Source organism: Triticum urartu, chromosome 2, assembly GCF_003073215.2.
Source record: "Triticum urartu cultivar G1812 chromosome 2, Tu2.1, whole genome shotgun sequence".
Classification (NCBI taxonomy): Eukaryota; Viridiplantae; Streptophyta; class Magnoliopsida; order Poales; family Poaceae; genus Triticum; species Triticum urartu.
In genome coordinates, this window is record NC_053023.1 from 265,780,254 (window position 1) to 265,852,342 (window position 72,089).

The 72,089-nt window shown below is 42.6% G+C and overlaps 1 long non-coding RNA gene across 28 annotated transcripts; it reads left to right on the plus strand.

Moving 5' to 3' along the window:
* The first annotated feature begins 17,343 nt into the window (after nucleotides 1-17,343).
* LOC125537004 lies at nucleotides 17,344-25,928 on the plus strand. 28 transcript variants are annotated; one of them, XR_007295452.1, is made up of 10 exons: nucleotides 17,344-17,834; nucleotides 19,056-19,122; nucleotides 20,386-20,471; nucleotides 22,593-22,889; nucleotides 22,989-23,294; nucleotides 23,756-24,112; nucleotides 24,214-24,291; nucleotides 24,377-24,673; nucleotides 24,755-24,847; nucleotides 25,699-25,928. It is a non-coding gene; the product is annotated as an uncharacterized LOC125537004 (long non-coding RNA). The 28 variants fall into 28 exon arrangements; XR_007295467.1 differs by having other exon boundaries at nucleotides 20,417-20,471; XR_007295463.1 differs by lacking the exon at nucleotides 17,344-17,834 and adding an exon at nucleotides 17,841-18,099.
* The last annotated feature ends 46,161 nt before the right edge of the window (nucleotides 25,929-72,089 follow it).

Here is a 72,089-nt window from a genome sequence, read left to right on the forward strand (position 1 = left end):
GGGAAATTACCCGTGGATAGACCCAGCTCATGAGGTTAAGTCATCCCTAAGGATAAGTCATCTCTAGACTTAAATTATATATGAGGATAAGTCATCTCTGGTCATCTATGAGGATAAGTCATCTCTCGTCATCTCTAAGGATAAGTCATCTCTGAGGAATAAGTCGCCTGGAAAATGAGCCCTGGAGATAAGTAGCCAGAGATAAGTAGCCAAAAGATAAGTAGCCAGGAATAAATCGCCTGGAAGATGAGTCCCAGAGATGAGTCACCTAGATGATAAGTCACCTGGAATATGAGTCACCTGGAAGATGTGTCCTAGATATGAGTCCCGGAGAGAAGAAGCCCAGGATCAGAAGCCCGCGGTAAGTAACCCGTGATAAGAAGCCCGCGGTGAGTCACCCACGATAAGAAGCCCGCGGTGAGTCGCCCGCGACAAGAAGCCAGAATAAACTAGTCCTAATCCTACTAGGACTCTACATGTAAGCCGACCCCTTCAACTTATATAAGGAGGAGCAGGTCAACCCAAGAGGGACAAGTCCAGGTAGAAAGAGAAATTTTAACCAACATCAAAGTAGAAGCTCTCAAGACAGAGGTAGCGAAAGAGCACCCTTGTAACTGTGAGCATCATCATCAATACAATGGAGAAGGATGTAGGCTTTTACCTCCACCGTGAGGGGCCGAACCTTGGTAAAAACTCGCATCCCTCCATTCCGACCAAGCCCGTTCAAGCAATCACCTAGCTGTGATGGCCTCATGACTATGTCCTTTTTTAGGACATCTGCCGTGCCATAACCATGACAGGAAGTGCCACTTGGCACTGGATCAATATGTTAGTCCCCAAAAATAATATAAAATGTTGCCAAAAGTCTGTGATACAATAAAAAATTGTAGAATATAGGCATGAAACAATCAAAAATTATAGATACGTCTCCAACGTATCTATATTTTTTTTATTATTCCACACTATTATATTATCGATCTTGGATATTTTATATACATTTACAGTAAACTTAATATCATTTTTTGGGACTAACCTACTAACTTAGTGCCACTGCCAGTTGTTGTTTTTTACTTGTTTTTGACTTCAGAGAATATCAGTACCAAACGAAGTCCAATTGCCATGAAACTTTTTGGAAAACAATTCTGGTAATAAGAAACCTTGGAAGCTTTCTAAAGGAACGAAAAGATGAAGGAGTGACCCACTAGGCACCAGGGCGCGCCCTGGTACATAGTGGGGCCTACAAGCCTCCTTTTGACCTAACTCTGCCTCTATAAATACTCTAAAATCAGGAAACCTACTAGGGAGTCCATGAAATCCTTCTTCTGCTCACGCAAGTTCCAGAACCACAAGATCCAATCTAGAGGCCTTTTCGACACTCTGCTGGAGGGGGATCTTCATCATCCTTACTGCCCTCCAATGATGCTTGTGTAGTTTAACACATACCTAGGGGTCCATAGTTAGTAGCTAGATGGCGTATTCTCCCTTTTTGATCTTCAATACAATATTCTCCTCGGTGTTCCTAGGAGATCTATTTGATGTAATGACTTTTTGTGATGTGTTTGCGGGATCCGATGAATTGTGAGTTTATGATTAGATCTATCCATGAATATTATTTGACTTTTCTCTGAACTCTTTTATACATGATTGTTATAGCCTCATATTTCCGCTCGGACTTATTAGTTTGGATTGGCCAAGTAAATTGATTTATCTTGCCATGGGAAGATGTGCTTTGTGATGGGTTCTAGCTTGAGATGTTCAATCCAAGTGACAGAAAGGGACATGACATGCATGTATCATTGCTATTAAGGGTAAGAAGATTGGATCTATTTCATACGTAAGTTTATCTTGTCTACATCATGCCATCTTGCTTAAGGCGTTACTCCATTCTTCCATGAACTTAATAAACTATATGCATGCTGGATAGCGGTCGATGTGTGGAGTAATAGTAGTAGATGCAGAATTGTTTCGGTCTACTTGTCTTGGATGTGATGTATGTATACATGATCACTGCCTTGGATATTGTCATAATTATTTTTTTCTATCAAGTCCCCAACAATAATTAGTCTACCCACCGTATGTTATTTTTATGAGAGAAGCCTCTAGTGAGAACTATGGCCACAGGTCTATTTTCTATCATATATTAAAACCAAAAATACCTTGTTGTAATTTTTTTATTTCTTTTATTTGTATTTTTGTTTGATCTATGTATCAAAAAATATATCGTTTAATCCTTCCTGTAACCATTGAAGGATTGACAACCCATCTACGTGTTGGGTTGGAAGTATTTGTTGTTTGTGTGCAGGTGATGTTTACATAGTGTTGCTTGGTTCACGTACTAGACTAATAACCTTGGTTTCATAACTGACGGAAATACTTATCTCTAATGAGTTGTGTCATCCTCTCCTCTTAAGGGAAATCCCAACGCGGCTCACAAGTAGGATGTATCAGCATCCCCAAGCTTAATTCCTACTCGTCCTCAAGTATGTAAATGTTTAAAAAGATAAATTTTGATGTGGAATGCTACCTAGCATAATCTTGATCATATAATCTAATGATGGCATGAACATTAAGAGCGGGGTTAGTACATATAACGTCAAATCCCATCATGTCCTACAGTAACATTATTGTATAATTATAATCAAACATTACCCACTATATCCTATCACAATTATATGGCTCCCAGGTCAACGAGGCTGAACAAGACCTCAAACATATGCAAATGATGAAACTATAACAACAATCTATGAAAATAGGACAATCTATAAAGATGCAAATTGTCCAAATTGTTTTGTAACTTAAAAAATTCTGAAAAATAAGAAGAAATAAAAAAATTGCATAGCAGTACTCTGTAAAAATTTCAAATTTTTTGCATGTTCCTATAAAAAAAATGTAAATTCAAGCACCACAGAAAAAGTTTCTATTTCACCACCGCACATACCAAACAAGTAACGTAAACATCCTAAAGGTAAATCTTCACATATTATTTTTGTAATACAATGGATTTGTACAAGGGGAAAATTATTTTTGTTGAAAATTTGATGTAATTAAGATTCACAAAGTTTTCATGGGCATGAACAAAGTTCAAGGACGTCCCTACTTCAACGGTGTCCGTCTTTCTCACTTTCACTTTTCTTTTTGAAAAGTATTAGGTGCCCCTCTATATTTTTTTTTGTTTTTAAACTTTTAAAAAGAACACAACAAAATAAAATGACTCTCTAAAACTTTCGATTTGTCTCCCTAGTAGTGCTTTCTTTAAAGCCATTAAGCAAGGCATAAAGTTCTCAAGTAAATTATCCACCCGGATCCCAAGGTATATAAAAGAGAATTTTAATTAACAATGATTTTTAATTTAGTATTGAGCACAAAGCAACATATATAATGCAATGACGAATTCTAACTTGCTTCCTATGCATCGACATGTCATAAAAAATCAATTCATGCCCAAAAAATAAAGGCTGATACATAGCATAAGCAGTTTCTTGTAATTTCATTGTGTTGGAAACATCGAGAGGCGGAGATGTAGTTCCACTCTCTTAATAATTGCAAGTAGGAACAGCAAGAACATGCATATTATATTCATCTAGATCATCACATGTAGTGGTAAAACGGAACCCATCAATATTTAGATATAATATAACCGAGCATCTTCCTAGCCGTCCCAGGCTATCAGTGTTTCAGTCGTCAGATCGTTATTTTTGGATATTTCAACCATCCGATTAGCTGTGAACCAAACCACCGAGCGCTAATCCACAGGGCCGCTACTCCCATAACAATATCGGAAGCCTGCCGTGAAACTGGGCCTAATGGGCTTTAATCTAGCGTGCGGTGAAGTACAGACACAGCAACGGTTCAGCAACAACCAGATTCACCCCTTCTACTTCTTCAACCTTCCCACGCCCATGATCTCGCAATTAGGGTTGTGTTTGCCGCCGCCACTGTTCTCCTCCTGCATCGTCGACAGCTGCAGCCACCCGGTCGCCTCCTCCTTCCCTCCCTTGGTCCCTTTCCAAGTTTGTCCGCGTTGCCTCCTATCCTCCTTGTTGAGTCTTTCCATCATCTTCTCCCCTCCTTGCCCCGTGGTTCCAACTTCACTTGACTACACAATGGCGAAACCCTTCTCATCTCATGGTGGCGCGAGGAAACCGTGACGAGCACTCCCCGTCTATCTTGGTGGCATGAGGATGAAGGCAGTTGCTAGATGCATACTGAAACAAACTCTTCCCCAGTGATCTTCTCGAGAGAAAACTATCTGATGTTCCGTCTCACCAATGGATCTCCTCTTGCATCATATCATGACATCCATCGAGCAGGTATAAACATTAGTTTCTACATTTTAGATAGGCCAGTGAGGTAAATTTTCACCATGGAGAAGACTGAATCATGGTTTCTCTTTGTTGTACACTATCCTTCAGTACAGTGCAAAATATTTCACCTGGCAGGCAGAATTGAGAGAACTAGAATGTGGCAAGGACCTTTATGCATCAGCTAACAAAACAACAGTGTCGAGTGACATTCACCAGACCAACGATTCCAACCTTCAAGTCCAAGTTCGTGCTTTCTTAGTATTTTGCGCTGCCTTTCATACATTACCAATAATGTGCTTTCTTTATGGCTGCATAACAGCCCTTTGTGGTCTGGACACTGGAATACGCATGCAACAATCGAGCTAAATGAATATTTACTGAAGTTTGCAGCATTTATGTAAACTGCAATTTTTGATCTTTCATACCACCATTGTTTTCAGATGTATGTATTAACATCTTTTTTCATTCTCCCATTTACAGCGCAAAGAAGTTGGAAATTGGTGTAGTCCCCAAGTAAATCATTAATCGTTTATATATTTCTCTTTGGTTTTACAAAAATTAAAACATACTCCCTCTTTGTGCTATATATATTGCTCAATATTCTTTACCATCAATAATAGAATTAATAGTGTGTGTGATTTCCCTCTTTGTGCACAAACACTTAACTTGCATTTTTGATATTGGCCACCCTTTGGTTGCTACATACTTATCTAGTTGACTGTAGCAAGTCTTATCTTTTGTGGGACTATAGGAAGTCTCTATTTCAAAGCATTCTATCATTGCTTTCCTTTCCTGTAGAACAAGAACACAAGGTATTTTATGAGATCTTTGGCTCTTCCTACATGAAATTTTCCATGTAACTATGGTTCCTGAAAGTAGAACATAAATTTGTTTATCAAGACTCGTATAATTTATTACTTGGACATATAGCATAAGCATATTGGCCTATGGCAATGTTGCTGCAGGTTCTAGTGTTTACATTTGCCACCATGATTTCCCTTTTAGACGGTTTTAATAATACCACCACATGAGTTAATTGGTCAGGAGGGGCCAACATCCTGCAAGATATGGTGCTGCAAAATGAATGTCACATTTGTCCAGCTAATCAGGTGAGTGCAGTACAATACCCTCGTCTGTTCATAGCTTAGTTGTAGTAGATTGCCATACTCCCGATACATGTGTTGTATCTAGAGCTTCAGAAACCTATGATGATACAGGTTGCTTGAATGGTCAAATCCATTGCTGGCTATCTTTTAATCTGACGATGCTTCTTGCATTATCTACTTCAGTGAGAAATTGTTATATGCAAAGAAACAAGCTTAAAGTTAATTTAGAAGAGACATAAATACATTCAGTCCAATAGTCAATTAGTATAACACCTGCAACATTTGACTTGCTACTTTTGATTTTCGAGTCATCCATTAGTGCTATGTCGCTGAACCAGTGCAATTGCTTCTTAGGATCCGACTGCATTTTGCCTATCATGCTATCAATTGTTTCAGATGTTGTCTCTAGATGTGTGCTTCATCTTATTAATGCATGAGACGTCTTGCCATATTTATCTGAACGAACTAAGTTACACCAAAGATGTCTTATGACAATCCATCTTAATAAGCGCTATATCTATCTTGCTCTACCTTGCTGTCTATTTCTGATTTGACTTTAATGGCCTCAGTGATCCAAAACCCTTCGATGATTCATCCATGTTTGATATTATTTACGGAGTAGGAAATTTTGATACAAACAAGTGTATTTATTTAGTACATGTATGTGTAATCAGTTTCCTTTCGTTCTAATACTCACATCACCTGTCAAAGGTGAAAAAGATATCTATCTTTAGTTCTTCGCGGACAGTCCATGGTTATCGGGAGTCTGTACTGAAACACCTTACAAAGAAGATAACAAAAAATTACAAAACTTCTCTGTAGTATGTATCTTTTCCTTTTATCATTGTGTATTTGTAGATGATCTTTTTATAAAATTGTGCGCTAGATGATGATTATGAGCATTTTCAGTACAAGATATACTGATGCGTTCAAGGTTGTACTCATAGCTGCAACATGATGATCCTTTCCCCCCAAAGTATATGATGATGGTTCATCTTGTTTCCCATCTGTGTCAAATGCAGTGGTTTATTCATGTTTCTTTTGGGTTGTTGCCTGGATTTTTTACCTCGATTGTTACCGAGCTAACGAAGGAATTCCTTGGAATCTCCTGGTACTTGTGCCCATAGTTATAGATTGTGCAGTTCAAGAAGGTCGAGATAATATCAACTTCAGACATATTTATTCTGTTGTTACTTGGTACGATTGTTGAGTATCAATGCATGTTCTTTCCAGAAGCATGTTTAACCTCTTTCCTGCTCGTGTGTAGTTTGGGGAGAGCTTGTAAGACTTGCAGGAACGACCAAACAAATCTTGAGATCTCAATAGTAAAGGATTTTGTTTTTACTGTGTTTGTGATAAAAACATGTTCTAATCATTTCAAGGGAGTGTGCGCCAGAGGACCTGTTTTTCAGAGGGATGCACCATGTATGCAGCGTCAACATAATATGAAGGTTTTACTTGCATCCTTGTAGTAACTATTGAATTTGTATTTTTTTTCTGTCCCTATGATTGGATACAGAACTGCAAGTGTGCCAGCTGCGGGTCAATGTTTAAGGTTATTGCTGCCATTGGTTCACTGAGTGAAATATTTGTCGCTCCGTTCCAACTTAGTACTCCATGCTCTGAACGGATATAATACAATATTATTTACTACTGTATTGGGTGTCTTGTTTCAAAATAAAATGAAAAAATTTCGTGGACTAACTCATTTGTGTCTATTGATCATAAATTCAAGATAGATGGGTGCAGCAACGCACGCCATCATTGATCGAGTAATCCTTAATAAGTGCAAACTTCTCTGATATTGTGTGGTTGGGAGAATTTATAAGATAATAGGACTATCATGTGTGGGTAAAATAGAAACAATTTCATGTTTGATATAAGGAACTATAGCAAGTTCATCTCCATAAGCATAATTCATATTTGCATCATGCTCACAAGCATAGCAAGCATCAAGTTCATCAAAAAAGGGATATTTCAAATGAATCCAAGGGATCGTAGCAATCATCACATGATTCATCCTTCTATAAGCACGAAGAGAAATTAAACAATGTATGAGGTTAAGAGTTACTCTAATTATAAGGTGGCTAATGCGCTCTTACTCCTTTTGTTCTTTACTCTCCTCCTCATCTTTTTAATCTAATGAGCTAACAGTTTCATCAATTTCTTCTTCTATAGATTCATGCAAAATATTAGTCTCTTCTTGGACAGTGGAGTCATCCTCAATATAATCTTTGACATAAGCATTAGAAGCATAGTTTTCATACCAACAGTTAAGTATGACATAATTTTTAGATTTGTAAAGAGCAATATCATACTTTTCAATCAAACAAGTGCATAAGCACCCTTAAAAGCAACAAATTCTTCCATTTGTTCAATATCGTAGTAATTATAAACACGTTTAGCATAAGAAAATACGATTCCATTATCACTAAACTTACATTGGTAGGGAAGGTGTTTCTTAAGGTCTTCAGAATAACAAGTAAAATCATATATTTCGCATAAATTTTTAGCACAACAATGCATAGTATTAATATGATGCCATAACACTAGTAGAAAACAGGGCTTTGGTCCAGGCCGAGGTGGCCCATTAGTCCCGGTTCAGTCCAGAACCGGGAACCATTGGGGCCATCTGTCCCGGTTCATGAGGCCAGGGGCTTGCCGGGCCTCGTGGAGGCATTGGTCCCGGTTCGTGCCCCTTTGGTCCCGGTTGGTGGGACGAACCGGGACCAATGGGCCTCGCTCCTGGCCCACCACCATTGGTCCCGGTTGGTGGATTGAACCGGGACCACAGGCTTACCTTTAGTCCCAGTTCATGCCACGAACCGGAACCAATGAGGTGGCTATATATCCCCCCCCCCCCCGCCGGCGAGCAGAGCACTCCACACTGCTCTGTTTTTTCTGGCCGGCGAGGGGAGAGCTTTGTGGTGCTCTAGCTCACCTCCTATGCACATGAGGTGTTCGATGAAATGCCCGAGCCACACTAGTTAACCTTTCTCCTCTCGAAGCTCGACCTCAAAGCTCCATTTTCCTCGAGATTTGTCTAGGTTTAGCGGCCCGTCACGTCCCACTCCCGTCTTCACTATCATGGATCGCCCGCACCGATCTCGCCGCCGGCACCACCGTGGTGAGCCTCTTGTTCTTATCTTATTTCTGAAAGAAAAAATTCTTACTTTAGCTAGATAGATACTTGTCTAATTTTCTTACTTTTATTATTGCGGTTTTGGTATCCGCCCCTGTCGGCCCTCGTCCTGGCTATGATTCGGATGTGGTATATATTATCTTTTTATAACTATTTGGTTTATTTATTGTTTATGACAATTATGTCGACCAACGTGACATAGATTTTATTTATCTAGGAGGTAGTTGAACCGGAAATTCCAACCGACCCTATTGTCGAGAGGTTAAATTTAGTTGAAGAAGAAAACAATTACTTGAAGGAAAAAATAAAAAAAATTGAGGAGGAGAAGATGATATTGGAGTTGCATGTTGCGGATGTTGTCGATGATCACAAGATCACGATGGATGCAATGCAGTTGAAGATAAGAAATATTAGAAAATATGCCATTCATAACGAGGCTTGGTATCATTATGCCGTTGGATCAATTGTTACCTTGGTTGCGATTATGATCGCATTTGTTTTCGCATTGAAATGTTTTACATAGTTTCAATGTATGGTTTAATTAATTAGATGCTCTGGAGAGCTATATGTTGTTAGATGAGAACTATGTATGTACTTTGGTTTTAATGTGATGATGAACTTCTATTAATTTGGTCACTTAATTATCTATTCATGATGTTCTGTAATGGTTTTTGACACACTTAATTATATATAATGCACGTAGATGAACAGGCAATGGATGTATGGTGACAGACACACCTCCGAGTACATTAAGGGCGTGCATGATTTTCTCGAAGTGGCTGAGGCAAACAAGCAGAATGGTTTTATGTGTTGTCCATGCCCTAAATGTGGGAATACGAAGTCTTACTCTGATCGGAAAATCCTTCACACCCACCTGCTTTACAATGGTTTCGTGCCACACTATAATGTTTGGACGAGGCACGGAGAAATATGATGGAAGACGGTGAAGAAGAAGAGGACGATGACAACTATGTGCCCCCTGAATACGGTGATGCTGCAACGGGGGAAGCTGCTGAAGATCAAGAGGAACCAGACGATGTGCCCAATGATGCTGCAACGGGGGAAGTTGCTGAAGATCATGAGGAACTAGACGATGTGCCCCATGATGATGATCTCCGCCGGGTCATTGTCGATGCAAGGATGCAATGCGAAAGTCAAAAGGAGAAGCTGAAGTTCGATCGCATGTTAGAGGATCACAAAAAAGGGCTATACCCCAATTGCGAAGATGGCAACACAAAGCTTGGTACCGTACTGGAATTGCTGCAGTGGAAGGCAGAGAATGTTGTGCCTGACAAAGGATTTGAGAAGCTACTGAAAATATTGAAGAAGAAGCTTCCAAAGGATAACGAATTTCCCGACAGTACCTACGCTGCAAAGAAGGTCGTATGCCCTCTAGGATTGGAGGTGCAGAAGATACATGCATGCCCTAATGACTGCATCCTCTACCGCGGTGCGTACAAGGATCTGAACGCATGCCCGGCATGCGGTGCATTGAGGTATAAGATCAGACGAGATGACCCTGGTGATGTTGACAATGAGCCCCCCTAGGAAGAGGGTTCCTGCGAAGGTGATGTGGCATGCTCCTATAATACCACGGTTGAAACGTCTGTTCAGAAACGAACAACATACCAAGTTGATGTGATGGCATAGTGAGGACCGTAAGAAAGACGTGAAGTTGAGAGCACCCGCTGACGGGTCGCAGTGGAGAAAAATAGAGAGAAAGTACTGGCATGAGTTTGCAAGTGACCCAAGGAACGTATGGTTTGGTTTAAGCGCAGATGGCATTAATCTTTTCGGGGAGCAGAGCAGCAATCACAGCACCTGGCCCGTGACTCTATGTATGTATAACCTTCCTCCTTGGATGTGCGTGAAGCGGAAGTTCATTATGATGCCAATTCTCATCCAAGGCCCTAAGAAACCCGGCAACGACATTGATGTGTTCCTAAGGCCATTAGTGGAAGAACTTTTACAGCTGTGGAATGGAAATGGTGTACGTACGTGGGATGAGCACAAACAGGAGAAATTTAACCTGCACGCGTTGCTGTTTGTAATCATCAATAATTGGCCCGCTCTCAGTAACCTTTCAGGACAGACAAAAAATGGATACCACGCATGCACGCACTGTTTAGAAGAAACTGAAAGTATATACCTGGACAAATGCAGGAAGAATGTGTACCTGGGCCATCGTCGATTTCTTCCGACCAACCATCAATGTCAAAAGAAAGGCAAGCATTTCAAAGGCGAGGCAGATCCCGGAAGAAGCCCGCCATGTGTACCGGTGATCACGTACTTGCTATGGTCAATGATTTACACGTAATCTTTGGAAAGGGTCCCGGCGGACTAGCTGTTCCGAATGACGCTGAGGGACACGCACCCATGTGGAAGAAGAAATCTATATTTTGGGACCTACCCTACTGGAAAGACCTAGACGTCCGCTCTTCAATCGACGTGATGCACGTGACGAAGAACCTTTGCGTGAACCTGCTAGGCTTCTTGGGCGTGTATGGGAAGACAAAAGATACACCGGAGGCACGGGAGGACCTGCAACGTTTGCACGAAAAAGACAGCATGCCTCCGAAGCAGTATAAAGGTCCTGCCAGCTACGCTCTTACGAAAGAAGAGAAAGAAATATTCTTTGAATGCCTTCTCAGTATGAAGGTCACGACTGGTTTCTCGTCGAATATAAAGGGAATAATAAATATTCCAGAGAAAAAGTTCCAGAACCTAAAGTCTCATGACTGCCACGTGATTATGATGCAATTGCTCCCGGTTGCATTGATGGGGCTTCTATCGGAAAACGTCCGATTAGCCATTGTGAAGCTATGTGCATTCCTCAATGCAATATCTCAGAAGGTGACCGATCCAGAAATCGTACCAAGGCTAAGGAGTGATGTGGCGCAATGTCTTGTCAGTTTCGAGCTGGTGTTCCCACCATCCTTCTTCAATATCATGACACACGTCCTAGTTCATCTAGTCAACTAGATTGTCATTCTGGGGCCCGTATTTCTACACAATATGTTCCCCTTTGAGAGGTTCATGGGAGTCCTAAAGAAATATGTCCGTAACCGCGCTAGGCCAGAAGGAAGCATCCCCATGGGCCATCAAACAAAGGATGTCATTGGGTTTTGTGTTGACTTCATTCCTGGCCTAAAGAAGATAGGTCTCCCTAAATCGCGGTATGAGGGGAGACTGACTGGAAAAGGCACACTGGGAGGGGCCTCAATAATATGCAGGGATGGATATTCTTGGTCTCAAGCACACTACAGAGTTCTACAGAACTCTACCTTGGTGACCCCGTATGTCGATGAACACAAGAACAGTCTACGCTTCAAACACCCGGAGCAGTGCGACGACTGGATTACATGTGAACACATCAGGACTTTCAGCAGTTGGTTGGAAACACGTCTCAGAGGTGACAACACTGTTTGTGATGAGCTGTACTTGTTGTCCAGGGGCCATCTTTGACTGTATTGACTTACAAAGGATACGAGATAAATGGGAATACATCTTACAGGATCGCCCAAGATCAAAAGAGCACCAACCAAAACAGCGGTGTCCGCTTTGATGCAGCAACCGAGACGGGAAAGGACACATATTATGGTTACATAGTGGACATATGGGAACTTGACTACGGACATGATTTTAAGGTCCCTTTGTTTAAGTGCAAATGGGTCAATCTGTCAGGATGCGGGGTACAGGTAGACCCACAGTACGGAATGACAACAGTGGATCTCAACAATCTTGCATATGCAGACGAACCGTTCGTCCTAGCCAATGATGTGGCACATGTTATCTATGTGAAGGACATGTCTACCAAATAGAGAAAAAGAAAAGATAAGTAAGCGAATACATCATACGATGAGCCAAAGCGCCACATAGTTCTTTCAGGAAAAAGGGACATCGTGGGAGTGGAGGACAAGACAGACATGTCTGAAGATTATGAAAAGTTTCATGAAATACCTCCCTTCAAAGTCAAGGCTGACCCAAGCATCCTGATAAACGATGAAGATTATCCATGGTTACGACGCAATAAGCAAATGACACAAGCGAAGAAAAAGTGAAGACTTTCTCCCGCAACTATTATGATGATACCATGCCAACTTTGTAACAGACGAGTATGATACCATTGTCCGTTCTGTACATGCACATGCTATGTGGATGAAATTATGATACCATGCCAACTTTCAACTTTTTCAGACTTCATTTGAAATGCTTTAATGTCTTATGGTTCGGCCCTCGTAATACCATTATTCAAATTTTAACTATTCAAATTTGAAAACTAATGGCACTAACAGAAAGTTTTTAATTTTTTCTAAAACTAATGGCACCAACAGAAAGTTTATAATTTTTCTGACCTAAAAGCAAAAAGAATTAAAAAATAAAGCAAAAAACAAAAGAAAATAAATAATGGAAAAAACAAAACAAAAAACTGGGAAAAAACTATTTTTATAGTAAAGTTAATCACAAACTTGTGATTCACACAAATTTCAAAGAATTCAAATTTTAACTATTCAAATTTGAAAAATAATGGCACTAACAGAAAGTTTATAATTTTTCTAAAACTAATGGCACTAACAGAAAGTTTATAATTTTGCTAACCTAAAAGCAAAAAGAATTAAAAAAGCAAAAAACAAAAGAAAATAAATAATGCAAAAAACAAAACAAAAAACTGGAAAAAGTAAAGTTAATCACCAACTTGTGATTCACACAAATTTCAAAGAATTCAAATTTTAACTATTAAAATTTGAAAACTAATGGCACTAACAGAAAGTTTATAATTTTTCTAAAACTAATGGCACTAACAGAAAGTTTATAATTTTGCTGACCTAAAAGCAAAAAAATTAAAAAAAAGCAAAAAACAAAAGAAAATAAATAATGCAAAAAACAAAACAAAAAATGGAAAAAGCTATTTTTATAGTAAAGTTAATCACAAACTTGTGATTCACACAAATTTCAAAGAATTCAAATTTTAACTATTCAAATTTGAAAACTAATGGCACTAACAGAAAGTTTACAATTTTTCTGACCTAAAAGCAAAAAGAATTAAAAAAATAAAGCAAGAAACAAAAGAAAATAAATAATGCAAAAAACAAAACAAAAAAACTAGAAAAAAAATATAAAAACTGCCACCTATTAGGCCACCACGGCCTGAATACGACTAGAAACCCAACCTGGGCCAGGATTCAGGCCCGCAGAAGGCCCAATAGGCCCACAGACAGCATAGTGTGAGATTAGGCCCGTAAGCCTGCATTTGAGAGGAGCTCGAGAGGGCAGCCGTAGTGAGTCTTATAAACCACTCCGAGCCCCTCTAAACTAGCGAGGTGGGACTAAACTTTTGGCCGCGGGCAGCGCAAGACCTTTGGTCCCGGTTCGTGCCACCAACCGGTACTAAAGCGGGCAATGGTCCCGGTTCGTGGCACCAACCGGGACCAATGCTCCTCGCCCCTGGACCATGACCATTAGTCCCGGTTTGTGCCATAAACCGGGACTAAAGGGTTGGTCCTCGTTGCGGGCAGAGTTTAGTCCCACCTCGCCAACCGAAGGTGGCTCACACCGGTTTCTAAGCCCTTCCCTCTCTGCCTTGTTGAGCTACTCTCAGAGTGAAAATAGATGCCCTAATAGAGAAAAGTTTAACCTAAATTCAGAGTGAATTTCTCTCAAATTCATAGAAATTTACTATGAATTTAGGTTGAATTTTCTCTATAAGCGCATCTATTCTCATCTTTTAGTAAGTTAATCACAAACACACAAATTTCAAAGAATTCAAATTTTAAATATTCAAATTTGAAAACTAATGGCACTAACAGAAATTTTATAATTTTGCTGACATAAAAGCAAACAGAATTAAAAAATAAAGCAAAAAACAAAAGAAAATAAATAATGCAAAAAACAAAACAAAAAAACAAGAAAAAAACTATTTTCTAGTAAAGTTAATCACAAACTTGTGATTCACATAAATTTCAAAGAATTCAAATTTTAACTATTCAAATTTGAAAACTAATGGCACTAACAGAAAGTTTATAATTTTGCTGACCTAAAAGCAAAAAGAATTAAAAAATAAAGCAAAAAAGAAAAGAAAATAAATAATGCAGAAAACAAACAAAAAAAACTAGAAAAAAACTATTTTTCTAGTAAAGTTAATCACAAACTTGTGATTCACATAAATTTCAAAGAATTCAAATTTTAATTATTCAAATTTGAAAACTAATGGCACTAACAGAAAGTTTATAATTTTGCTGACCTAAAAGCAAAAATAATTAAAAAAATAAAGCAAAAAACAAAAGAAAATAAATAATGCAGAAAACAAAACAAAAAAACTAGAAAAAAAACTATTTTTCTAGTAAAGATAATCACAAACTTGTGATTCACATAAATTTCAAAGAATTCAAATTTTAACTATTCAAATTTGAAAACTAATGTCACTAACAAAAAGTTTATAATTTTTCTAAAACTAAAAGCAAAAAGAATTAAAAAATAAAGCAAGAAACAAAAGAAAATAAATAATGCAAAAAACAAAACAAAAAAACTGGAAACAAATAAAAAAACTGCCACCTATTGGGCCACCACGGCCTGAATACGACTAGAAACCCAACCTGGGCCAGGATTCAGGACCGCAGAAGGCCCAATAGGCCCGTAAGCCTGCATTTGAGGGGAGCTCGAGAGGGCAGCCGCAGTGGGGCTTATAAACCACTCTCGAGCTCTCTCAGCTAGCGAGGTGGTACTAAACTTTTGACGCGGGGCAGCACAAGGCCTTTGGTCCCGGTTGGTACCACCAACCGGGACTAAAGGGGTGCATTGGTAACGGTTCGTGGCACCAGCCGGGACCAATGCCCCCCTTTAGTACCGGTTGGTGGCACCAATCGGGACCAAAGGCCTCCGCTTCCCGCCCTTTGGGCTGCTGAAAAGAGACCTTTGGTCCCGGTTGGTGGCACCACCGGGACTAAAGGGGGGCATTGGTCTCAGTTTGTGCCACGAACCGGGACCAATGCTCTTGGTATATAAGTGGCACTTAGAAATTTTGCATAGTTGATCACACCAGTCGCCCCCGACGACGCCGAGCACATCGACGCCACCAGGCTGCTCCACCTCGCCGTCTACGCCGCCGCCGCCAACGTCGTCTCCTCCCCGAGCCCGCGTCGTCCTCGTCGCCGGCATCCCCGGGCCCGCCGTCCTCGTCGTCCCCGTCGCCGCGTGCATCCCCGAGCCCACCCTCCCCGTCCCTGTCGCCCCATGCCGTCCCCTTCACCACGTGCTGCCCCGAGCCCGCCGTCCTCGTCGCCGGACTCCTACCATCGGTGCCCCCTCGAAGTGAGCCCCCCGTTCCCATGGTCCCGATCGAGCGCCGCTCTTGCGCCAGAGCGTCCTTGCTCTCTGCCCCTGCTCCATGGTCGCCGCCAGCCCCGACGCATTGAAGAGCAGAAGGAGAGGAGAAGGAGAGGAGAGGAGAAGGAGTGGAGCAGCAGCAGCAACACGCCCCTGCTCCATGCTCTGAAATTTATGATTTTTTTCAGATATGAACAGTGCATATAGAGGGTGTTTGATCAAATGCTAGATGGCTTTGGGCATTTTTAGAATTTAGGATATTTTTTGTGGTGAGGTACTGATGCAAGACAAAGGTGATGGCAAAATTTCAGAATTTTTGGATTGGTTTAGAATAGGTTTTCAGCAAGGAATTTGAATCTAGTTAAAATTTCATTTGAATGAAATTTAAAAATTTTGAACTATGGATAAGAAGGTTTTTGGTGAAATGGAGTGTGGGTACTGTCATGAAGTTGGAGTAATTTTTGTGGTTGTAAAAGAGTTAGGAAAATTTAGAATGTGCTAAATATGTAAAAGATGTTTTTTTTGTTCATAGAAAGTTTTTTGTTTATATAAAGTTTTTTGTTCATATACAGAAAGTTTTTATATATGACTATGGATATATGAGCAATGATGATTCATGGATGTGTGCATTGATATATATGTATTTTTGTTCATAGCATTTTTTCCATTTATATATGTATGTGGCTATAGATAGGGATGGCAATGGGTAGGGTATGGGCGGGTACAACCTCATTCTACCCAAACTCATACCCATAGAAACTTTTTATACCCACCCACTTCAATACCCATGGGTATAAACTGACACCCATGCCCATACCCATCGGGTATCCTATACCCAATGGGTATCCATTGGGTACAATATATAGTATTCGAATTCTTAAGAGGTAGAGAAATGAGTTCAAAATTCAAGTGATCATGGTAGAGTACTATAGCATGTATGTGCCCTCCTCCAGTGGGTGGCCTCTTGGAGGCATTGGGGGAGTATGAGCAGCGGTTGGTGGAAGGCCGACGTAGTGGAAGGGGGTGGTGGGGATTGGGGATTGATGGATCGAGTGTTCGACAAGAGTCTGGTAGCGAAGAGTCGATATTTCATATTTTTGAGGAGTCACATAGGACGTATAAGGAGTGGCAAGCAGGTGATTATGAGCCTATGAGCTATAACTTGTTTAAGGAATACGAGATTTAGGGTTAGACCATATGAGTTGGATGTTAACCCCACATGTTATAGGAATTATTTTCATTTTTTTTCTGGATATCGATTGGCTTACCCATGGGCACAATTTCTTACCCATGCCCTACCCATATATTTTGCGGATATGGGTACCCATTACCCGTGGGTAAAAAATCTCTTCAAGTCTTGCTCATTCCCATTGTTTTTGGGTAAGGTACCCACAGATACTCATACCCATACCCATACGCAAAATTGCCATCCCTAGCCATATAGGCTCGATCCATTTTCCCGAAGTGCTGCCGCAGCCCAGAAGCCGCCCGGATGAAAAAAAGACCCCGGCTCGACCCCAGTTGTCCCGAACCTCCCCCGAACCGATCCTCCAGCTCCCCGCCGCCGCGCCGTGATGCAACCCCAGGCCCCGGTCGCCGCGCCCCCAGGGCCTCGCCACCGCGCCGCGATGCCACCTCTGTTGCGACCCTAGGGCCCGGCCGCCGCGCCGCCAGGCCACCTCCGCCGTGCCGCCAGGCCCCAGCCGCCGCACTACCAGGCCACCTCCGCCGCGCCGCCAACCTTCCTTGGCTGCGCTGTCAGGCCCTACGTCGCCGCCGCACTACTCCAGCCAGCGTCCCACCGTGCCACGCTGCTCCAGCCGGCCTTCCACCGCGCTGTGCTTCCCCAGCCCGCCTCGCAATGCGACGCTGCGCCAAGGCGTTCACGGCCGCTACCCCAGTCCGTTCACCACTGCCAACCAAGGCCGTTCAACGATGGGTCGGTCAGCAAAAGCAATGGTCAGAACTCAAAAGCTTTCCTCTCGTTTCCTTCCGCCTCTGTAGTTTTCTTTTTTGATTTTGGGGACTGAGTGAGTGCATTTTACCAAGGCATTCCATGTGCTGATGGGTATGCTTGCTTAGCACAAAATTCATGAACTATCAATTTATTTTGAATTGAACTGGTGCTGCTCTTAGATTCAGACCTGAGGGAAGAAGACGGAGCTAAAATGATTCAGTTCATCATTAGCACCCTATAACCCAAACAGTGAAGAACACACCCCTTGTACTTTTGCTCTTGTTCCTTCTGTCTCCTGAATTCCACTCTTGATGAGCATGCTTGGTACTAGATAGATACTGCTGTCGTAGTTCTAATACAATATATTACAACAATTCATTGACAAAAAATTGTCAATTCATATATGTATGCAGCGGCTGTTCTGATACTACTTCAGTAACCAGAAAAACACAAAAGTTCAACTATATTTATACAAAATAGTTTAATATTTTATTCTATGACACTCAAGAAAAACAGAAATAAAAGAGGTTCATCATGTGATGAACAATAGTCCCAACAAGTGTGCTAGAGATGCAAAAAAATTGATGGCATAGTCGATGCTATTTTTCATCCAATTTCTGAAGAAAACTAAAGTTGATCAGAGTAACTGAAGAATAATCTATTAGTTCTCGAGTATGTGTAATGATGCCATTTTACTGTGCATTTGTTTCCATTGCGATGGATGTATTCCAAGATATGGTTGTATCATTGTGTTGAATAAAAATACCATGTTGCTGCAACATTTTCTGTCAGCTCCTGTCAAGCAATACATGTATGTGAGCATCCTTCTATGTAGTAAGTTCATAGTCGAGAAGTCAGGAACTTCGGAAAAAGAACGTGAACATAAAAAACCATAAAAACCTGAACCTTATCTTAAGGGAGTTCAAGAAGTCCGTGTCTAGCCGTCTGTGGTGTGTATTCTTATCAGTTCATAGTCGAGAAGACATGTATTCTTATCAGTTTATTTTTCTAGCTGGCAGTTTTGTGTATTTGGTTAGTTTGTGTGTGTATATGTTGCCATCGTGGTATACGAGAGACCACCCCACGAGAAAGTCGCCGATCTGGTCGAGGCATGCTCCTGTTCTCTGTTTTCAGTTGCACAAACATTTAAAAGTTCAAACACCAAACCCTGGTAAGTTCTCCTTACAAAAACTCATCTCTCATATTTGTTCCTATTTTTGTAGGTTCCAGTTAAAACAAGATGCATAAGTTCATCATTTGTATGCTTTTTAGTTCATCTACTTCCCGATGGTGAGTCTGATTTCCTTCGTGTTTCCATTTTCTTCATATAGCACAAACAAGTACTTGTGGTTATGCTTGAGAATGAGCACCATACCGTTCACCGCCGCCACACCGGGTCGTTCAACGACACAACCCGAAGTAGTTCGACGTCGCAGCTCGGGAGGCACACACTTCACCCCTCCATCCCAGGAGAGCAGTACATCTTGTGCGCGAGCAGTCCGTTGCTGATGTACACTGCTGCTCTAAGCTCCTTGGCCACTACTCCAGTATGTCCAGCATCGTCCCCAGTCCAGCCCCATGGCATTCGGACGGTCGAGTTCATGCCGAGCAGCAGTCCACGCCCATCAGCTCCTATTTCCACTATAGTGGTTGGGTTGCCGTTTTCCTCATCCTTCTCCGTGCGCGACAACCCAGCCCACATGTTGCTGCCGTCCGCCACCCCAAATAGCTTTGGCTGTTCCTCAAGCAACCATTTGGAGAACCTTTTGGTGTTTTTCTACTGGTGATTGATTTTAGCAATTTGTAGCTATCTGCGTATGGAATCTGAAAGTTCAAGATTGCTGCAGATTCAATTCTTGTAGTACAAATGTCCCAGAGTTTAGTGACATCTGTAATTGAGGTACTATGGTCTTGCATCTCCAATGTATGTTGCTGAGCATCCTCCCAATCCGCTCGATCAACTTCTTATTCCACCTCCAAAAAAAATTCTTTTTGAGTTCTATCCTTCGTCACAGGTTCACCGCTATTACCTCAGTGCAAACGTGCCAAAGAGTTTAGTTCAGACTATACTAAATGTCCATATTATAGATAATATTTGCATTGTCTTAAATTTCTGGAAACAAGCTTCAGTACAAGAAAAATGGGCCAGTTAGTTCATCCATATCCAAACCCCCGTCGACGTGCGGCGGCAGGAAACATTTTCAGGTTGTTTTCTTTCTCTCTTTGCTTAGCACAAAATTGCGCAAATGCCTAGCAGAAAAAGAACTTGTTCGTATACATAGGTAGATTCACGAAATATTGTAGTAGTACTTCGGTGAAAGGATTCACATCAGTTCAAACATTTTTGAATGTTCAGTAAAAGTTCAAATAGAGCAGAGGCTTTCACCTCATTCGAAAAAGCCTAAAAAGCAACAGTACAATGATAGAAAAAAATCAGTTGAAAAAAATATGCTGGAGGTTTGTCGGAATGGCAGAAAAACATCAGTTCAATTTTTCTGTACCATCGCTTCTATTGCTAAATGTTTTAGTCACTTGTTTTCTTGATGCCATCAGGTATTTCCTTAAATACTTCGGTCTTGTGCAGCTGGTACTAGTGTGAATGGGTAGCAAGTTCAACTACCAATCCACACCAAGTTCAGGTATGTTGCCTGTTTCCCACACGTTCCTAGAAGTTGTTCTAGGATTGGAAAGCTAGCAGCAGCACACTCTTGTTTTCACTGTTTAAGTTCACCTCAATTTCTAATTTAAGTTATGTTCATAGGAGTGCTTGTAATCAATTAGTTTGGTTTTACTTATGTTTCATGAATTTCTAGTACCCTAATAGATTTGGTAGTGACATGAGCTCCCTTTCCAGCACTCCAGGATATGCAGCGTTACCCTAGTCCAGCCCCATGGACTAGTAACAGAATATTATTTCGTTACCCCTCAGCCTTATAAGGGCCCGATGTGTAGTTTCCACTATCCGAAAACGAAGGCCTACCGATCCTGTCTGTGAAAAGAAAAAACCATGACCCTCTCCAGCTTCAGACGCCCCACCTCCACCTCATCTCTCCGGCTCGGACGCAGCTTCAGTGCCTTAAAGGCACCTGCCTTTGGGTCATTGACATGTGGGCCAGTCACCTGTTGGGCCCACATGTCATAGACACAAAGGTAGGTGCCTTAAGGCACCAAAGCATCGTCCCTCCGGCTCCCGTCGGTGCCCAACTCCCACCTTCTCCACCGTCTCAGCTGACACCCAATGCCACCTTCTAACCCGTCTCCGGCCGCCGCCCAACCCCCACCTTCTCCCCCGTCTCAGGCCACCGCCCAACCCCCACCTTATCCACCATCTCCAGCCTCCGCCCCACCCCCACCTTCTTCCCCGAATCCTCCCGCCGCCCCCGCCTCCACCATCTTCGGGCCTCAGGAAGCCGCATGTGCCCGACCTCGCCCATGGTTGCAGGGGCCCGGCGCTGCGGGGAAGTGTGGAGGCGCAAGTTGCTCCACGACTAAGGAAGGCGCACCCTGGTGCTCGCCATGGCTGAAGACGAACTCCAACCGCCGGGCCGAGAGTATCCAGCCTTTGTTCGCATGTGCGTCTCCTTCCTACTTCACCTAGGTATGCGCCACCACCGCCGCGCTCGATGCTCCCTACTCTCATAGCCGTCCTCAGTTCGACCCCATGGTGTCAAGATGGACGAGTTAGTCACGAGCAGCAGTCCGCCGCCGCGCGCCGCCCCCTAGCACCACACTGCTCGGGCACCTGCTCAATTGAAGAAAGCAGACACTTTCAATCAACGTGTCCCGTTTTCCTTTGCTCCTGTAGTCCACCGTACCTAGAAACTAGATTTTTATTTGCAAAATCAGCTCACCGTACCTAGAACAATCAGTTCGGTCCATCTCCTGATTTTGAAAATATGAATTGTGTTTACTGCCAAAATTGATGCTCTGTAGTTCACCATGTATATATGTCATCAGTTCAAAAAAACGTACAGAAAAGTTCAATTGTATGTGTTAAAACCCAGTTTGGTTTTATACTATATGTCAGATTATTAAAAAATATAACAAAAGATTTTGCTCATGTGGCTGTAAGCTCTAACTATATGGCAACAAAGAGAGAACAAGTAGGAAGTATTGTTGTTTCCGTATTGTTAAGTTCAGTATGTATTCCGTTTTCAGTACGTAAACAAACACACATGATATTTATAAGAGCAAAAATTACAAATGGAAATCTATAAGTTCAACTACATATATTACAACAATTGAAATACAAATGGCCGTTTGTGTGCAGTGCTAATGGCAGTACATTTTGGGTTGGGGTAATGGATGTTTGACCAAAGAAATTATTATTGTACTAATGTCAGTACTAATGGCGGTTTGTGTGCAGTGCTAATGGCAGTACGATGGATGATATACTACATAAATTATTGTTGTGTGTGTGACGGATGATACCACTTGCTTTTCATAACATAAAAGATATACATGCAATGTTTGGATTGACGAGGCCATGTCCGCCTCGGCTTTCTGGGATCTTGAACAATGGAATGATGATACACACTAAAATGGCATACAGAAATCTAAATGCTCACTTGCTATTTGCTAGAGCTGATACTAGGCTTATTTTCATTATGCCACTTGCTACTTGTAGTTATCATGGGTGCCCGCTGGACAGGTTGTTTTTGTTAACATGATATTGGTCAATTAATTTTACAGACCTCTTATTGGAATTGGGGCTGCAACTAAAGTAGCAAAAAAATGATATTAGTCAATTAATTTTACAGACCTCTTTTTGGAATTGGGCCTGCCCCATGATCCGGCGTCGCCCTCCGCTGCCTCAGCACGCAGGCCGTTCACCTTCACCACCCCTGGCCGTTCACCACCACCACCAGCGCCCGTTCAATGCCGCCCCAACAACCCAGTGCGACTTTGTCTCTCTCAACTTAAAAAGCGGTTCAGCTCAGTGCATGTCAGACATTAAAGCAATATTCTGTAGTAGCTTCAAAAAATGCAAATGGTCATGTTTCCACAAGACTGACGGAACACTGCCAATTGAACTGAGCACTAGCGGAACTGTGAAGGTTCGTTCTATAAAATTGCATCAGTTCGCTAGCAAAATCAAATTCAGTTCATCTGCCCTTTGTTAGCTTCAGAAAATGCAAATGTGTATGTTTTTGCAGCACTGACGAAACACTACCAATTGAATTGAACGTTGACCACGTCTCCACCCTCCCCACGCCCGCCAATGCTGCGACCACCCCTCCCCCTCACGATTTCTCGTTGATATCGCTGTATTCATGCTTGTTACGTGAGTTGCCTGATGGAAGTTCTGCAACTGTCAGTCCAGATGGAAGAAGGAGATCGGTCCAAAGTGTGAGTTTTGCGACGTCGACGTGCAAGTTCTACAATTTATCTGTCCATATGGGAGAAGGAGATCAATCCAACCGACGCATCTGAAGCGACATATGCAGAGCCATTCGCCTGAGGTATCGGAATAATTCTATGTTTTTTGTGTTCACTGGATTTCCGGATTTTTAGCGCAAGTGATGCGTACTGTTTTTGCCTGTTTAGTCCAAGTGGGAGAGCAAAAGTAAGCACTATCTTCTTAGAAGTTGTGTTTGAAACCCATTTTTAATAGTGAAACAAGTAAATCAGTGTGGTAAATGCTTTACTGTTATAGTTCTTAAGTGACTGAAATTTTGACCATGTGTTTAGAGTTAAGCAACTACATAAAAGTTGCATGCTGTATTGATCTACTTGTCATGCTGAAGTTCATAGGCTTCTTAAAATTTCTAATATAAACAAGCTGGTGGCCGCCCATCTCTGCATGTATTTTATTTCGGATGTAAGTCTCTCTATAGATCATGTTATGAGTAATGCAATTGGACAAGGTTGCTAGGAAGATTTTTAGTTCACCTTTAATGTGATTTGCACTTCATATTTACAGAGCCAAATCCTGGCGCGCCCAGCCGCTGCTCGTGAACCCCGCCTCCATCAGCTCCACTTCACTGGAGCCGTCAGTCCACAGGAATAGGGGTAGCGGATCCCCTATAGCGGCCAAATCCCGGTGCGCCCAACCGCTGCTTGTGAACCTCGCCTCCATCAGCTCCACTTCACCAGAGCCGTCAGTCCGCAGGAGTAGGGGTAGCAGGTTCACCCAACGTCCGACGCCTTCTTCCATCTCCAAAAATCTTGTTTTTTGAGTTCAGTTCTTCGTCACATGTTTCACTAGCTGAAAAATGCATGGTGTTCTGAAATTGCTTGCGGACCACTAGCTGAAATTGCTTGACGAACAAAAGCAAAGGTTTTATCTTCATGTACTATTTTTTCAGATATTCGTCATATGCACGAGCATGACTATATTTGCTTGTTATGATCTAGTGGGCAACATTAACATTTGGGTAGTCCTTCTGCAGGGCCCAAACCCGCTGTCGTGCAAGAAAAAGAAAGCAAAGCCCCAACCATCAGCTGCTCAATCATCAGGTAATTAATCAACACTAAAACATACGTGTCTAATCCAATGTTGCGAAAGCAAGTTTGGAGTTGCCTGACTTATCTTTTGGTGTAGAACTAATAGTAAGATGGAGAAGAGATAATGCAACAAAAATCTTAGATGGGGCAGTGAAGTCCATTGCGCATTCTGATTTTTTGTAGCTCCGGACATCAGTTGTATTGAGACATGGATGGCTCTACACCTGAAGTACATATATCTGACAAGCATGATCACATGTTCCCTTTAGAGTCTGATGGTCGATGGAGAGGCGAAGCGAAAGACGGTTAGGAAGCGCAAGAGAAGTGGCAAAGACAGTAGGTCCATGTGTATTTAACAGCAAGTCCATGTATTACTACATGAGAAGTACTGCTAGTGAGACTTCACTGCCCCATTTCAACAAACTTGTATACGCAATCCTAGTTTGACAAAGTACTCTACTGCTGCTGGTTTCAGTTCCCTCACTGGATTTGCAGGCTCACGACCATCCTCCAACACCCCGTCAGTGCCACTGATTTGAAGGACCTCGGTGAGCGTGTACTTCTCCTGGTATACAATTTCATTCCTCCCTGTACTGCAGTCATTTTGGTTAGTAAACTTGTATCGACGAAGAATAATTGCACCAGGAAGTTCATATCTTAAAACTAGATAAGTTCGAAAAACAAACCATGACCAGTTGAAAAAGAACCACCCTCACCCTATTTTGTAGCTCACCTCTAATTCGTTTCTCTCTACTGCTCTTTTCTCTCACTATTTTGTTTCTCCCTGTACTCCAACACGAGAGAGGTTTGGACAGACGCTGATCACTAGCTCTCTATGACGCCGCTGATCACTAGAACGAAGAACACCAGCAGGATGAGAATGAAGTACATGACATAGACAATGAGGACGACCAAAACATGGAATCCGTACACATAGCACCAACTGCAAATTCGAACTTTCTGTCTATGATGATTTGATTGCTACTTCTTAAAGAAAGTGTACATAACAGTTAGATGTTTGTGCTAGAAAGGAAAACTTGTTTGAATTAAAAACATTGACCAGTATGAATCAAAAACATTGATCAGTTCGATAGTGCTCTCTCCTACCTATTTTGGTTGATGCCACGAATAGTGAAAAAATTGTATGGGAATGTTTAATTATTACTAGCATGTAAGTTCAAAAAAATAAAACAGAGTCAGTTTGTCTATGAAATTTGAGGAAGCCCGTCAATAGACCCGAGGAAAATAACATGCTCTTTAGGTGTTGTCACTATTCCTGTGAGCACAAGTTTAAAAAAATGTTTACATTCTGCTCTTGCGTATGTTTTTGGGCAGTACAAACACATCGCCATAGTGAGTACAGATGCAACACCTTGGGAAGTACTACTAACATTGCTGCGCTGGGCTTTCCGTTTGCAGGGTCCACTAGGTTCCGTCCTGAGAGAAGCATCGCCGGCTGGGAGAGTTCAATGATCTGAACTAGGAAAGTTCAACGTGAAAATTTGCTACAGATTGCATTACTTGAGAATTTTTTTCTAACTGGGTGCAGATGAGCCTGGGCACTGAAACGCCCTACTCACTCTTTATTGACTTCTCTGTATTTTGTGAATAAATGTTTATATAATAAATGTTCACATAGTATACTCCCATGGTTGTACAAGTAAACATACACTAAGTGTAGACGTTCACTACGTGCTTTATAATCAGTTAAAAAAATGTCGGGTGAGTTCAAACTAGAAAGACAGATAAGTCCAAAACCCGCACAACAAAAAAGTTTCACCTGCGAAAGAAAATGTGGCACTTCCACATGAAGTTAATAAACAAGGGTTAGAAAAAAAAGAATGTTTATATAAAAAAAGTGCTCAAAAGTTCAATTACTCTCCGTGTGAACGTTCATACACTTTGTTTCCAAAAGAGAGTGCACATTTTACTAGGAAAAAACTTGGGTAAGTTCAAGCACAAAAAAAACTAGAACTTCAAAATCGACAAAATAGCAGTGAGGAATACAAAGTAAAGTCCTGCTTGTGAAAGCAATGAGCAGCGCGATGCAGAGGAAGGCCTGGACATAAACGGAGAGGACAGTCTAAGCTGTTGTGCCTGAACTAGGCCTTGAGAAGAATAGCTAAATTCAATAGCACATACACACCTTGTAGCCACACAGGCCTCTCATGCTGCTGGCAGACGCCTTGGCTGAGCAGGGGCCCGCTGTCCATCGGCAATTTCTCCTCTTTCCTTTTCTTCGTTCTTCCAGAGAAACAGAGAGAGCTGATGAGAGAAAGGGCAGCATGCCACCGTCGATCCATCCCTCGCTAGTCGCTACCCGCACCCACCAGTCATCGTCGTAACCTGCCTCTGGCTGTCGCCGATGCACTCTCGGCTCTGATTTCATCCCCACCCACTGTCTCTTGGTCGCATTCGTCCGCACAGCACTGCGGTGTGCCGCCACTTTCTTGCAAGGGGTTCGGCCGACAGCCGTGAGAAGCCACGTCTGCTGCATCCTCTATCCTATCCCTAACTCTCTGCTGCCCCTCCCCTTTCCAAGCGTCTCTCCTTCCCACAAGATCGACATCCCTGATGGGATGGCCACTGAGTCACGGAGGGGCAGTCAATGGCGGTGGATGAGGAGATAGACGCCACAATCACTGCACTCCATCACTTCCTCCTCAACGGCAGGTTTCCTACCCGCATCCCTCCTTCCTTGCAAGTCGACGGTGCCATCATGTTGGAGACGGCTGTTGGTCTTGCGTTTCTCCGAGCTCTTCTCCTCCCTACTACGCGCTGGATCCACGGGGATTTAATTTGACCATGGCGCCCTTGATGCCTCGCAATTCAGCACGTTACCTTGCCCGTGCCTGCTACTGATGCGACCATGTTGATTTGAGCCGATGCGCGAGCAGCGCGCCGGAGACGTTGAGCGTGGGGATGAGCCCGTGGTGAGGCTAAGCTTCATGGCGATCGCTGTGTACACCACGCTGATGAGCAGCGCCGCCACCATCCCGCGGACTATCACCTGCTCGCGCCACGGCGGCTCCGCCGCCGCAGGCTCCGACTCCATGTCCGGCGAGGCGGCCTCGCGCGACGTCTTGTCGATCTCGCCGGACGCGCCCAGGTCATGGCGGTTCATTTCGGCGCCCACGAAAGCCCTCAGGGCGAGCATCTCGAGCTACTCGACGGCGACAGGGGCTGTGGCGACTACGCTGCGGGGATGAAAACACCATTAGCCCAATAACACAGGTCCAAACTGATAGCATCAATTCATAAAGAAGACGATCAGTTCGACAAAAATGAGAGCATCAGTTCAACCCCTTGAATTCGTCAGTTCAAGAAGGGTAACAGAATAATATTCTGTTACGCGTAACAGAATAGCCCAGATGTGTGTATATATATATATATGAGAAATGATGATCCATGGAAAAGTTTTATATATGCAAAAGTTACATTTTTAGAAAAGTTTTATATATCTAGCTAGGAAAGGAAGAATAAGAAAAAGAATGAGAGGAAAAAGGAAAATAAGAAGAGCAAGAAAGAAGAAGAAGAGGAGAGGGAGAAGAGGAGAAATAAATAAGAAGAAGAAAAAAGAAGAAAAAGAAGAGGAGAAGAAGAAATGAATAGAGGAGAAGAAGAGAAAATAGAATATTCTATTTTCTCTTCTTCTCCTCTATTTCTTTCTTCTTCTCCTCTTTTTTTTTCTTTCGTCCTCTCCTCTTTTTATTTCTTCTTCGTCTTTTTATTTCTTCTTTTTTCATCTTCTTTGTCTATTCCTTTCTTCTTCTCCTCTTTTTTTTTCTTCTTTTTTCTTCTTCGATCTTCTCCTCTATTAATATCTTCTTCTCCTATTTTTATTTCTTCTTCGTCTTCTTATTTTTTATCGGATATGTCGTTGTCGATATACTCCGTGTCCCGATAACTTCAACACGAGGGGGGGGGGGTTCGACCTACCCCCTCCCCGATAACTTATACCACGGGAGCAACCCCCGGCCCTCTCGCTCGACAAAAACTCTCAAGGACACCCAAACCCTAGAAAAAAACGATGTCGGTCTCCTACCCCCTCCCGCCGCGCCCAACACACATGCATTCTTTCACGGGCGTCGTCTCGGTGGTTATACCTGTGAAGCATGCATTTCCGAGGCGGTTCGAGTTCGTCGAGGGAAGTAAAGGAAGTAGGTGTTCCGTGATGGTAGTAGAAGTAGTGGTACTATCGGTCCTCGATGGTAGTGGAAGTAGTGGTTCACGAGTCGAAGAGGAAATGGCCGTTCATGTTCGAGGAGTGGTAGTGGTACACGGTCGTCATGGAACTTGCCATCACAACACGTAGATGGACATATTCCATAGATGTTCATGTCATCAGTATCGTGGTACTTGGGGTCTTCGGACATGCCGGTCCCGTTCGTTCGAAGAGGTACTTGATGACTCCAACGTCTTTGGGGCGACGGTAGTGGTACACACAAGGGTAGACGAACTTGACCGATCCGAGGGCTCCGGACATCGTGGTACTTGTCGATCCAGGTCTTGAGACATACTAGGCATTGGTGCCTTCGAGGAACTCGGCGTGTCCAAAACGTAGCAGAACAAGGCCCCGGTTGTGGTCGTGTGGATGTTCAGTGAAGACGAACTTTTCGGTCAAAGACAAATTGAAACCAGACCAAGGAGGCCTCGGGTGGGCAGCAGTAAGGCAGGCTACAGCACACAACTGTGGACCACGGAGAGGTCGAGCTGGACGCCGAGGAGGGCAGCAGAGGCGATGGGCGGAGCAGAGGGGCCATGGCCATGGCGTCCCGAGGAGAAGCAGGACCAAGGGCGCGTCGAGAGGGTGCAATAGCTGCTGCTGCTACCAGCGGCGAGGTACTTGGTGGCGACTAGGAGAAACGGGAGGAGAAGCGTGCGGGAGAAGAGCTGCTCCGGCGGGACTGCTCCGGTGACCAGTCCGCAAGGTCGTGTCGCTGCGAAGAGCGTAGCTGGCGGGGTCGAGGTCGAGCGACGATGAGAGGCGAAGTGGACGACTTCGGCCTGGCATGACGGAGGCAAAGCAGAGGAGGGGGCGGAGCAGAGGGGATGAGAAGCATGGTGGCTCCATGGCCGGCTTCAGCCCACGGTGCGGGGTCTGGTTCGAGCGGTGCAAGGAGGCACGGGATCCGTGAGCAGAGGGGCTGAGCAGTAGCTCAAACGGCGAGGCGAGGAGAAGGAGAGGACGGGGAGGTGCTGACATGGGGAGACGAGGCTGGCGGATCGGGTGCACTTCCTGGCGACGGTGTATGCGTGTGCGTCTGTGGCAGTGCTGGGAGATCGAAGAGAGAGGAGGGGAGGATCGAGCACGGCCTCCTCGCTCGATGCGTGCATGTGGCGGCGCGAGGGGACGAGGAAGGGATCGAGAGGAGGAGGTAGGTCGAGGCTAGGGTTGAGAAGGGGTGCCGGCTGGGCTAGGAAGGGATAGATGGGCATTTTTAGAGGTAGAAAAATAAAACAAGTTTGAATAAAATTGAAACTTGAGGCATTTTTGAACCTAACCAAAACAACTCCAAAAATGCTGAATCTTGACATAGAGGTATAAGGCATGGTGCATCACTCATTGACAAAGATTGAACATTAATGGAGAAGGGAGAAATGGCACTTGTACCAAGGAAGGAAAAATAAGTAATGGGGGAGGTGATGATGCATGGGTCAAATGCAAAGCCAAACAACATTACAAACATAATGCAAGCAAAACGAGATGGATACCACAATGCACATGATGAATGAAAAATGACAAGAGGCACAAATGCAATGTGACAATGGTGAGCATGTCAATGCAATATAACCAAAGATGACCATGATGCAAGAAACAAAATATGACAAAGGCACCATCAAGATCACGGCAACAAACAATTGGAACACCCAACCTCGACGAAATAAAAGGAAGGTAACTAGAGCATCAGTCTCGGGGCATCACAGCTATGTTGGTTTTGATTCAACTACATGCATGAACATGTGCCAAGTCAAGCCACTAGAACATTCAGAGGAGGATACTGATGTCGCTTGAAGCTACGTCGGTATTTCCCCAAAGAGGAAGGGATGATGCAGCATAGCAGCGGTAGGTATTCCCCTCAGATATGAAACCAAGGTTATCAAACTAGTCGAAGAACCAAGCAACACAACGTAAATAGCCCCTGCCCACGGATAACAAATCCTCACAACCCGGTGTGTTAAAGGGGTTGTCAATCCCTTTCGGGTAATGGTGCCCCAAACGGTGCTTGGACGGGAGAAAGTTGTGAATAGATTGAATAAATAGATCGTAAATCAAATAAATTGCAGGAAAGTATTTTTGTATTTTTGGTTTAATAGAACTGAAAATAAAAGAAAATAAAAGGTAGATCGCAAAGGCAAATATATGAGAAAGAAGACCCGGGGGCCGTAGGTTTGACTAGTGGCTTCTCTTGAGAAAAATAGCAAACAGTGGGTAAACAAATTACTATTGGGCAATTCATAAAACCTCAAATAATTATGAAGATATCCAGGAAATGATCATTACATAGGCATCACGTCCAAGATTAGTAGACCGACTCCTGCCTGCATCTACTACTATTACTTCACACATCAATCGCTATCCAGCATTCATCAAGTGTATTAAGTTCATGGAAAACGGAGTAATACAATAAGAACAATGACATGATGTAGACGAAATCCATTTATCTATGGCAGTAGATATAGATCCCATCTTTTTATCCTTAGTAGCAACGAAACATACGTGTCGGTTCCCTTTCTGTCACTCGGATCAAGCATCGTAAGATCGAACCCACTACCGGGCACCTCTTCCCATTGCAAGATAAATAGATCAAGTTGGCCAAACAAAACCCAAATACGATGCTATAAGAGATCATGCATAAAAGAGATCAAAGTAACTCAAACACTTTCATGGATATAAAAAGATAGATCTGATCATAAACTCAAAGTTCATCGATCCCAACAAACACACCGCAAAAGAGTTACATCACATGGATCTCCAGGAGACCATTGTATTGAGAATTCAGCGAGAGAGAGAGAGAGGAAGCCATCTAGCTACTAACTACGGACCCGAAGGTCTACAAAGAACTACTCACGCATCATCGGAGAGGCACCAATGGAAGTGGTGAACCCCTCCGTGATGGTGTCTAGATTGGATATGGTGGTTCTGGACTCTGCGGCGGCTGGATGAATATTTCGTCGAATCCCCTAGGGTTTTGGGAATTTTGGGGTATTTATAGAGCAAAGAGGCGGTCCGGGGGGCACCCGAGGTGGGCACAACCCACCAACACACTTGAATATTCACTACACCCAATACTTAAGAATGATTATATTGCCTCCTAGTTGGTGCTTTTATAAGAGAATATGGAGACTCAAAATAAAAATTGCATAAAGTAAAATATAGGCCCTATGCAGAGGGAAGTAGGGATTTGTAGAGGTGCTAAAGCTCAAAGCGAAAAATTTGAGATAAAAACATTTTGGGAGGTTTATCCATCACACCAACGAAAACGACTTAGAGTTCCCAATACTTTCCATGCATAGATATATCATAGGCGGTTCCCAAATAGAAAATTAATATTATTCCTTTTTCCATCATAACTTTCACTTTTCAAGGCTAGCCGTATCCACGGTTGCCCTCCATACCAACACTTCCTAAGGAATTTATTGTTTGACAACATAATGTAAATTCATTTGTTTTGGCATTTCGGGACTGGGCATCCCTAATACATTTTCCTTACTCTCGTGCAATGACAAGTGAATAAACACTCATCTTGAGAATAACACATCTAGCATGGAAAAAATTAGCCACCCCTCACTGCTCTGCGAGAGAAACAAACACACAAAAGAGAAATTTATTTTAAAAATTAGAGGTGGCATATGCAAATTTTCTTAGAACGGCACAAGAAAACCGCACATAGGTAGATATAGTGGACTCATGTGGCAAAACTAGTTTAATGGATTTTGGATGCACAAGTAGAGGTCATACTTAGTGCAAAATGAAGGCTAGCAAAAGATTGGGAAGCGACCAACCAAGAAATGAATAATCTCATAAGCAAGCATTAAGCATAATTAACACCGAATAATACACCACAAGTAGAATATACTTTTCATTGGATGATTATTGACTTTCGTGCATGCATAGGGAATCACAAACCTTAACACCAATATTCTTACTAAAGCATAATTACTCATCAACATGACTCACATATCACATCATCATATCTCAAAACTATTGCTTAGAATCAAGTTTATTTTGTCCAATGATCTTCATGACACTTTTTTTCTTTATCCTTCTTGGATATCTATCACTTATGGAATAATTTTAATGTGTTGCTTTTCATAAGCTCAAACAAATGTAAGTGAAGATCATGAGCATAACAAATTTTCTTTCTCTCAAAATAATTTAACTGAAGCAAGAGAGAATTTCTTAAAAATTTTAGTAACTCTCAAATTAATCTAAGTGAAGAAAGAGAGCATTTCTTCAAAAATAACAAGCATGCCGTGCTCAAAAATATATAAGTGAAGCATTGGAGAAAGTCCATTTCTCATAAAAATTGAAGTGAAGCATAGAGAGCAATTCTAACAAGTCAAGATATAATTTTGGCTCTCTCAAATAGGTGTGTCCAGAAAGGATTGATGACTTAAAACACAAAATAAAACAAGCAAAGTCACATATCATACAAGACGATCCAAGAAAAACACATATCATGTGACGAATAAAAATATAGTCTCGAGTAAAATACCGATAGTTGTTGGAAGAAAGCGGGGATGCCATTCGGGGGCATCCCCAAGCTTAGTTGGTTGCTCATACTTGGATAATATCTTGGGATGCCGGGGCATCCCCAAGCTTAGGCTCTTACATCCTTCCTTCATCCATCGTAAGATGACACAAAACTTGAAAACTTCAATCACACAAAACTCAACAAAGCCTTCGTGAGATCCGTTAGTATAAGAATAATATATAGCTACTATAAGTGATGTATCAAACCAATTCATATTTTGTTTTTGTATTATATCTACTATATTCCAACTTTTTTATGGCAAAAACTCATCAAAGAAAATCATAGAGCCATCAAAGTAAACACACAACACAAAGAAAACAGAATCTGTCAAAACAGAACAGTCTATAGAAATCTGACTATTTCGAATACTTCTGTAACTCAAAAAACTCTGAAAAATAGGACGACCTGAGAAATTTGTATATTGATCTACTGAAATTGGAATGGGTAATTTATCGCTCTCTGGTAAAAAATGAAAATTAATTTCGTGAGCATAAAAGTTTCTGTTTTTTCAGCAAGATCAAACAACTATTGCCCAAGAAGATCCTAAAGGCTTTACTTGGCACAAACACTTACTAAAACACAAAAAAACAAAATCATAACAGTATCATAATTGTGCTAACACTCAAAAATAGGAAGCAAAAAGGAAAAATAAATTTTATTCATTGGATTGCCTCCCAACAAGCGTTATAGTTTTACGCCTTAGCTAGGCATAAAGCAAGGATCTAAGTTTTGTCATCTTTGTCCAACTCTTCAATCAAACACTTAGAATCCTTCAAAGATTCAACATAAAGATTTTGAATAGCAATACTTCTAGGAGTTAATTTAAAGATTTCATTCCTGCAAAAAGGATCTCTTATCACTTCAACAAAATCAGGATGGATACTAATCATCTTAAGATCTCCTTTATTGCTATCACTAGAACTTGCACCCTTGTTTCTGGATCTCCTACTCTTTACGGGAGTTTCCTCAATAATTTTAGTGGTACTAAAAGCCGTGCTTAGATACTAAAGATTTCTTCCAATTTATCAATCCGAGACGGACTTTCTTCTATTCTTTCATGGATTAAGGTATCCCTCTCTTTTAACAACTTAAAAATATCGCCTACTTTTGACCCAATATTACTAGGAAAATTATGCATCTTTTTATGTATAATTTCCATATGATCTTTAGTGAGTATTTTCCTTTCGATAGCATCTAGTCTTTCCATAACATGCTCAAAAGTCAAAATTGTTTCATTAACCATAAGAGGTGGTGAGCCCACTAAATTTCCCATAGCATTAAGAGCATCAAAAGGATGACTCATTAAGAAATTTCAACCGGTAATCGTATCAAGGACGAATCTATACCAAGTACTGATGCCAACATAAAAACAACGTAGAAGCACAATGGTAGATTGCTTACAAGTAGATCTATTATAAGCATTGCAAATTCTATACCAAGCATATTTTAAACTTTCTCCTACCCTTTGTTTAAAGTTTAGAACCTCGTTCTTGGGAGTGGAAGCAATAGAGGAATTATCCATAACAGCAAACAAGATCTCACACACAAAAACAGATCCAGGAAGAAAACGGCGAACGGAAAAAGGGAGGCGAATAAAACGACATTTTTTTGTGAAGTGGGGGAGAGGAAAAACGAGAGGAAAATGACGAGTAATGTAACTTGCGAGGAGATGAAATTTTTGATTAGGAACCTGGTTATGTTGAAGATCTTCCCCGGCAACGGTGCCAGAAACTACTTTTGATGTTGCTCGAAGCTACGCCGGTATTTCCCCGAAGAGGATGGGATGGTGCACCATAGCGGCGGTAGCTATTTCCCTCAGATATGAAACCAAGGTTATCGAACCAGTAGGAGAACCAAGCAACACAACGTAAACAACCCCTGCACACAGATAACAAATCCTCGCAACCCGACGTGTTACAGGGGTAGCCAATCCCTTTCGGGTAACGGCGCCTCAAACGGTGCGTGGACGGGAGAAAGTTGTGAATAGATTGAATAAATAGATCACAAATAAAATAAAGTGCAGAAAAGTATTTTTGTATTTTTGGTTTAATAGATCTGAAAATAAAAGAAAATAAAATGTAGATCACAAAGGCAAATATATGAGCAAGAAGACCCGGGGGCCGTAGCTTTCACTAGTGGCTTCTCTTGAGAAAAATAGCAAACGGTGGGTAAACAAATTACTATTGGGCAATTGATAGAACCTCAAATAATTATGATGATATCCAGGCAATGATCGTTACATAGGCATCACGTCCAAGATCACTAGACCGAGTCCTGCCTGCATCTACTACTATTAGTCCACACATCGACCGCTATCCAGCATGCATCTGTATTAACTTCATGGAAAACGAAGTAATGCAATAAGAACAATGACATGATGTAGATGAGATCCATTTATCTATGGTGGTAGATATAGATCCCATTTTTATATCCTTAGTAGCAACGATACATACGTGTCGGTTCCCTTTCTGTCACTGGGATCAAGCATTGTAAGATCGAACCCACTAGCGGGCACCTCTTCCCATTGCAAGATAAATAGAAAACCCAATTATCGGAGAAGAAATACGAGGCTATAAGAGATCATGCATAAAAGATATCAAAGAAACTCAATTACTTTCATCGATATAAAAATATAGATCTGATCATAAACTCAAAGTTCATCGATCCCAACAAACGCACCACAAAAGAGTTACATCATATGGATCCCCAAGGGACCATTGTATTGAGAATTCAGCGAGAGAGAGAGAGAGTGGAAGACATCTAGCTACTAACTACGGACCCGAAGGTCTATAAAGAACTACTCACGCATCATCGGAGAGGCACCAATGGAGGTGGTGAACCCCTCCATGATGGTGTCTAGATTGGATTTGGTGGTTATGGACTCTACGGTGGCTGGATGAATATTTCGTCCAGTCCCCTAGGGTTTTGGGAATATTGGGATATTTATAGAGCAAAGAGACGGTCCGGGGGGCGCCCGAGGTGGGCACAACCCACCAAGGCGCCTGGCCTTCCTGGCGTGCCCTGGTGGCTTGTCTCCTCCTCAGGACTCCTCCCAGGTGAACCAGGGCCCAACATCTTCCTTTTAGTCCATAAAAAATCTCCGTAAAGTTTCGTGGCATTTGGACTCCGTTTGATAGTGATTTTCTGTGATGTAAAAAACATGGAAAAAATAGCAACCGACACTTGGCACTATGTCAATAGGTTAGTACCAAAAATGATATAAAATGACTATAAAATGATTATAAAACATCCAAGATTGATAATAAAACAGCGTGGAACAATCAAAACTTATATATACATTGGAGATGTATCAGATACCATATCATCATACTACATCACAATCATTTTAATGCAATGTTGATATCCAAGATAAATTATTATCCACTCCCAGCTACTTATACATGGCATGAGAAACTATAATCTCTTATTGTCATTGCAAACATGTTTAATCATAATGGGCTGAATCATGGATACTAGGTTAAACATATTTACACAAACAAAACAAGTCGAGCTCATACCAATTTCTCTCTGCCACGACCAGTTCATCGAATATCGCCATTATTGCCTTTCACTTGCACGACTGAACGATATGAAAACAATAATAGTGCAAGAGTGCCATGGAATAAGCTGGAATATGCAAAACATTTTATTCAACAGGAGAAGACAAGGTAAAATGGGTTCTTTATTAGTTCAACCATTATTCATATGAGAGCCACTCAACATTTTCATCGTGGTCTTATCCTTGGTACAACTCGAATAAAAGAAAATAATTTAAGAGAAACACACACTACTACGGGATGCTGGTAACGCGACACTACGACCAGAGACCCTTCTACGAAACAGTGTGCAATGCCATAGACCCACAGGTTTCTTTGTCCGCACAACATCTACGCTCTATCTACAGAGTATCAACATATATACTTAAAATGACAGCATTGCATAACCAAATTAAGCATACATTTACACAAGTGAATACACACATAACATTTCCACACACCAAAGAAAGCAATTACATACATACTACAGTAGGAGAAACGAGGATCTAATCATGTACTTATTGTTGCGACGACGCTTGCCATTGCTCTGCTTCTGGCTGGATCCCTGGCCGTTTTGGGGAAGGCGACACTTCCTCATGTCAACGATCCTCCTGTACATGTCGCAGCTCGTGTACGCCTCCTTGGCCACGTACACGACATGAGCTTTGTCGAGTTTCTCCATCTAGGCCGAGTGCCAGGCACACTTGTCCTTGTTGCACGAATCCTTCATGTCTCTGTAGTAGGGGTCGATGATGGCCTCGGCGAGGTGAACTAGTGAGTCCTTCTCATGCTCCTTGCTGCCCCAGATCTTGTATTGGCCCTAGATGTCGACAAGATTCTGTCAGGTGATGCCCGAATTCTCGAGCGCCTTTACATCGTTGGTGATGTCCACCATAGTGAAAATGTAGTGGGGGTTGTTGACAAACCTGGCCAAACGCTCGCAAGGCCTTGTGGCCAGGTAGTAGTGGTAGACGAGGACGTGGTGGAGCACGCACATCTAGGTGATGGCGACCTTGGGACGAGACCCGGCACGAGCGCGGGTGTACTCGAGGTCAAACCTGACCACCTTGTACTTCTCCGCGGCAAGCGATAGCTCCATGATGTGGATGGACTGCTCCACCCAGACCGGGTCGTTGGTGTACACCACCAAGAGGTCCATGAACCTTCTGTGGGTGTCCACCACGGCACGCATGCTGAACTGCTACTCGTCGTCGACAGCCCCTCGGAGCAACATTGGAGCCGCGCAGGATACCATCTAAGAATTTCTCCTGGTGGGTGTGCTTCTTGCAGTGGTGGGGCGCGATCGAAAGGTTGAAGAGACACAAGGGTAGGTTAAATGGACGCTGTAATAAATGGGAGCCGACCAGCCTGTAATCATCACGTGTTCTCACAGCGTTCATAGCAGAGGATTCTACTGCACGCTTGACAACACCGCACCACACGCGTGGGCTCGAAGAGGCGCCAAATGTATCGTCGATGAGCCTATTCCCGCGCTACAGCGTTGTTTACTGCACAAGCTTCCCGCCCGGCTAGTTTGGCCACGCGTCAGCTAGAAGAGGGACAAATCGTGGGCGTTTATTGGAAAAAAGATTTGTAAAAACGAAGTTTGTGGAATGACTTTGGTCATTAGTTTACCATTGGGCGATGAGGTCAAAGTTACACAGAAGGGTGATGATGGACACTCGAGTGCGATAATTAATTTTGCGCTCTATAGTGCATACGGTAGAAGAAACCAACTGCGTGCAATAATGTCGAAGATCGCAGTCAAGTTAGCTATACAGATCGTGTGCTGTGAGATCGACAAGGTAAACTGATTCGAGAATGGTTAATAAAATCTAAGACCATTGCATATTCAGGTCAAAATAGTGCTGGCAATATACGAGTCTCATAGGATGCCATTTCAACGATTGTACCACAAAAGCTCGAAAATGTTACAAGGTTCAAATTCCAGATTTATGTGGCTCAAATTCGAATATTACAAGGTTCAAACTTATATTAGAAATGAAATTTAGCTCATCAGCTGCAAACGCTCGCGCTGATCCACTAAACATGGATATCATAGAGGTTCAAACTAATATCACCGCTTCTAAGTCTGGCTTCGAAACCTCACAATTTTTGCAAAAGGGGTCAGCCACTGATAAGTCATGTATGGGGTTGAAACAATGACTTCCGATTACTCTGTCATCTGAAGTTCCAAAATGAAATTCAGCATTTGTGGAGCCTACTCCATTCTGCCATAGGCGCCGGCGCTGACCAACAAACCATTCATTTTTGCAAAATAAATGTAGGGCAAACCTCATTTCTTTCAGCACCCTTGCTTTGAGAACAAAGAACTTGGCGAATATAATCTCCGGTAAGGTCCCTCGGCAGGAGTTCAAAGTAATTTCTGAGAGATGCAGATCTAGGCATTCGACGTGCTTGTTATATTGTATCACATTATCCACCACTGGGCCTAATCTTATCTTCAAAAGAAGAAAATGTGTTAGTGCCTACATGCAGTTTTGAACATTACTACAGGCCTAGCTATTTGGTTTGCAGGATTTCAAAATGCACTAACATGCCATCTTCGATCTGACATGACTAACATGGGCATTTGATTACATTCTAGAAAAATGTAGCCTTCTTCACAAGAGGTTGGAGTGTATGAGAAGTTCCCTAAGAAAACTAGTACATATGATTCCAAAGGAGAAATGCTTATTGATTGTAACCATATGGATCAAGGAACCAATATGGGGGGGCATGTATGTACTGAAATCGTCCAAAAGAACCTTCAGAAATCATAGTACATTGTCATTGTAAACTTGGAAAAAGGTGTCACAAATTGAACTCCCTTATGGTTAACATTTAACAAGAAGGAACATCATCTCGATATATAGCTTCTCCAGGCATGGAAAGCAACTCAGGAAACTGACAACTTGCTCCAGGTCGGGTGCGATAGATTCTAGTGCCAAGACCTTCACTATGTGCAGTTTTGGGGTCAAGCTTGTCGGAATTATTTTCTGAATGACAGATGAAAAAACATCTTCAAAATTAGAAATAATGTTAATTTGTGGAAGGAGAGTTATAAGGCGGCTATTGTACCTAAACGGGTGTGGATCCAATAACAAGTTCGGAGCATTTGTCAGACGATTAGCCCACGACTGTCAATTTCGACACAAAAATGACAATGATTCTCGTTGGACCTTCTTGATCAACTACAAGTAATCTGTCAAGTGCAGGTGTGTCCTGGATGACCATACTATGGTACAGATCTTGTTATGTCTTCCTGCCGCACCAGCAACACACGTAAATAGTCCGGAGAGTCATGGAGGTGATGTGGAAGGTACTCAACCCATTGATCACCTGAAGACGAAGGTACTCGAGTGTAGTACAGCCATGGAGCAGGCGCTCCATGTCACCCTTTGCGAGGCAGACGACGATGAGCTCGAGTTGCTTCAGTCGTGGTAGAATAAGAGCGGGCGCATCATTAAGGGCGGGAAATGGTAGTTCCAGAACTTGGCAACATGCAGCGTGGCCGGGAGGCAGAGTGGGGACGTTGGCAATGACCGCATATGCCCATCATCAAAAGTGAGCTCCTCGAGCTAATCTATGGCGGGGGATCGGAACCATTCGTCAAGCTTGGCTTGGTCCTAGCCGTTGGAACGGAACTTGCCCATTCTAAGGCCTTTGGTTGGGCCAAGGTGACTACCGAGGATCTTGGAGAATGCATCCAAGATTTTGCGATAGCCATGGCAGAGCTCATGGGTGTCGATGAGGTCGAGAGTGCTGGAGTTCCATAGGGGGCGCCACCGGGAAAGGAGGGTTGTACGTGCCCCATATTTGATTGGGAGGTGGGTGATGATGACTATCAACATATCATCGCGGAGGTTGCTAATTAAGTCTAGGCCTGCTCGAGTCACTTGCGGTTCTAGCTCGCCCTGCCTCCGCTTGTTGGCAGCCCCGTTCTCCACCTCTGGAGTCTCCTTGTCAGCGGCACTTTCTGATAGAAATGGGAGTACAGGAAATATTTAGTTAAAACAGGTCAATAGAAAAGTGTGTTGGTAACTAGAAGTTATTAGGTAGGAATATAGTAAGAAAAGGGAATAACAATTGGTTGCTTAAATACGACACAATTTATTTGACATTGCGGGGTATGTCAACATATGTAGATAGTTGAAAAGAAAACTTACTTTGAACAAAGTCTGGACAGATGATTTTGTCGGGGAAGCTAGCATATACCTCATGACCAGGCCCTTTTATGTGAATTGCAATTTTAGTGCCAGCTTTCAGTACATAAAACTTTGCAATTTCATTCCAAAAGCCAGTGCCAAAATAGGAGTCACCACGTTCATCAAGTCTTACTGTAGCAACGATTATAAATCCATGGTTTGTGTGCAGTATGACATCCATGGAGCCTTGATGTATTTAAAGGGAAAAAGTGTGCACTACATATTCTGTTGCATAGCGAGGGATGTTCTACAGAAAATGGTAGGATTGTTAAAGAAAATGTGGTAACATGCAAATATGGGCCCAAATTGAAAGAACTGTACAACAATTGAAACCGAAGGACAAAAATCTATAATTAAATAGATAGGGTAAACATGATGTCATGAAAAATGAGAGTAATCGAAATAACAATACATTATTAATTTACCTAATATAGAAAGATGAGGGGAAAGACACCTTTTTACATATATGGTGCATGTGGCACCTTCTATCCGAATGTAGCAATATTGAGAATATGTTTAGGAAAGTAGGCCATGACAACTGATATAGGGTGAGATTGAACATACTGCACGCGTGCTCAAGTTATCTGGTACGGAGAGATGGAATCTCTGGTAGCGGTCACAAAGTCCTGAAGTGTCGGCGCACTGTACATTCTATGGATGAAAGAAAACCCTCAAATCAGCTCGAATAAAAATGAATTAATGGTGATTTCCGCCGAGTGATTAAAGGAGGCAGGTGAACTAGGATAAGAGATGAGATAATATCTCGTTAAACTAGTTACCTTGTCGTCCATGAGAAAGAACTCTTAGTAAGGCAGATTCCCCAACCGAGCCGAGCTAGGTCGACCGCGAGCAGCGTCGAGAAAGTTGATGGCGATAGGCGGCGACAAGCGGAAGTGGTGAAATGCGACGGGCTTTGCCGGCAGCCAGGCGGCGGCGGCAGGCGGCAGCCTAAGTGTTTACCGCTGCGATAGGCGGTGCCATGGCATAGACGCGGAGGAGCTTGTGCAGGTGTGAATGGGGAACGTACCGGAGGGGCCAAGGGGGTGGCAGGCGGGGTGATGGTTTTTCTGATGTGGGGATGGTGAGGGTTTTCTTTTTTCTTTTTTAATTTGGGTGGTGAGGGTTTTCTGTCCCACAAAGAATTTTGGGGGCGACAGTTTGCTAGAGCGAACCGTGTGTGATTGACAAAGAAGGAAAAAATGGAAGTCATTGCACATGGTTCCAATTTTGGGAACCGTGTGTGATTGACGTACTACCTCCGTCCTGGTTTATTGGTCTCCTGTTGTAATTTTTACCAAAATTTGGAGAAATATTTAACATACTCACACATATATAATAAGCGTACATGTAGATAATCATAGTTCAACCATATGTAGTACATAGTTCAACAGTATTAAGCATAATCAAGCGTACATATATAGTTCCATCCATCCCACATCTCATCTCATAGGACGACACGATCCTAAAGCTTCTCCAAGTACTCGGTGTACGCGTCGTGTGCCACACTGCTCGAATACTTTTGCTTGAAGGAGCCAATGGCCCGTCCTCTTGCATGCACTAGAACACTTAGATACGCGTCATGAAGCTTCTGGTTGTAAAATGGACATCCATAACCGCCGTTCCAGGTTCTAATACGCCTGTCATGCATTCCCGCATAAAGCTCCCTCAGGACATGCCTGTTGTACCTCCTCTGGACATCTTCATCCTCGCTGTCCACATCGTCAGACATCACCTATACAAATAGTAAAACAAATTTGGCATCAAATCAATGATGACATGCCGTGAAGTAGGATTAGGAGTTTATGTCTATTTATTTACACATATCCAGATATTATGGTTCGATTTTTAAGCGCAGTCGTCTATGTACAGACCAATCTTGAATATAATAATGGCACAAACATATGTAGGTCATTGAAAATCAATTGTCAAGCCTTGGTTAGGAATTATTAGCGCGAACATTAACCCTAGTCGGATTACTAGAAGAAATCATTTGCACAAATGAAACAATTAATCACTTATCACCTATACCATTCAAACAATCAATACACTACGCGGATCTAACGAAACTTACTCAGATTTCATGGATTGGGAGAACATAACCATAGTATTTCTATTCCAAAAAGGGGGAGGCAGGAGTAACGAGAGATACCCTATGATTTATTTGACACATAAATGGGTATAGATGACTAACCAGCTGTCCGTTGTTGTCGGAGTCGTCGCCGGAGTGGTCGTCGGAGTGGTCGTCAGAGTCGGTGTGGAACTCCGCCTCCGGCTATGGAAGCTCGACGACATCAGGGTGCAGCGATAAGTCGCCGGCGGTGATGGCAACCTCTGTCTCCATCTCCACGCCATGCTCCGGTCCATTAGCAGCCCTGGAGTCACCACTCCGTTCGATGAGGCGCTTCGGCGGCATCCTCATACACCGAAGGCTTTGAGGACTGAGAGCGGCGTCAAGAATGCAAGCTGAGAGAGATGATTGTGTGTGCGTAGCGGGGATGGGGGTGTGGCCGCTCAGGCGCACCATTAATATGGAGTAGTGGGAGTTGTGGGAGAGAGGCGGGTGGCGGTCAAATCGATGGCTCGTCTCCCGGTGAGCCTGCGCACAGGACTACTGGCATGCCTACCAAAGTTTCACACAGCTACTCGCACGCCTCCCGATGACACTATGCAGCAACCACGCCTCTGTCAATTCACACACTTGCATCGTGTTCTTTTTACTGCCAATAATGAGTTGTGTTAGATGACAATGTCTGAATCTTTTTCCTTTGAAGTGGTTGCCAAAGCAGTTTACTCAAGATTACCTCTCAAACTACATGATTGGTGGGCATGCAAAGGTTAAAGTATTTCTACCAGAACACGGTGATTATCTAGATGTTTTCATGAAGACCGTGAAGGATGGGTGGTCGGCCATCATCATGGGTTGGATTAGAGTCGTGCGTGCCTCCTGCATGGAGGAGGGCACAACATGGGCATTCTACTTCACGTTGTTCAGCAACCAGAATATATTTCGCCTCTTTCTTCACCGTATTTAATAGTACAAGTATACAACTGTTGTTCATCATTCTTTATTTGGTTCTTATGTAATTCTTGAACATATGTACCTATGAATCAAATAATGCATTGGTTGTTTGAACCTGATGGATATGAGTAAAGCTGTAGCATACATTCAAATTCAAATCCAAATCCGGTACAATTTGGAAAAGCAGCAATTAAATTGGGGTCAAATTACGCTCTCCAGGTTGTTACGGCACACACGGTTGGTAAAACACAAATGTTTGTGATATGCACCATAATCTGAGACGGTCCACACAGAGGAAACATGTGCAAGCATGCACACAGTTGCCGTTTGCAAACCGTGTGTGATGTCAGACAATATCACAAACGGTGCGGGCAAACTAAACATTTGTGTTAGTTGCCTTATCATATATGATTCGCAACCATGAACTGTTTCTGATGAAGTATGCACCGTAAACGTTGCACCACAAGATAGCATGTTCGATAGTTGTCATGTACGACGACGTTACGACGGTCCGACGTTTCGTAATCCCGTTCGACACTCGTACGATGATTAGCTAATCTTCTTAACAGTGAATCATTTGTGATGGGCCGCGCATCATACACGTTCTATAATAGTGAACCGTTTGTGATGGGCTGCGCATCGTAAACGTGGCACCACAAAATACTGACTGCGATGGGAATGGGAGAAGAAACGAGTAGGAGTACTGTTGGGGCCCTATCCCCAATGGTTTCTTGGTCGTGTGGGAAGGACCCCCCCTATCGCCCACACTCACTTGGCGACGGTTCCAAATGTCATCGCGGAAAGGGGTTAAAAACCGTTTGTTTAGGACTGACATGCACCAGTGACACTGAAATATTTTTGGAGTTTTTTGTTTTCTTGAACAAGAAAATAAAAGGGAAAAGAAAAACAAGAAAAACTATTTACATGGGAAAGCTCTCAACAAGCAAAAGGAGAACAAGGAAATCTTTTTGGATTTTCATTTTAATACTATAGCTAAGCATGCATGGAAAATAAACTAACTACAACTAATGAATTTTCTATTTTTCTAAAGTTTTTCAAACACACAAGAAGAATGCAAGAAAAATAAAATTTAAACATGGATGATACAATGAAAAAGTGTGAACACCGACAAGATGAATAAGTGAACATGAATGTAATGTCGGTGAGAAACACGTACTCCCCCAAGCTTAGGCTTTTGGCCTAACTTGGTAGTCGATCAGTAGTCTGGATAGTAGTTGGCGTGGTAGCTCACGGAGGCTCTCGGTGCGGATGCCTCATCCTGCCGTGCTGCCTCCACTGCTGCGTTGTGAGCTCGGGCCTCGCTCTCAAGAAAAAAACATCTTCCTTTGCTGTGATAATCAAAAACAGTAGGCGCAGGCAAATATGTGTGCGCAACATATTTTTGGTTAAACAATAGATTATAAGTGAAGTTGTCAACCTTTCCCTTGAGATTCTTATGTTCTTTTAAAGTGTCAATATCTAAATACTGCGTGGGTAGGATAGGATCAAATGGCAAAGGTGAAACACCCAGCCCTCGTGCTATATGTGTGGCATATATTCCACCATAGAAATAGCCACTGTTAGCGTTGTGCTGAAGTCCGCGTGCAACGATCGCTCCAAGGTTATAATTCCTTTCACCGATGAGAGCGGTGTGGATGAGGCTCAAGTCTGGAGCATAGAGTGTACTACAGTCTTGCTTGCCTACTATACATTTCACTACTAGGAAAATGTCTGCTAGCGGCGAACCTGTTTTGGCTACTAATGGCACACTACAGGTGCACCACTAGCATCACGCCATTAGAATATTTTACTAATGGCGCACCACAGGTGCACCATTAGTATCTGGTATTCTGATGGCGCACCACGCAGTGCACCATTAGTATATCCCACAGTGCGCCATTACTATCTGGCTTAGTAATGGCGCACCACATAGAAGTGCGCCATTACTAACAATTTTTTCAGAATTTTTTTTCAATTTTTTTCTTTTTTTCTTAATCTCGAGTCACTATGGCTTAATCTTGGGTCAATATGCTTAATCTCAAGTCAAATCGCACTTTGTGGTCAAACTTCCTGAAAGGTCACCCATCCTCACACTACTCCAGCCCGAGCATGCTTAACTTCGCAGTTCTATCCAACCCCAGCACCATCTCACTTCACACGCACTTGTTGATATATATATCATATCAATCCTATTAAACCTTGTGGATGTTTAGGACTTTGTTCATGTACATGAGTGATGAAATTTTGAAAAAATACTTCAAACTTCCCGGTCATATTACGTATCATATTTTGAAAAAAAATCAAATTTTTTTAAATCATTTTTTTCTGTTACTAGTGGCATACTTAGCAAATGGTGCGCCACTAGTAAGTTTGATTTTTTTCATTCCCCCCCTCTAGATCTTAAAAGCCTCGTATCTTCTGTTCTGTTAGGTTTTTTGGGATTTTGAAGATGTTGAACGAGGATCCCCTGATTCAATTCGTATGTAACTTTTCGAGTAGATGATTTTTCATATAAAAAACTTTTTAATCCGAGTTCATATGCAAAAGTTGTGCCCATTTTACTAAATTCAAGAGAGGTTTTGCAAATAAAGTCGAAATTCATATTTGTAAATTTTCCCAACAACTAGACCACATATCACATGGGAAACTTATTTTCTTTTATTTTTTTGACATTTCCAGCATTTTCTTTTATTTTTTCTAACTGAAAAGGCGGTCCACGGGGGGGGGGGGGTGCATTTAGCACCAGGGTTACTAATGGCACACTTGATGTGTGGTGCGCCATTAGTAGTTTTGAATAATAATAAAAAAATTGTTAGTAATGGCGCACCAGTGGACAGTGCGCCATTACTAGTTTTTTTTCAAAACTACTAATGGCGCACAGTGGGTGTGGTGCGCCATTACTATGTCAACTAGTAATGGCGCACTATCCCATGGTGCGCCATTACTAACATTTTTTTTCAAAACTACTAATGGCGCACCACACACCAGGTGCGCCATTAGTAATATGTCAATAATGGTGCACCTGTATCTGGTGCGCCACTGCTATATAGCAATGGCACACCACATACATGGTGCGCCATTAACGTCCATATCATCTATACCCCTTTTCCTAGTAGTGTTTACCGTTAAATAATGCAAAGTACTGAATTGTGGGAAAATGAATGTTCTTTATTCTACCTTGTGTCACTCCCCTCGTCTCACTGTAACAAAGAGTAGACAAGAATGTTTGATACTCAGTCCTTGGTGGTTCGTCAAGCGAACCCCAATACGGGAGTTCGCAGTGGTAAGCAAAATTCTCTAGTGATATGGTAAATGGGTTATCATAAAGCATAAATGACACCCTAGACTCATAGGGAAAGAATTTAAATCCTTTGACCAATGATTCGGTGAGAAGGTGGCGTTGTTCACACTTTTCTGAAAGGTAGGGACCAAGACCGGCATTGTGAACATAGTACTCAAATTCTTCTTTAATGCCCACACGGATCATATACTCATCACAAGGCCATAAGGATCTTTTGGTGGCGGCATCTCGAGTAGAACTTTCACTTGGTTCAACATATGACCGGCGAGCGGAGCTGTCACTAGAAGATGCCCCCGAGGATTGCCTTCTCGAAGAACTCCTTCCAAAGAGGTTCATCATGTCCGCGTACAATTTTCTGAAAAAATTTGGGTGACAAAAATTTGTCAACAAAACTTCATAAGATTGATAGCAACTACTCATAGGGATACATAGAGGCCATAGCAATCATTCAAAATACTTAGAACACTAAGAATTCAACATGCAAGCTCATCTATAATAGCACCAAGAGTAGCTAATTATTCAAAATATAAACCATTAAAACAAAAACTAATTGGACAAAAGGTGGAGTCACATACCAAGCAACAATCCCCCAAAACAGTTTCGGAAACGAAGCTTCGAGCAAAGAGATGGAAATCCATGGGTTTGAGATCAAGAACACGGGAGAGAGAGTAATGGAGATTTTTTTCTAGAGGTAGGTGATGATGTGGTGTAAAGTGATAAGTGAGGGGTCCACGTGGGGATCACAACCCACCACGGCACGCCTGGGGGTCCTGGTGCGCCCAGGTGGGTTGTGCCCACCTGGTGCACCTCCCTCTGATGTTTATTGCACCAAAGATTTAGAAATATTCAGAAAAAATCGTATTAAATTTTCAGAGCATTCTAAGAAATTTTATTTTTGGGTCATTTTTTATTGCACGGGAAAAATCAGAAAACAGGCAAAACATGGCATTTTATTTTATTAACTAATTAAAACAAAGAATAAAAAGTAGGGACAGAAGATAGTTGTTACTAAATTCATCAACTTCATACCGTTCAAAAATGATCCATTAATAAGTTTGATCAAGTCTTACTAACAACCACTTTCGATTAGCATGAAACTGAAGAACTTTCGTAAGTCACTAAGTTACCTCAATGGGGATATGAATGTCCCCAACAATAAGAATTTCATATTTATTTTTGATAGTAGGTAGAGGTATTTGAAAGCTTCCAACAGTGATTGTCGAAGATTTTCCAATAACATTAATACCATTCACTTGGAATTATTTCTTCAGAAAGTGCACTGTATGCTCATTACCATTGCTATGAAAAGTGATCTTGCTTTTATTGCAATCAATAACAGCCCCTGCAGTATTCAAGAAGGGTCTACCAAGGATAATCGACATGTTGTCATCCTTGGGCATCTAAAGTATAATAAAATCAGTCAAAATAGTAACATTAGCAGCAAAAACAACGGGTACATCCTCACAGACACCGATAGGTATGGCAGTTGATTTGTCAGCCATTTGCAAAGATATTTCAGTAGGTGTGAGTTTATTCAAATCAAGTGTTTTATATAAAAAGAAAGGCATAACACTAACACAAGCTCCTAAATCACACAAAGCAGTTTTCACATAATTATTTTTGATGGAGCAAGGTATAGTTGGAATTCCCGGATCTCCAAGTTTTTTAGGTATTCCTTCTTTAAAAGTATAATTAGCAAGCATAGTGGAGATTTCAGCTTCTGGTATTTTTTCTCTTATTTGTGATGATGTCTTTCATATACTTTGCATAAGGAGGCATTTTCAAGATACCAGTGAAGCGAGTACGCAAAAAGACTGGCCTCAGCATTTCAGCAAAGCGTTCAAATTCTTGATCATCATTATTTTTAGTTGACTTAGGTGGAAAAGGCATAGGTTTTTGAACCCACGGTTCTCTTTCTTTACCATGTTTTCTAGCAATGAAGTCTCTTTTATTATACCTTTTATTCTTAGGTTGTGGGTTATAAAGATCAACAGGTGGTTCTATCTCAACATAATTGTTTGGTTCTTTATTATTTGGTTGAGAGTCTTCATGAACATCAACATTATCTTTTTCATTATCACTAGGTGAGTGTTCATTACCAGATTGAGTTTCAGCATCTGAGATAGAAGTTTCATTGTCATTATCAAGAGGTTTCTCTATTTCAGGTTCACTAGGAGCATGCAAAGTCCTATCACTTTTCTTCTTCTTTTTCTATTTAGAAGAACTAGGTGCACTAGTGTTGGCTCTTTGTGAATCTTGTTCAATTCTTTTTGGGTGTCCCTCAGGACAAAGTGGTTCCCGAGTCATTTTACCTCCTCTAGTTGCAACTCTAACAGCAAAGTCATGAATATTATTATTCATTTCATCAAGCAATTCACTTTGAGATTTAGTAACTTTTTCTAACTGAGTTTGAACCATAGAAGCATGCTTTCCAACACCTCTAACATCATTTGATATTCTAAATAACAAGTCACTCAAACGAGCAATCATATCAGAGTTGTATTTCAATTGTTTCATAACATTTGCATTGAAGTGATCTTGTTTTCTAATATAATTTTAAAACTCATAAAGGCATTGACTACGATGCATATTATGAGGATTGTAATTATCATTGAATTTCATAAGAGAATTTACCTCTAGCACCTTAGGTTGTGGTAGTGTATCAAGCCCATGTATTTCGTCAATAGGAGGTAAATTTTTAACATCTTCAGCTTTAATACTTGTTTCCTTCATAGATTTCTTTGCCTCTTGCATATCTTCCAGACTGAAATATAATATATCCCTCTTCTTTGGAGTGTGTTTAGGAGGTGGTTCAGGAATAGTCCAATCATCGTAATTTTTCAATATGTTATTCAATAATTCTTCAGCTTGACCAACAGTTCGTTCCCTAAAAACACAACCAGCACAACTATCTAGGAAGTCCCTAGAAGCATCGGTTAGTCCATTATAGAAGATATCAAGTATTTCATTTTTCTTAAGTGGATGATCAGGCAAAGCATGAAGTAATTGGCAAAGCCTCTCCCATGCTTGTGGGAGACTCTCTTCTTTGATTTGCACAAAGTTACATATTTCCTGTAAGGCAGCTTGTTTCTTATGAGCAGGAAAATATTTTTCAGAGAAGTAATAAATCATATCCTGGGGACTACGCACACAACCAGGAGCAAGAGTATTGTACCAAGCTTTAGCATCACCCTTTAATGAGAACGAAAATAATTTAAGAATAAAGTAATAGCGAGTTTTCTCATCATGAGTAAAATGGGTGGCTATATCATTCAACTTAGTAAGATGTGCCACAACAGTTTCAGTTTCATAACCATGGAAAGGATCGGATTCAACCAAAGTAATTAACTCTGGGTCGACAGAGAATTCATAATCTTTATCATCAATAAAGATAGGTGAAGTAGCAAACTTAGGATCACATTTCATTCTAGCATTCAGGGATTTCTCTTTATACTTGCATAATAATTTCTCTAGGTCATCTTTGTCTCTGCAAGCAAGAATATCTATAGTTGTTTCTTCACTCATAACATAACCTTCCGGTACCTTAGGCAGTTCATATCTAGGAAGGCTAGTTCTAGTAGGTATTTCAAGAGAATCAATTTCAAGCTCATCAACAGAATCAACAACATCATGTTGTATAACTCTAGCAATTTGTTTATCAAGAAATTCACCAAGTGGCACATCATCATTAAGCAAGGTACTATTATCATCACAAGCATTATCCATAGTAGAAGTAGCATCGTCAATAACTTGCGACATATCAGAACTAATAGAATGTGGTGGTGTTGCAAGTTTACTTATAACAAAAGGTGAATCTAAAGCAGAACTGGATGGCAGTTCCTTACCTCCCCTCGTCTTTGAGGGAAATATCTTAGTCTTAGCATCCTTCAGATTCTTCATAGTGATAATATGATAATAATCCCAAGTGTCTCGACAAATATAGCTATGCTCCCCGGCAACGCCGCCAGAAAAGGTCTTTATAACCCACAAGTATAGGGATCACAACAATTTTCGAGGGTAGAGTATTCAACCCAAATTTATAGATTCGATACAAGGGGAGCCAACGAATATTTGAAGGTATTAGGAGCTGAGTTATCAATTCAACCACACCTAGAGATTAATTATCTGCAACAAAGTGATCAGTAGCAAAGTAGTATGATAGTTTTGACAATAGTAGCAGCAGCAACGATAACGGTAACAGTGATAGCAATAATTTGGTAGCAAGTGTAACAGTGATGATAGCAGTAGTAACTTAGCAAGAACAATATAGGAAAAATTCGTAGGCATTGGATCGGTGACTTGTTGGATGATATTCATCATGAGACAGTTATAACCTAGGACGATACGGCACTAGCTCCATTTCATCGATATAATGTAGGCATGTATTCCGTAAATAGTCATATGTGCTTATGGAAAGAACTTGCATGGCATGTTTTGTCCTACCCTCCCATGGAAGCGGGGTCCATATTGGAAACTAAGGGATGTTGAGGCTTTGTTTTAATAGAGAACCGGAACAAAGCATTAACACATCGTGAATACATGAACTCTTCAAACCACGGTCATCACCGGGTGTGGGCCTAGCTATTGTCACTCCGGGGTTGCCGGATCATAACACGTAGTAGGTGATTATAGCTTGCAAGATCGGATCTAGAACATGGATATCATGGTGATAACATAAATGGTTCACATCTGAAATCATAGCACCCGGGCCCAAAGTGACAAGCATTAAGCATGGCAAAGTCATAACAACATCAATCTAAGAACATAATGGATACTAGGGATCAGCTCTAACAAAACTAGCTCGATTACATGATGAATCTCATCCAACTCCTCACCGACCAGCGAGCCTATGAAGGAATTACTCACTCACAGTGGGGAGCATCATGGAATTGGCGATGGAGAAGGGTTGGTGATGACGAAGAATGAAGAACCCCCCCCTCCCCGGCCCCCCAGACGTACTCCAGATCTGCCCTCTAGAGGAAGAACAAGGCTTGGCGGTGGCTCCGTCTCGTGGATCGTGATAATTCTTTCTCCCTGATTTTTTCTAGAAAAATAGGATTTTATAGCGTTGGTTTCAGGGTCTGCGAGGCCACGAGGTGGGGACAACTCACCTGGGCATGCCTGGTGAGGGGGGCGCGCCCTGGTGGGTTGTGCCCACCCAGGTGCCCCCCATCGGTAGGTCTTGGCTCCAGAAATTCTTATATATTATTTAAAAATTCCCTGCAAAATTCGTTCCATTTCGAGAACTTCTATTTCTGCACAAAAAACTACATCATGGTAGTTCTGCTAAAACAGCGTCAGTCCGGGGTTAGCTTCATTCAAATCATGCAAATTAGAGTACAAAACAAGAGGAAAAGCGTTTGGAAAAGTAGATACGTTGGAGACGTACCACGGCATCATCACGGTGGTCAGAGACACGAAGGACGCGGTCTGGGCCCTCAAGCTTGCCTACAGGGCTATGGCCGCCTGACGCCATGGAGACTCAGGAGGCCGCACTCGCAAAGAAAAAGCAGTTGTTCTCTCAGGACGGAGCCAAGACAAAGCAGGTGCCTGTCGATAGCGAGAACTCAGGCCCCACCTTCACCATAGGTGCCAACCTCCCCCCAGCCCAGGAGGAGGCATTGGTTGGCTTCCAGAGGGCCAACAAAGACGTACTCGCATGGGAAGCGTCTGACTTGGTTGGTATCCCGAGGGAGGTGATCGAGCACCACTTGATGGTATGCCCCGGTGCGTGACCGATGAAGCAAAAGGCGCGGTGTCGGGCACAAGAGAAGCAAGCATTCATCATCCAAGAGATCCACAAGCTGCAAGAGGCTAGTGTCATTTTGGAAGTGCGGCACCCGGATTTGTTAGCGAACCCAGTGATCGTCCCCAAGAAAGGGGGAAGGAGCGCATGTGCGTCGACTTCACGAGCCTCAACAAAGCTTCCCCTCAGGACCCTTTCCCGCTCCCGCGCATTGACCAGATCATGGATTCCACTACCGAGTGCGATCTGCTATGCTTTTTGGATGCTTTCTCCGGATATCATCAAATCAAGATTGTGGTAGAGGACGTCGAGAGAGCAACCTTCATCTCCCCATGCAGCATGTATTGCTTCACCTGCATGCCCTTCGGGCTGCGAAACGTTGGTGCAACCTTCCAGCGGCTGATGCACATTGTGCTTGGGCCACAGCAGGAGAGAAATATGGATGCATACATCAACGACATCGTGTTCAAGACACGGGAGGCAAGTGATATGTCACCAACGTATCTATATTTTGTGATTGTTCCATGCTATTATATTATTCATCTTGGATGTTTTATAAGCATTGAGATCCTATTTTATATTATTTTTTGGACTAACCTATTAACCTAGAGACTAGTGCCAGTTTCTATTTTTTTCCTTGTTTTTCAGTTTTGCAAAAAAGGAATATCAATCAGAGTCTAAATGAACTAAAAATTTACGGTGATTTTTTATGGACCAGAAGAAGCCCCCTAAGAACAAGAGTCGGTCCAGAAGTGTCCCGAGTCAACGACAAGGGTGGAGGGCGCGCCCCTACCTTGTGACTGCCTTGTGGACCCCCCTGACGTGAAACCGACGGAAAAAATTCCTATAAATCCATAAACCTCCAGAAATAAACTTAGATCGGGAGTTCCGCCGCCGCAAGCCTCTATTGCCACGATAAACCAATCGGGAGCCGTTTCCGGGACCCTGCCAGAGGGGGAAACCATCACCGGAGGACATCTTCATCATCCCGGCGCTCTCCATGACGACGAGGGAGTAGTTCACCCTCGGCACTAAGGGTATATAAGTACCAATAGCTATGTTTTGATCTCTCTCTCGTGTTCTTGATTTGGCACGATCTTGATGTACCACGAGCTTTGTTACTATAGTTGAATCATATGGTGTTTCTCCCCCTCTACCTTCTTGTGATTAAGTGAGTTTTACCTTTGAGGTTTCAATATTATCGGAATGAATACTATTTTGGATTTCAGAACACTTGATGTATGTCTTGTGTGGGATACTCATGGTGACAATGGGGTGTTCTATTGATTCACTTGATGTATCTTTTGGCACTGAATTCGCGGATTCCCGAGGTGACATTGGGGTAATCTATGCATAGGGGTTGATGCATATTTTCGTCCTTGTTTCTCTAGTAGGAATCTTGGCGCACTCTTCGAGGTTCTTTGTGTTGGATTGAATATAATGAATCTGAAGTTGTTTGATGCATATTGTATAGTTTACCCACGAATACTTGTGGTGACATTGGAGTATCTAGGTGACATTAGGGTTGATTGATGTGTGTCATATGGTGTTATTTTACTATGAACTCTAGGGCTGTTTGTGACACTTATAGGAATGGCCCAATGGATTGATCGGAAATAATAACTTTGAGGTGGTTTCGTACCCTACAAGAAATTTCATCTTATGTTCTCCACGATAGGAACTTTGGAGTGACTTTTGTCACACGTTGAGAGTTTACCTTATGATTTAATTATGTTATCATTGTTGAGAGAACATGCACTAGTGAACGTATGAACCCTAGGCCTTGTTTCCAAGAATTGCAATACAGTTTTGCTCACTTTTGTTACTAGTTACCTTGCTGTTTTATATTGTCACATTACATAACCTATATCTACCATCCATATTACACTTGTATCACCGTCTCTTCGCCGAACTGGTGCACCTATACAATTTACCATTGTATTGGGTGTGTTGGGACACAAGAGACTCTTAGTTACTTGGTTGCAGGGTTGTTTGAGAGAGACCATCTTCATCCTACGCCCCCCATAGATTGATAAACCCTAGGTCATCCACTTTAGGGAAAATTGCTACTATCCTACAAAACACTACTCTTGGAGGCCCAACACGAGTCTACAACAAGAAGGTTGCGTAGTAGACATCAACCTCTTTTTCTAGCGCCGTTGCCGGGGTGGTTAGTGCTTGAAGGTATATCTTTATCTCTTGCAATTAAATCTGTTAGTTTCTTGTTTTATCACTAGTTTAGTCCGTAAAAGAAAACTACAAAAAAATGGAATTGAGGTTGCCTCATATGCTTCATCTTTTTAATGAATATCGTGAAAATGATGGAAAGGAAAATTGTGCTCAAGTGTTAGAAGAAGAAGTCTATAGAATGTTTGGCACTAAATTTTTGAATGATGAGCATGATTGCTATGTTGTTAGTATGAATTCTTTGAATATCCATGATGCTAATGATATGCAAAGCCAAAATCTTGCGGATGCTATGTTTGATGAAGATGATATTTTTTGTCCCCCATGTTTTGATGAGAAAATTTATTGTTATGATAGCATGCCTTCTATTTATGATGATTATATTGATGAAAGTGGGTTTGGAAGAGTGTCAACTCTAGGTAATAATGATCCCACTATTTTGGAGGGTGTTGAATCTTTTCACAATATTGATGAAAGTGGATTTGGAGAGGTCATGACTTTATTTTGTGATGAATACATTATTTTGGAAGAGGTTCCAATTGATTATGAGAACAAAGTTGCTATATATGATGATTATTGTGATGACATATATGCTATAAAGAATAATGATAACCATGAAACTTGTCATCAAGATTTTAATTTTTGATTGGATTATGCCTCACATGATAGTTATGTTGTTGAGTTTGCTCCCACTATCCTGAATGAGAAGAATTTTCCCTATGTGGAGAGTAGTGAAATTTCTATGCTTGTGCATCATGAAAATAATGCTTTATGTGATGGTTATATTTTTGTATTAATTCATGATGCTACTGTAAATTATTATGAGGGAGGAATATATGCTTGTATGAGTTTCAATAATATCAAGTTTCTCTCAATGTGTTTAAAGTTTTGAAGTCATGCTTGTTTTGCCTTCCTATGCTAGTTGATTCTTGTTCCCATAAATTGTTGGCTCACAAAATCCCTATGCATAGTAAGTGGGTTAGACTTAAATGAGCTAGTCATATGCTTCATGATGCTCCCGTTATGTTTCAACTCTTATCCTTTAAGTGAGCATCATTGACATCATCATGCCTAGCTAAAAAGGCATTCAAGTAAAGCACTTGTTGGGAGACAACCCATTGTTTAACATTACTATTTTTGTGTGTTCACATGATTATGCTACTGTACCAATTATGTTTTATAGCTTTTGTTTCAATAAAGTGCCAAGTAAGACCTTTGGGATGGTCTATGGTGATAGTTTATTTGATCTTGCTAAAAAACAGAAACTTTTGTGTCAAGTAAAACAATTTTGAAAAATCACAGAAGCATGCTTTTGATCTGAATTTTGTACACAAGTTTGATATACAAATTTCCCAAGTTTTCCTAATTTTTCAGAAGTTTTGTAGTTACAGAAGTATGGAAAGTTTCCAGATTACTATAGACTGTTTTGTTTTTGAAAAATTCTGTTTTCTATGTGTTGTTCGCTTATTTTGATGAAACTATGAGTAGTATCGGAGGGTATCAACCATGGAGAAGTGGGAATACAATAGATATTACACCAATTTAAATAAAGAATGTGTCACAACAGTACCATAAGTGGTGATTTATTTTCTTACTAACGGATCTCATGAGATTTTCTGTTGAGTTTTGTTTGTGAAGTTTTCAAGTATTAGGTAAGGATTTGATGGACTATGGAATAAGGAGTGGCAAGAGCCTAACCTTGGGGATGCCCAAGCTTCCCCAAGGTAATATTCATGGACAAACAAGAGCCTAAGCTTGGGGATGGCCCAGAAGGCATCCCCTCTTTCGTCTTCGTCTATCGGTAAATTTTCTTGAGGCTATATTTTTATTCACCACATGATATGTGTTTTGCTTGGAGAATCTTGTATGATATGAGTCTTTGCTTTTTAGTTTGCCACAATCATCCCTGCTATACACACCTTTTGAGAGGGACACACATGAATCGTAATTTATTAGAATACTCTATGTGCTTCACTTATATCTTTTGAGCAAGGCAATTTTGCTCTACTGCTTCACATATATATTTTTAGAGCACGACAGTGGTTTTATTTCATAGAAATTGTTGAACTAGCATGCTTCACTTATATTATTTCGAGAGTCTTTTTCAATAGCATGGTATTTGATTTGGTTATGAATTTAGTCCTAAAATGTTAGACATCCAAGAGGGATATAACAAAAACTTACATATAAAGTGCATCGAATACTGTGAAAATTTTGATTCCTTATGATTGTTTTGAGATATGAGGATGGTGATATTAGATTCATGCCAGTGAGTAATTGTGGATTGTAGAAATACTTGCGTTAAAGTTTATGTTTCTCATACCATGCACATATGGTGAACCGTTATGTGATGAAGTCGAAGCATGAATTATTTATTGATTGTCTTCCTTATGAGTGGCGGTCGGGGGCGAGCGATCGTCTTTTCCTACCAATATATCCCCCTAGGAGCACGCACGTACTACTTTGTTTCGATGACTAATATATTTTTGGAATAAGTATGTGAGTTCTTTATGACTAATGTTGAGTCCAAGGATTATACGCACTCTCACCCTTACACTATTGCTAGCCTCTCTAGTACCGCGCAAATTTCGCCGGTGCCATACACCCACCTATTACCTTCCTCAAAACAGCCACCATACCTACGTATTATGGCATTTCCATAGCCATTCTGAGATATATTTCCATGCAAGTTCCACCATTCCGTTTATTATGACACATTTCATCATTGTCATATTGCTTTGCATGATCATGTAGTTGACATCGTATTTGTGGCGAAGCCACCTTTCATCATTTTTTTATACGTGTCACTCTTGATTCACTGCACATCCCGGTACACCGCCGGAGGCATTCATATAGAGTCATATTTTGTTCTAATTATTGAGTTGTAATTTTTTGAGTTGTAAGTAAATAAAAGTGTGATGATCATTATTATTAGAGCATTTTCCCATGTGAGGAAAGGATGATGGAGACTATGATTCCCCCACAAGTCGGGATGAGCCTCCGGACGAAAAAAGAGAGAAAAAAGAGGCCAAAGAAGCCCACATAAAAAATGAGAGAAAAGAGAGAAGGGGCAATGTTACTACACTTTTTCCACACTTGTGCTTCAAAGTAGCACCATGATCTTCATGATAGGGAGTCTCCTATGTCGTCACTTTCATATACTAGTGGGAATTTTTCATTATAAAATTTTGCTTGTATATTCCAACGATGGGCTTCCTCAAATTGCTCTAGGTCTTTGTGAGCAAGCAACTTGGATGCACACCCACTTAGTTTCTTTTTGAGCTTTCATACACTCATAGCTCTAGTGCATCTGTTGCATGGCAATTCCTACTCACTCACATTGATATCTATTGATGGGCATTTCCATGGCCCGTTGATACGCATAGTTGATGTGAGACTATCTCCTTCTTTTTGTCTTCTCCACAACCACAATGTTATATTCCACCTATTGTGCAATGTCCATGGCTCAAGCTCATGTATTGCATGAAAGTTGAAAAGGTTTGAGAACATTAAAAGTATGAAAATGGAGCATAGCCAGACTATATGATTTTTTAGGGATAACTTTCTTTGGCCATGTTATTTTGAGAAGACATGATTGCCTTATTAGTATGCTTGAAGTATTATTGTTTTGTGTCAATATTAAAATTCTTTTTGAATCTTATGGATCTGAATATTCATGCAACAATAAATAAAATTACATGGATAAATATGTAGGTAGCATTCCACATCAAAACTTCTGTTTTTTTATCATTTACCTACTCGAGGACGAGCAGGAATTAAGCTTGGGGATGCTTCATACGTCTCCAATGTATATATAATTTTTGATTGTTCCATGCTATTATATTATTCATCTTGGATGTTTTATATGCTATTTTATATTAATTTTTAGACTAACCTATTAACCTAGAGCCCAGTGCCAATTTTAGTTTTTTTTCCTTGTTTTTGAGTTTTGCAGAAAAGGAATATCAAACGGAGTCCAAATGAGATGAAATTTTACTGTGATTTTTAATTGACCTGAAGAAGCCCCCGAAGCACAAGAGTTGTGCTAGAAGAGTCCCAAGTCAACGACAAGGGTGCACTACAAGAAAAAGACACATCCATGACATTTTGGGCCGAATGAATTTTTTTCTGTCATACATATGACACTTCTATGACGATAATTGTGACAAAACCAGGTAACATCATAGAAGTGGTGGGCTCCTACTTCTATGACAAAAAATCATGACAAAAAATGGGCTTTTCGTCTTGGTGGGCTGGAGACGCAGCTGCATGACATTCTTTGGGCCGTCCATGACGGAAAAAAACCGTGGTAGAAGCGAGGGGGAGGAAAATTTTGGGGAGTTCCCGGTTACGGTGGGAGGTTGGGGGCTGAGCGATGCGCATTTCTCTCATACACGTACGCGCGTGTGTGCGAGGCGTTGACTCTAACTGAACCCGAGCGAGGCGTTGGGCTCTAACTGAACCCGAGCGATTGCACTGCAGGCTACGCGTTATTGAACCCGAGCGATCGATCGATGGTTGTTAACTGAACCCGATCGAGCGATTCCTTCGCTACTGCTGCTAACTGAAGCCAATCGATGCTGCCTCTGGATAAACAGTGAGCGTTGCGGGGGGGGGGGGGTTGGATGAACAGTTCCCGGTGGGGGTGGATGAACAGGACCCCGATCGATCGAGCCGGTTGGGGCTGGATGAATAGGACTCCGTGGAGGGCTGGATGAACAAGACCACCCCGTGGAGGGCAGGATGAACAGTAGACGGTGGAGGGCAGGATGAACAGTATCCCGTGGAGGGGTGGTTGAACGGGAGCCCGTGGAGAGGGCTCGTTGAACAGTAGCCGGTGGAGTAGCGCGCGCTGGAGGCTAGATGAACAGGGGCCCGTGGATGAACAATCGGAGGTGGAAGCTGGAGGAGGTCGACGGTGGATGAACAATAGCTCGTGGAGGCTGGAGGGGGTCGACGGTGGAGATGAACAGTATCCCATGGAGTCCCGTTTTGCGGTACGCCACACCCCTCCCGATGAACAGGACCCCCGTTTCGACCGTAGCGCTCCAACACAAGTCTGTTTCATCCGTTTTGCGGTACGCCACACCCCTCCCGATCAACAGGACCCCCGTTTCGACCGTAGGAGGTCCGTTTCCTCCATTTTGCAGTACGCCAGACCCCTCCCGATGAACAGGATCCTGTTTCGAACGTGGTCGGTTGAACACAAGGCCGTTTCCTCCATTCTACGGTACGCCAGGCCTCGTTTCCATCGCCTGTTCCGTCCAAGCCCTCCCGATGAACACGACGCATTATGTTGCCTCCCCATGAACACGACGACGACGCTATTTCTCCGTTCCGACCCAGCCATGTACACGAGCCCTGGCCGTACGTATGCGCGAGTAGGCATTCGAGACCCCGCCCGTATGTACACATACGTGGCCGTATTTTCTTTCTTGCACCCTGGCCGCCTCTACTATGACACGTGCGCGCCTCTACATCGACCAGTATATATGTACGTACATGTTCGCGACTAGAATGACAACGCTACATACGCTTCGACCAGGTGGGTCTCGACTGTCAGGCACTTCGTTGTGTGCGAAGATGTAGTTGGTGGGTCCCAGCAGTCAGGGGGGCGAAATACGGTGGCCCGTCCGGTGGGTCCCGCTGTCAGGTGGAGGAATAATTATTTTGCACGTAATAAGGAGGCACTTCCTTGCTGCGGCCGTGGACCCAACTGTCAGCCTCTCCATGTACAGTCCATGTCCGATGGAAGCCGTTCCTTTACCACGTTGACCATGCCGTGCCGAGAGCACCAGGGCGGTGGACGACGGCGAGGCCTAGGAAGGGGACGACGCGGAGCCGGGGACGATGCGGCAGTGGATGCCCACGCGTAGAGTACGAGGGTTCACTGGTTCGCTGTGGTGTGAGGCTGCCGTCATCGCAGAATAACAGGGGGTGCGGGTGAGTAGAGGGATGGCCTGGCTAGCGGTGGGAGTAGTAGGGGGTGGTGAGGCCTCCACCGCATCGCAGCCGGCCACGGGAGGCAGGAGCACGAGGCATGACCGGCGCTGGTTTGGGCGGCTAGAGCAAGAAGACCAGAGGTTGAAGAAGCACTACGCCCGTTGGATGGACATCGTACGGTCACTGGAGCTAGAATCGTGCATATTGACTAAGTTGACAAAGCCCTCCGTCCCCGTCTACTTAGTAGGGCCACAAGTCAGCCTCCCACCAAGGTGGGTCCCAGCTAGCAGGGGGTATTCATTTTTTTGAGCGTAATAAGGAGGCACTTCCTTGCATGCGAAGATATAGCTGGTGGGTCCGAGCTGACAGCGGCGGTAACGTTTTTTTCGCGAAATACAGAGGCCCTTTCGGTGGGTCCCCGATGTCAGGTGGAGGAGTCATTATTTTGCGCATAATAAGGAGGAATTTCCTTGCGTGCAGCCGTGGACCCAGTTGTCGGCCTCTCCACGTAAAGTCCACTTCAGATGCATGTCGGTCGTCGACCACGTTGACCAGGCCACGTCGAGAGCACCAGGACGATGGACGACGGCGAGGCCTAGGAAGGGAACAACACGGAGGCAGGGAAGACTCGGCAGTTGTTTCCCACGCAGAGGGGAGTACGACTGTACGAGGGTTTACTGGTAAGTCTGCCGTCGCCGGATAATAACAGCAGGTGTGGATGAGTAGAGGGATGGCTAGGCCAGCGATGGGAGTACGGTGGGGCGGTGAGGCCTGCGCGGCAGCAGAGCCGGCCGCGGGGAGGAGGGATCAGGCAGTCCTGCCGGCGTCTGTTTGAGCGGCTCGAGCAGGAAGAGCAGAGATTGAAGAAGCACGACGGCCGTTGGATGGCCATCCAACAGTCACTGCTTGTGCGTCAACCTTTTTTTAGGAAAGCCTCAAATCTGTGGAAAACAACATACAACCCATCTGCCATTATTTCTAATATTTTACAACCCCTTTGCTAATTATTAAGGTTTTTTTGGAGCCCATATTCTTTTTGTTAGCATTACAACCCATATTGTGGCCACGGTTAAAAAATTATACGAAATTTTGCATATTTCAGTGCGGTCAGAACTGTTTTTAATCCCGAAATTTCGACTCACATTCAAACTGATTTTAAAAATAAATGTATATCAATATAAAATCCAACAAATTCTCCACGCATAAAAATTAATGTAATTTCAAATCTCGAAATGAAGAAAAGATATTTGAAACTAATTGCCGGTTTGATGTGTTTTAAAAATGTACAACCCATTTCTCATTACTGATGGGCCATTTTCTCCGCCAACCGAATGAAAGCTCTCGTCGTCTTGAAAGATTTGCATCCCAACAGGCCTGACAAAGCGACTTACTTAGCAAATCACAAAAAAACTGGGCTGTGGCCGTGGACCCAGCTGTCAGCCTCTCCATGTACAGTACTCTTCCGATGGAATGTCGTTGACCACGTTGACCACGACGCGCCGAGAGCACCAAGGTGGTGGACAACGGCGAGGCCTAGGAAGGGGACGACGCGGATCCGGGGAAGACGCGGCAGTGGATGCCCACGCGGAGAGGAGTACGAGGGTTCACTGGTTCGGCTGCGGTGTGAGGCTGCCGTCGCCGCAGGGCCTGGCTAGCGGTGGGAGTAGTAGGGGGCGATGAGGCCTCATCGGCAGCACAGCCGGCCACTGGAGGCAGGAGCAGGCGGTCTCCTCGGCGCTGGTTTGGGCGGCTGGTGCAAGAAGAGCAGCGATTGAAGAAGCAGCAAGACCGTTCGATTCAAATCCAATGGTTACTGCTGCTAGAATCGTTTGTTGACTAAGTTGACAAGCCCTGCGTACGCGTCAACTTAGTAAGCCCACAGGTCAGCCTCCCAACCGGTGCACCCCAGATGTCAGTGGGAGGAATCATTTTTTTGCGTAATAAGGAGGCAGTTGATTACGTGCGGCCAGGCCAGCAGAGGGAGTAGGGTGGGCCGGGGAAGCCTACGCGGCATCACAGCGGGCCACAAGAGGAGGGAGCAGGCAGTCCCGCTGGTGCTAGTTTAGGCGGCTGGAGTAGGAAGATCAGAGATTGAAGAAGCACGTCGGCCGTTGGATGGACATCCAACACTAACTGCTGCTAGAATCGTGTGTTCACTGACAAAGCCTTGCGTAAACAAGTCAACCTCGAAATCTGTGGCGTGTACAACCCATTTTCTATTATTTTTATAACTTTTACTCATTTTCTAATTCATATGGAATTTATTGCAGCCCGTTTTCCATTTTTAGAATTGCTGGCCATTTTCTGTTCAGTACTAGGGTCAAAAAATTAACTAAATATGTGGGAAATTTGGAAAATTCGCAAATTTTTGCTGGGGAACGAAATATTCTTAATCCAAAAATTAATAGCCATACTAAAACAAATTTAAAAATAAATTACTACTATGTCATGTTAAATCCAATGAAATACGTATAAGATATGAGTGAAGAACAAAAACAAAAAAAAGAAACTTATATCCCATTTGCTATAATTTTTTGGAATTTTCAACCCCTTTTGATATTACTTTTAACAGACATTGACCATACTCTTAAGCCAGGCCGGAATGCATCCCTCGTCGTCTTGAAAGATTTGCAGCCTAGTAATTTGGAGAAAACTAATAGGCCTAGCTTGGGTATTCTTCAAAAAGAAATACTGGGCTACCTATTTTCCCAAAGAACTGGTGCATGAGCATTTAGCTTTATTTATTTATTTCCTTATTTATGTTTAGGGGACCATGAGCATGTACCTGGGCCGGATTCATGTGAGAGCCTCCCTTCCAGTTAATTATGGGCTTCTCTATTGGGCCTTCATCAGTGGGCTGCATGTTATCAACAAGTGGAAAATGTGTTCCGAGTTTCAAAAAAAATGTGTTCCGTGCGATAAATAGTATGCGCTACGTACGGTACGGGGCACTAAAGCATCGAACCGTGCAACGACTTCAAAACCATTGTGTTTGTCGTTCTGACAACACATTTATTCAACCAACAGACGAAATATACTACTGATTGTACATTGAAAACAGCAGCAGCAGCAACCAGGGCTGGGGGTGCAACAGAAGCAGTAAGCAGGCCAGAAGAGTGAAGACGCAGCTCTCTCTTCCAAACCAAACATCAGCCATCATTACAAAAGGGCTACCAAAAAAGAACAAGTGTATGGATCAAACTAAATAAAGATCCTACTACACCAAGTGTAGACATCTAACTAACTGGCTCAGTTAGACGTTACTAATTTTTTTTTCGAAACGGAGGCAAAAGAATTGCCTCGTCGATTAATTAAGAAGAAGAGAATTTCCTGGTTAATCTACGGAAAACCGGGCTAAAACCGAAGATGTTACTATTTATTAAGCTGCAGTGGAGTCGCAGATGGAGAGGAGTGGGAAACTTCACTTGTTCGGGTGCGCGGCAGCACAGCCGCGGTGGTTAGAAGGGAAAACATAAATTGGACACGGCATTACTTTTATAAGAGACCTACGTTTTGTACCCCACAGTAGGCATACTAACAAGTTCACACACAAATACAACAGAAAAGGTAAACATTCATATCAAACTCAGGTTCACAGGACACGTTCATATCCATAGCCAACATTCACAATCAACAACTCAAAAGATTCGTATATACACAAGCTCAGCATATCTATGCATCCAAATGATTGATAGATCACACGACATTATTCATACATAATTTACAAAAAGATTCAGATATACGCATGTTCAGTATGTGTATGCATCCAAATGATTGAGATCACAGCCAATATGATCCATGGACGAAATTTAATTACCTAGGGTACAGACTGGTAAATGGTGTTCAATCGGAGGCACTTCTTGCTAAAATTAGTTCTTGTACGAGTAAACTTTCAAGTACATAAGAGGCAGCACAAACAATCTGAACTTTGCTTGTAGGTTTATCCTCAAATAGTGGCCTCGTGCCCAGGGAGGTTTGAGCAACTTGGCCACTACTTCCATCCAACCAGTTCACTGGGTCATCTTGGTCCTGTATCTTGCCAAAATTCTACATTGAAGACGAGAAAGGAGGCGGTTGAGAAAATGAACCTCCCAAATTTTTTGTGCAGTTCAACTGAAATGGAACATCCTTGGCGTGCAGACTGATTAAGTGCCAGATGAATATACGCGTCAACCAACTTGTCTAGAATCTTTAGACTCTATGCCATATAGTTCGCTACCATATGTGCCGATAACCAAAAGGCACAAGTTGGGACCAAAGACTGGACTGCGTTTTTCTGGGCTATGCACCAAGCAATATTTTTGGTGTTCACTTTCCTAACACTTGGAGTTTGACAATTGGTTGACGCCGGTTGATACTCGAATGAATATAGGAACTTCTTGTCAACATCGATGCTTGTCTGAGTGAACTTTAGAGTACAGAGCAGCAGCATAAGTACCTGTCCATCTGATCATTTTGTGCAGTTCTACTGAAATCACCCGATGTAATGATTTGGCTGCGAGTTCAGGCTCCAAATAACTCCTTTATGAAATCGGCAAACAGTAGAACAATACCAAATTACCAATACATATGACAGGCACAATAATCAGGATAAAGACCAGTACCAACCTGTGTGAGGTAGCATATCAATTACTATTTCCTTTGACTGGAAGCTGAGATAAGCCAAGCGACTGACAGCAAAGGAAGAAAGCATGCAGAGTTTAGCAACTGACAGGAAAGGATGAAAGCTGTCGAGGCAATGAAGCACCCAAAGTTTTTGTGTAGTTCCACCAAAATCGAGCATCCCTTTTGGCACATATATTGAGAGAGTGAGATTACTATAATAGTGGGACTAGTTTATGAAACATACACTGACAAATAGAAACACCCTCATTATCTTAATGGGTAAAGTTAGCAACATAGTAGTCTTGCTTAACGAGAGGTATTAGTTTATTTAATCAGTGCCAATTAGCTCAACTCAACACTCGAAGCATTGCCATTTATCATAGGTTGCAAAACTTCAACGTGCAAAGATAAATGAGTTTCTCATGACAGTAGCACGATACAAATAGAGATGATAGCAAACTAATATGGATGAAGGCCTTAGGCCTGTACCAACCTGAGAAAAAAGCTTATTCATGTAGTCCCATAAGAGATGATAAAGCACTCACTGGAATCACACAAAAGTATATATTTTGTGCACTTCAAATGTATGGTTGAAATCACTCTTGTTTACCAGTGTTGAGATTATATCGAAATATTATCAAGAACTTCCAGCAGAGTTAAAGCACTGGCTGGGATACAGTTCATTGTATTATCTTGTGTAGTTCCATTTAATGTATGATTGGCACAACATGATCCCTGTTTGCACAAGTAGGAACAAGGTGAAACCTTCATTATCTTAGTGAGAACGGATAGGAAGACATTAGCATATTACTCAACTAGTAGCATCAAATTCATGATGGACAATACGCAAAACATTGCCTCATTGAACCAATGGAAATAAATTGACATGCAAAACAATATAACTATTATGTCATGACACTAATAATATTCCCTCCCTGCTCCACCACATGATTCACCTCCATAGACAAACATACACACGTATATGATTCAACATAGGGTCCTACTAAAGATTTGTTTAACTCCAACAGGAAAATTAGGCAGTAATAAATTAGTGGTACTTAAGTACTCCTAATTAATTAAGTGAGACAGCAGAAGTGGAAGGGCTCCCTAGAGGATCGTCTCACATGTAAGGTAGTCGTTGCCGGAGCCCTTGAATGGCCTCTGGCTTCAGCAAGATCGCCTTGGCACTATTTATTCTTCTTCTTCTTCCTCTTCATGCTCTGTTTCTCTTTCTCCTCACCAGTTGGTGAAACCAAGTACATGGTTGGCCTTCTAATTTAGAATTGGTTTTGTCAGTGAGGGAGTACAAGTGTACTAGTAAAAAACAGCATTATTTTCTCATGGCAGTCGGAAAATAGAGATGAACACATGCATTAAATATCGTTCTTACCTAAAGGAAGGTTATGGCACCAATATGGATGATGAGGATTGGAACACAGATCTCCCTTTGTGCAGTTCCACCAAAATGAACCAACTGTTCCATTCTGACATTCCAGTTAAACAACACAAAAGTCACTTCTTTTAAGAAGAGTTTTGTGCAGTGCACCAAAAGGTCACAACAGCAACCAGGTGAATTGGATATCCCTGTTTGCACAAAAAGGCACAGAGGAAACATTCAGGGTCTCAAACAATTACAGGCAAAAACATTTGGCTAAACTTGTCATGGCTTATAACAGTGGGTGCACCAGCAGTCCAGCACCATGTACGTAGACAGGGGCATAAAGTGGTGATTCATAGTTTGTTGCCCCGAGAAACAAACATCCAAGAAACATATCTGGGTTGGTCCTATTTTTGTTCACTCTAGCCACCTACTCCTATGTGTGGATAGCAAATCTAGTCCTGGTCATACCACTGTGTACAGCGTTACCCCTATATTTCCCTTTTCGACCAAGAGACCGGTTGGATGACCAGTCTGTACTACTTTCACACCCTTTCCTTCCTGTTTGTACCAACTCCGATGTACATACTAAATTCCCCCACCCCCACTTTATTTCTTGTTTGAACCAAGTACCCCCTCCGTCCGGAATTACTTGTCATCAAAATGGATGTGTCTAGAACTAAAATACATCTAGATACATCCATTTCAATGACAAGTATTTTCGAATGGAGGGAGTACAAGATTCGACTCCATGAAGTAGCTTTACCTCTAACAATAGAAGGAAAAAAATATGTGACGTTGGACCATCCGATCGAGAGGGGCTGAGAGGTAGAAAATGATGCACATGCAGCGACGTAGAGAGCTGGGGAAGTAGAGCTAAGGCGGTTTGAACGAAGATATACCTGAAGGTTATCGGGATGTGGATAGGTGGGCGGCGGGAGGCCGGATCCGCCCACAGGCAACGACGAAGGGATCGGAGGACCTCCCCCGCCGGCGCTCGGCCATAGATAAGGGTGCGGCCAGCAGTGGGTCTCCTCCCTCGCTATCGACGATGGCCTAAATGCTGCCCCTCCTCCCCTTCACCGGCGGAGGGGGATATGTTCGGATCTGTAACCAGCGGTGAGGATAGAAAGCCAGTGTTTTTTGAAGGGAGAAAGACAGTGTTACTACCCCTATCTTGTTTAAATCTGGAGAGGATGAGAGTGTGTGAATAGAGCAACCCTAGCAAGCAAGCGCGGAGGCTCCGGCCTATATATACGTAGTGAGCAACCCTAGCAAGCAAGCAACCCCTATCTTCGTCAACTCGTACAAGACTGAGAAATTTCATTACTACAACGTCCTCTCCCTCACGGACTGAGCTCCGGTGCCTTAACTGCACCTGCCTTTGGCTGCATGACAGGAGGGCCAACCACCTGTTGGGCCCACCTGTCATGGACGCAAGGGCAGGAGCAGTAAGTTGAAGCTTTCTCTATCCCTCCCACACGAGGTGGACGGACATGCAGCAGTGCATTTGATACTATAGAAGTAGGAGTAATCATTATTGTTCATCTTCTCGAAGAGGCGAAGAGCCAAGCGCAACCCGAACGTGGCAGTTGCGAACGCTCGTGTGGTGCGGTTCCCTGGAGTACTAGCCAGGCTCTTGCATGAGACAAAATTGCTATTGTTTAACAACTAAACTCCATTATCCATTGGTTGATACTCATTCTGCATAGTTCCACGTGCTTAGCACCATTTCCTCCTGGGGTCACCAATGTTTATTTGCTAATTAATAGCATTGCATGCAATGAACTAGCCATTGCAAGTCATTAAAAGCATGCACACCTCTCATCTCTTATTGGTTGATATGTCAAGAAACAAGAAACAAGGTAGAAGTTAATGCACCGCGCCTAAGTGTTTTGGGACTATTTGGTTTTCGTAAGGCTGGTCATAGTGGGGAGTAACTTAGACTAGTGTCATGCATATGACACTAGCCTAAATTACTACCTTCATAATGCAAAGTACTCCCTCCTTTCCGGTTTATAGGGCTTATCTCAAAATTTTAGTTTTTCCATTTTATAAGGCTCAATTTGGTTGTTTCCCATCACATGTTCAGATTCCAAGGTGCATTAAATCATTGCATGCAAGTATTAAGAGAAAATTGACCAATACATGTAATTTATGCATGCATGCATTGCAATTAATGCATTGGTAAACATACTTTTTTGAGGAAAACAAGAGCATTAATTGGGTGTTTTTGCAAACAACAAAAAGTATTCCACCACTCACCATCTACCTTGGTTAGTGAGATTTTTGAATTGAGCCTTATAAACCGGAAAGGAGGGAGTAACATAATAGTAGTATTTTAGATGGCTACATTTATTAGCTTGTAGACTCATCTTATCTTGAAAAGCGTTATGTTACCACCTCTCATTAATTACTTGCCACATAAGCAAAAAATTCTTGGAGTGCGCTATGTTACTAGCTAAGTTACTCCCACTATGGCTAGCCTAAGATGACTTACACACCTAGACGGAGGGAGTAGTATAGCCCCGTAAACCGGAAAGGAGTATTTGCCTTTCTAGAGATTTCAACAAGTGACTAGACTACACCATGTGTAGTACTCCCTCCCTTCCGGTTCATAGGGCTCAAATCTCAAATCTCATGAACCAAGGCATTTTGCGATTGGAGGAATGTATGTCGTACTTTACAAAACTACCCTAATTAAACTCATGCATTAATTACGTAGTTCTCTCGTTTTCCTCTCCGCCTTGGTCGCGGTGCACAATATTGAGCACTCCTATATGACTAGCCGCTCTATCTACATGCGGGACATTTCAAAGCATCCGGGCCCGCGTTCCATCCACCAAATCACAGCGAGGTGCTACAGTCAAGACTCACCTGTAACCCCGGTGTGGCCGTCATGACCTGTCATATCACAAAACCCACACCTTTACCAGCAGTGGTAAGGTGGCCTCCAAGTTGGACTGGACGAAGCAAGCATCATTTCACTGGAACGCTCGTTTAAGCCCTTTCTTCCCTTTCTTGAAGAAAACCTCACTCCAGGCTACTCACTTCTGCCATTTTTATTCTATACCGACGAAGGAAAGGTGGGCGAATAAGTTATGCTGCTATATTTTCATTCCAAGAATCTTCTTTTTGTGAAGCACCGACCGATTCTCACATCCTATTATTTTCCCGTTTTCATTGTGATTGTGGTTTCCTTTCGATTGCTTTTTGTTTGTCAGTTCATTGATGGATGCTGGAGCACTAGGCAAAGAGTTGTCGGTGGACAACCCACTGGAGACAACGATCTCCAGGAAGCGAGCACCGACCAACGAGTTGACCATGTTGGCGAGCCAACCCATGGAGATGAACAACTCCAAGAAATAAGCATTGGCCAAAGAGTTGATGACGTTGGCGGACGAACTCCTCAAAGGAAGTTGGAAGAACGGCAAGGGCCCCACCGTGCCTACCCCAGGAACTCTGATTGCCACCTATGTGAGGCTCAAGACCGAGTTTGAGGAGATAGTCGCCGTTGAGAAGTAGTATTCCCCTGGCAAGGTAATGGCCCCCATCGAGGACAAGGAGATGGCCCCCGGAGGGATGAGATCCCCCGGTGAGCTGCACAAGGTAAAAAATAATGGCTTATTACCATAGTTGTGGTTTTTGATTATTTGCAATGTGCTTGCTAATATGTTAGGGTTGTGCAGGTGCCGGTGGACGTCCTTGGTGATTCCGATGTCGTGGCCCGTCCTATTGGCATCGCCCCGGAGATCGATTCCGATGCCGCTGTCCATCTTGTGGACATCGCCCCAGAGATCGATTTCGATGTCGCGGTCAGTCCTACAGACATCGCCCCAGAAATCGATACCCATGCCGCTGTCCGTGTTGTGGTCATTGCCCGAGAGATCGATGACAAGAAATAGTTGGTCGGCTAATCCTTCAGGGTAGTTTGCATTGCCCTGTGTTTAATTACCAGAACGATGCGTGTTATCAAACCATCTTAGGGCTAGTGCACTGTCTTGTGTGGGCGGATCTTGCTACTTTTGTTTGATAGTGAATCATGCGAACCCTTTCCGAGTTATGGAAACAGATGTATCCTCACCAGCTTTTGATGTAATATATGGCATGATTAGATGTAAGTTTGAACTGTTTATCATATCACCAGGGCTTGTTTTGATGATTCTTGGTGTTAGTAGGCTAGCTACTGTGCGAGCTATAGTACTTGCAAAACACTCACCGAAGAGAAACGTTGGGGCTGATGAGCTCGTGGTACGCTTATACTTATCCCTCGTCGATCGACCAATAGCCCTAGCTCCTGAAATTATAGGCTTAGCGATCGATGACCTAGGCAGGCTAGTTTGGCCTAGTGGGTTTCAGTGATATGACTTGCAACACAAAATCATAGCAGTGCAGAGACGTACTCCCTCCGTTCCAAAATAGATGACCTAGGCGGGCTAGTTTGCCCTAGTGGGTTTTAGTGATATGATGTGGTACAGTGCCGTCCAGTCTTCGCGTGTGGTAGCAGTATTGCGGGAACAGTAAGTTTTCTTGAAGAAGCATAATTCAACGATGTCATGATGGTTCCTTCGTCCGAACAACTTACAGTGGGAAAGGTTGGGCCTACAATACGACCGGGGTAGACCAGGATAATTTTGTGCATGGCAGGTGGACCAGGATGGTCGACGTCCCACATGTCGGCGAATGAAAGTATTCTTTCTGATATAGAGGACGAGCAACGAGTATTCATTGTTTATTTTTGATGAAAGCTATTGTCTTCACTGTTACGACGGAGGAGTGTGAAACACGGCAGCCTAGTGAACTTGGCATGTGCACCACTCCCTCCTTCCTCATGTAATGCCCAGGTTACAACTTTTTCTCACTTTCTCTCTATCTATTTCCTCTCAAATGTTTTTTACCTTTCTTTTTTTAAGACACAATTGTTTATTATGCCTTTTTTTAGAATTATTTTTTTATACCTAGGAGCACGTGTAGAGACTGGATCTTGCAGAGCCCACTCCTTGACTTTGTCAATGCCTCTCTCGCCTCCACATAAGGAGTACTACTTGCTATGCATGCATGCGGCGGGCAGCTGGCGTCTTGAGGGGCCAGGGCGAGGAGAGCGGGCTCCAGAAGCGGTCCGGACTCT